A 72,089-nucleotide genomic window follows, 5' to 3' on the forward strand; every position below is an offset into this window, starting at 1 on the left:
GAGTCACTAGATGAATCTCTTCTTGTGTCTTCTGCTCCCTTGGATAGATTGTCATCTAGGGTACCATTGGCCCTTGAATGGTTTGTCCCCACATTTGCACTAAAATTTAACTCAGATTCTTTGTCCTCAGAGTCAATTTTAATTGATGATTCTGACCCCAAATCATGTGGGCTATAGTCTTGTAAGGCGCTACTGGTTCCAATACCAGTCAAATCTTCATCTTGTAGGTTATCAAAAGCTATATGCATTACTTCTAGCATATTTAAGGGTACAAGTGGTGGCATTTCATCCCCCTCAGGTGTTACCCAGGTTGTCCCCCTATTTCCCCAAGTGTTTATGGTTGCTGCTAGGTGGACCCTATCCACATTGTCCGACTCAGTCATCCCAGGTAGTACATCCATATAAGGAGAATCTTCCCCAACATCAGTGTCCGCTTTCCACGTGTAACAATACTGCAATGGGGCCGAGTGAACTGTGGTGTCAGATCTATGATCAATTATAAACCTGTTTCTTAGGGGATGTGCTCGACCAGTGACAAGATCCACTCGAATGACATAATCTTGGAACTGCAAGTAGAGATGGTTTTTAGACCAATCATGCACCATTTTTGCTTCCCTCATGAAAGGACGTCCTAAGATCATCTACGATGCCATAGTGTGCTTGGAGAAATCCATAACAATGAAGGTAATCCTTATTTTATGTCCAAAGACCTTGATCTTGAGATCTTCTAGCATCCCAATAGGTTTAACAATAGACCCATTGGCCATCTTCACTACTATGGTTGTGGTCGCAAGGTGAGGTCTTCCCATATTTTCCCATCAATTTTTAGTCACAATGCTAACCCCAACGCCACCATCAAGGATTCCCTTCACAATTAATCCCATAGTAGTGATTGGTATGGTCGCATTGGATTCATCACCCTCAAAGTATTGTCCCAACTTGTTAACAAGTATTTCTATAACAAGGTTCTCATCTACATTGGGTTGTGGATCTCTAAGTGTTCCTCCTCTATTGGCATCTCCCCAGCTCCATCCATCTGTGCAAATTGTGGTAGCCCAAACTTTAGTTCTCCATTGAGGAAGGCTCGAAGATATGAGCTAGCTCAGGGTCTTTATATAGTTTGGACATGATGGTGGTTCTAACTTCTGAAGACATGAAATCCATCAATTTGGCAATATTTAATGGCACCTTTTGGGCTTGAGTCCGTTGACGTGGGGAAGATGGGATCTCCATTTCTTTGATAGGATCAAGTAGTTCCTCTGTAAACATTATTTCCATCAAGAAGTGAGTATGCCCACTTTCCCATGACTTTAAGTCACTTTCTTCTTGGATGACACTAGGTATGGCTAAGGCTCTATGGACTTGGTGAAGTTGTTGTTGCGTAGGGAACATTGTGTCTGTAATCTGGATCTGCCTATGTGCTGGTTCTAGATCCCTTTGGTATCTTCTACCAAACTCCTTAATTTCTTGACTCGCTCAATCTCCTTTGTAGGGTTTGGATAAGTTCCTATCTTCTTCTTGGATCCTGGCCATTGTGGCTTATGAAGGTCTTCCTTGTTGGTTTCTATCTTAGTGGACGTTTTGGTCTCCATGGTTTCACCTGAATCAGAATCCTCTTCAGTGCCGTTCATATATACGGGGTCGTCACCAGTCCCTATGTTGGTCTTTGAACTGGGGTCTGACTTCGCTGCTTCTTTCCTCAAGGATATAATTTTGTTTTTGGAGCATCAATCGTGTGAGTACGTTTACTAGTACTACAGGTGTACTTTGTGATGGCTCCTCGGTAACTTCAATCAAATTTAATGGTGTGATCTTCGGTGCATTTGGATTATTTGGACATTGGACAATCAAATGATCTATGCCACATCGATTACACGTGAGTATCGGCATTGTAGACATGCTCGCTTGACTGGTTTGCATTAGCGTGGCGTTCTTTTGTAGCCTAATAGGACACTCGGCTACACGATGTGGACCTCCACACTCATAGCATTGAAGAGGTGGTCTCTTATCAGTGTAATTGATATTTTGGCCTCTTGCCGCAAGAGAAACTACTTGATATACAGGTTTGACTTGTCCCCAATAGTCCTCCATGTAGTATTGTCGACTGTCTTCAAGCACATCCATCCCATACGCAATATTAGGATCTATATCTTCCTCACAGCCTTCCAAACAAGCAATAGATGACTCACAACCCACTTGATTCACTGAAGTGATTCTCGGATGTGGTGGTTGCGGTCCTAGCATTGCAGGTGGTAAAGATGTTGTTTGAACAACATTTTGGGCCCTAGGGACCATGTGTTGTGTTGTTTGTTCAAGAGGTGGGGCCGGCATCAATGTAGGCACTCGAGGTGTGTCTGCCCATGCTAAGGTTGGTCTATTGGCCATCGCGCGCTTAAATACTATGCAATCCTTAGCTTGATGACCATACCTCCCACAGGCACTGCAATTCGCATTGAATTTTATTCTAAAAGTAGGGCATTCACTAGTACTATGCGGTCTATAGCATACTGAGCACCATTGTTGCTCCTTTCTTAGATACATACGATTGTTTTGCGGAGCACGATTGTCTCTAATTGAATAGCCTTGGTGAGATCTGCTAAAGTCATCTCAGATATCTTTGGCTCCTTAGCAATAGGCTTTAGGGTCATTGGATGATGCCCTGATGCTTGTGAGCTAATAGATTTAGGCTCAACAGACACTCTTTCTCCTTGAATCATTAAATTATCCTCCAATTGGATCGCATTGGTGGTGACTGCTTCCCAAGTGGTGATAACTCTAATGACTAGGCCATTGTAGATATCCTCATGTCATAATCCCATAATGAATCTATCAAGCAATTGATTATTATTGAAGCGTTCATTTGGACTACAACAAGAATTCAAATGCTTCAAGCGACTAATAAAGTCTCTCACAGACTCTCCTTCCTCTTGTTGGGCTTTTTGGAGTTGAGAGGCTACTCCCCAAAGCACTCCCTCTCGTATGTATTCTTTCAAGAACAGTCTCGTAAGAGTAGGGTAAATCGTTTTTTCTTCCACCCTTAGGGTTCTATACCAATCCCCAGCCTTCCCACTTAAGGTTAATCGTAAAGCATTACTCTTATGCAGGTCATTGTGTTCTCCTAGAGAATCGCATATTTGTTCAAACACTTCGATATGCTTTCTCACATCCCCGTCTCCACTAAATTTTTGTGTGAGCTTGGCTATTTGTACTGCCTTACTTCTAAGCTCTCTATCAGGCGTGTTACGCATATTCTTAGCAATAGATCGACCAATAGCTTGAGCAAATGTTGCCAAGTCACCTAAGTGAGCAGGAACCGTGGGTGAAGGCACTCCAGAGACTACATGTGGAGTAGGTATTGGCATCGGTCTTGGCGCATAAGAAGCCCTTGGGTTCCATGTTGGGTACGATGTTGTGCCATGTGGTGGTCCAAAGTTCATATGTGTGGCCCTAGGCATAGCAAATGTCGAATGTGACATGCTAATGCTAGTCGATATAGTCCCATGGAAATAAGAACTTGGGTGTTGTGGTTGTGGAGCATAGGTTGTTGAAACAATGGGAGGGGTAGGGACTATATGAGTGCAATGACCCATAGGTGCATACGATTGGTACACACTTGTAGGTACTGTTGTAGGCATTGAGCTACCATGGAGTGGTGCTTTACTAACAAATGAGGTCCATGACGTGTTTCTCGGCATGCCCATCATTGGGGTAGGCATGGTAGCCGTGGTGTCATCAAGGGAAAGATGAGCTAAACTTGGAAAGGTAAAGCTATCACTTGTGGGCTCAGATTGCACTGAGACCCGTGGAGAAACAATATATGGAGGATCCATCGAACTTACCGAGGGAGTCTCCATTTGCGATAAGGTCGGTTATTTAGCCTTTCCTGTATCTAAGAATCTCATGAGACCCGTTGAAGGCATGTTGATCCCCTTGTTATGTCTCTCTAACTCAATGATCCTGTGGACGACCTCACAAACTCTTTGTTGTTGATCCTCCACACTAGTAGCACCCATTGTGGATTGTAGGACATCTAACCAACCCACGTGATAGGTGTGACCTGTGTATAGGTCGGTCAGAGTTTTCGTTTGTAGTTCATACTCCCAGTTCTCATTTAAGAACGCTCCATCTAGGATTGAGGTGCTAGGGGTGTCCTTTGAACTAGATGCAATGTTGCTTTCTAGGGGTTGGCCCTTAGCGGTTGCTAAGTCAGGAGCACTCGATTGCTTTCCTAGCAAAGATATTAACATATGAGATTTTGATTTTAACTCTCTTCGTTGCTCCGCCTTGCGTAAGCTCTCGACTTCTTTTTCCCTAGCTGCAATGGTATATCGCTCAACCTCTTGCACTTCGGCAAGGCTTCTACCATCGGGTAATATGACCTCGGAGGGGAATAGCTCTGAAGAGTCAGGAGGTGCAGTGAATGAAGTAGTCACATGCACATTCTCTAAGGGCATAGGGTCTACGTTGGTCATGAATGGAGAATTTACTTCCCCACCCCCCTCATTTACATCATTAGCTCCATGTTCGAAGCGAGTGGCTCTACTAAAGGTTTCCTTCAAGTGGCTAAGCACGCTCGGCCTAGACCGTGGACCCATGGCATGCATGTCTTGGCTTGAGCTATCAAGATTAGGCATTAGGAAACCCTCCATGACGTCGTAGTCAGAGGAAGAGTCACTAGCCGCTATATTCGGGTCTTGGTTTGTACTACCTTGGGTTCCCGCCGAGGGCCCGGAACCTAAGGTAGGTGGATAATGAGAACTCGCGTAAGTCGAAATTCTTTCTATTTGCTCCGTCTCTAGCACACGACCAGAGCACAGATGCACGTGCCTTTGGCACCGTACAAGCGTCGACGAATAACCTCGAAGGTTAACCACTTACTTTTTTAGGCGTCTGTTTTCACTTGTGTTTTTTACGTTTTTAATGTTTTTTAACGATTGATTTTTTTGATTAAAGTGTGTAATAGCTCAAAACGAGCGTATCACTCAGAGGGTCGCGATGTGCTTTACAGCACAACGTTCGATCACTTGAAGCTCCGTTGGTCCTCAAAAAAGTCGATTTTAGCTACGTGTGAAGCTAAAATTCGTAATTTTAAAGGGTGATAGACGCGTAAGCCTGAGCGTGAGCTTTGTCTTGGGTCTGGGTTTGGGTCTGGGAGATATTCCCGATCTTGGACCTACCTTTATTTTTATTTTTTTAAAGGATAAGGTCGCCGTGGCCTGCGCGCGAGCACACACACACTCTACCTACCTACTTACAACTAATACACCTACTGTTACACATTAACACACTTCATTAGCTCTCACAGATCTACTTCCTACTTACTGTACTTTATATTTCAGAGAACTAACAACCTTAATACTAACACCTTACACACACACCCTCCTTCCTTACCTTTCCTACAATTGAAATTGCACCACAAAAGAAGCACAGAGTGCCATTCAAGCTTAGTGTATGGCACTCCCCGGCAACGGTGCCAAAAATGTTCACGTATGTCGCACGTGTCAATGCAAGGAACTTGCCGATACACTGTGTGCGATCCACAAATGGCTCCAAGCACACAACAAGCCTAAAGTAGTAAGCTCAAAGATGGCAATGGTGTGTCACTCACTGCTCTACGCTTGCTATCGTGGAGGATTCCTCGCCACGAAGAAGAAGGAGCCGCTGCCGCGCCGCACTTAACCGCTTCGCCGGCGCCGTTGCAATGCTCGATCGCACTCTCTCTCTCTCTCTCTCACGCACGCACACACACACACACACACACACACACACACACACACACACACAAAGAGGTGAAGAAGAAGAAGATGGAAATGGAGCAACAGCACTCTTCAATTGCACAAATGAGAGAATGAGTGAATTTTAGGTTTAGTTGACTTTTATATGAGCTCGTCCCATTCACACTTGGGCGCCCATGCTTCCCTTGAATGTTCCAGTTAGAGTGCGCCTCTCATCGGCGATCACTCTTACCCTTCTCCTATTGGACCGACAAGCCCGGTACCTGACTCTACCAAATAAATAATACAATGTCCGTCATAGGTGATAGGAATGTGCATGAGGGTTAACAAAGACCTAGTGGCTAGCTAAACAGTATGACTCAACTCGTTTTCCCATGCCTAATTCTCAAGATTCACACCAATTCTTTTCCGCGCAACTTGCCTTTGTAGCAGTTAGCCGGGCAAAACCGCAAAGGAGTACCAAAGACCTTTCAAACCCTGGTTATATTTTGTAGATCATAAAGCTGGAGAGTAATTTGGATGCTTGCCGAAGTGATGAGCATTCTCAAAGATCAGATATTTTGTGCGATCAACCAATGGCAGAGGTCTGTTCTAGTGCTACTGAAACAAAGATAATCAGATTTCAATCGATGATCAGTTGGCCTAATCTGGAGTTGAACCACCAAAACTCATTGCCTTTGCATGCCAGTTCAACACATTTTTCTGATGATGCTAAGGGTGTTGGCGATGCAAACGGAAGAGACCGAAGAAATGGAAAGAATAAACAGCATGAGGGTAGAAAAGCTTATGATGGTTATCCTCAAGTAATTAAGCCAACGACTTCAGTGCTAGCTGCTTGCGCTTTTAACAGAGAGTGTGAGGGGATTAGTGGCAGAAAACTCAATGTCAAGGGGAAGGCATTGGGGAATATTGCCACTAGTGCAAGTCATGGTCTGATGAGTTGTTGACTTTAGTTGCACTCCTCGTCCAACTCTATTGATAGCTTATCTAAAAATTTGATGAGGCAAGCGTTTCAGAACGATCTACAAACAAAACAGAAACATCTCTCATGAACAATTCAACGTAGAATATGGTGTCCGTGGGTGTTGGTTAATGTGTAGCTCCAAGGAGATGCAGTAGCATTGCAGCGGAAGTCAAGTAGTCAATCATACAGGTGCCTACGCTACCGACCAGGATCAAAAGAATAGTCAAAGAGCATAAGAGGAAGCTAATTCTTTTCTCCACACAAAGAGCTTTGATGTTGGAGAAGCCGAAGAACAAGGACTGCGGAGTAATGGCATTTCTGCAGACAGGCATATCAATATGTCAACACCTATTAGCCTCCAACAGTAGTTCACTGCTGGCCATTCAACATGTGGGTGGGATAGCAAAAACTCTACAGACAATATGGCCAATATTGTGGCTTGTAAAGAGATTCTCTTTCTAAACCGCATGCATGCGGCAACCAATGCGGTTGCAGTTGAGATTAGCAACAACAATATACTGTAGCGTTTCTCTTCAGCAGATTCATACAAAGCAGGTAATGCCGGTGGTGTGGATATGTGCGCATAGTAGTTACTGCTTCGGAGCTCCCTTCTTGCCAATAACCACGATTCGATGGCGGATCCTATGAGCAAACGTCCATGTACGCAACAGTTATCAGATCAAGTTCAGATGGTTTCAAATACAGACATCAATTTGGTATCGATACATAACACAGGTTAGTCAACAACAAGGAGGCAAGAAGACATAATTGCTGACCGAAGCAACTTACAACTCGGAGAGAGAGAGAGAGAGAGAGAGAGAGAGAGAGAGAGAGAGAGAGAAGGTAATGTTGATCATAGGACATAGAGCATAAAGTTACATCTGCATATTTTGTGTATGGCAAGGAGGACATATATTCACAACACTGCAATTGCACAAGCGCTCGACAACATTGCAAGGTCCGTTATTTGCATCCAATTTTCTATGCGCATGCGTTTGCTTGGCGCAACACGTAAACGCTACGAGGCAGGACACAGCTTCCGTTTCTTATAATTTTTTTGGAGAGACCACAGTGCCAGCTCTCCACCATACTTTTGTATGGCACCTCTGTATGACGTGCACAATATACTTTGCACTTTCAGTGTGACGTTTCATTGCAAGACGATATGTTTAACTATTCACATTACAGGAGTACAACATTGCAGGTGAGTAAAGTACCTCATTTATTGTTGTAGTTCATTCATGATTTATCTATTTGCTTGTTTTAGAATTTTCCGGATTACTTCCTTGGATCTCGTTTTCAGAACTATACACTCAATGTCGATCAACGTCTGCACATGAGTTACACACAAATTTTTCCATACGGATGCTTGCCTATGTGATGTATTACAGTAGTGAATACAAATGTATGTGATGTATTACAATAGTGAATACACAAGTAGTGAATGCATGTGGTGTATCACAGTAGTGAATACAAATGTACGTGATGTATTACAGTAGTGAATACACAAGTAGTGAATACATGTGGTGCATCATAGTAGTGAATTCACCTTGTGCATCTTTACTTTATCTCTAAATAATTTATACCATACTAGGTGTCTAAATAATTGATGCCATACTATATAGCATACCTCACATATATAGCGATAAACAAGGTCGACTGATAAATGAAATAGACACTCCTTTTGCCCTCACTTCTGTATTATTGTTGGACGCTTTGTCATCGGAGCGGCAGCAACAAGGCTTAGCAACATTGTATCTACGGTCCAGTACCAATTCAAGATACCAACCACGAACCAACAATATCCTCTCTCTATTCATGTGATCGATGAGCGATATTTGGACATAAAAGAGGCAGAGATTATAATTATAGACGAGCTATCCATGCTAGCCCAAACTTCTTTTGATCTTATTGTAAGAGAAAATATCAATGTAACAAGCAATAAATTAGCAGATCCCTTCAACAACAAATGTGTTCTCTTGCTCGGTGATCTTGCCAACTACCCCCAATTTGTAGTCACACACGGGAACTTTGTAACACATGCCAAATCACAAGCTCGATCCACTGGCTACATGAAACTTTGTACAAGATGTCATGCTCTATAAGACATACAACAGACCCTAAATTGCTTCAGTTCTTCACCATTTTTCGTGAAAGAAAACCAATCGTAGATGAGATCAATTGAAGCGCATGTGCATGACTACATCAACAACTCTACTACGATAATCTGTACTCACATGTTTGACATCCAACACTATAACAACCTTGCCTTGAATAAATTGTACAATCAAATTGACATTACAAAACTTGAAATGAAGAACACGGGTTACAAAAATTTCATTCATTAGATGCTCCTAAGTTCAATGAGCTGGATTCGATCGCAATTTGCGTGCACTGCATAATCACTGAAAATATTGACTTGAAAATCGGTGCGACAAACGATGAAGTTACATGTATCATTGTCCTCATTCATTGTACTTGGAATAACTACAAAAGAAGAAAGGCAAAACACAAACAACTATAAAAGAAGAAAGGCAAAACACACTTGAAATCTACCTTCAAAATGTGAGCCGACGTGTTGCGCTACCAACCATTCAATGAAATTTTTCTTTTCGAAATACATTCCGTTTGCAAGAATTTACATGCAACAACATGTATACTGGACAAACATTCATATGTAGACATAGTTGTACAACCTCGCTTGGATATAGTCTCAACTGCAACCACTATAATCTCTAATAATTGATGCACTTAACTTTGTCTCCTCCCTTAAACATTATAGCATTTTTCAAGTGTATATCCCTTTCACTCAATGCCGCCCTTCCCAAATTATTAGCCTTGCTCTTATTCCCTTCAGCGCTAGCTGTTCAAAGTCAATTCGCATGTCCTGTTATATTCTATAGATGTTATATAGCAAGGCCCACCAAGCAAGACTAGTTCTTAGTGCTAGGCTAGGTGCTTGCTATACAAGTTTGTTTGTCCGCTCAAAAGGGAGCGGGAAACGCTCCATTCGCAGGTAAGCACACAGCTGCTGCTACTGGGAGAGAGAGCTTTGTGTCTTGCGTGCGTGTGTGGGGGAGAGAGAGAGAGAGAGAGAGAGATATTTTTATGTCCTTGTGTGCATGTGTGGTAGAGAGACAAGGGATTGGGAGGGCGGGGGAGATTTTAGGTCTGCCCTGAAAAGCTGCAGCCATATATTTATTTCTATTCTTACAAAAAACAATGCATTAGTTCGGCGTAATGATATTGCATTCACCTGGTTTCCTACCATAAGAATTATCTGATTAACTGCTAGATAACATCACAATGCTTGTATGTATGGCATGGCATCATGCACATGCATCCCATACACATACACATACACATTTGCTGTATGTATCATGCTTTATGCATGAATGGCTGCTTGGCATCCCATTTTCCATGCGATATCACATTCAAGTTCGGTGTAGGTTTGACATCCCTCATTGAAAAGCTTCACCGGTGCTTATCTGTCCATTTCTGCTGTTGAATGTAGGATGTGCTGCTTGGTTTTCATGTCATGGGCACTGCAAACACACAACATTTCAGAGGTATGGAAAGAGTGCAAAATCCAAGAATTTATTTTTCTACCCACTTGCACCCGCACATTAGACTGGCTAATCTACAGATACTCCTCACAAACACTCATATCCCATTGTATGTGAGCGCATACTGCACACACTAGAGAACAATGATCAGAAGGCAAGGCTTAGATGGGAGAAAAAGGAGCTCCAAGAGACCTTAAGGGTGAGGGGTAGAAAACAACAAGAAAAGAAAGAAAAACTAGCTGAACAGCAAGAGGAAGAAGCAAAGGAGGAGGTGAAGCTCCCAAATTGACTTCACCCGCAATAGTTAAGTCATCAGTGAGCTCAAGAGGATTAGTATTAGTTGGCAATCTCTTTGAACTGATCGAAGAACCTAACCGTTTACATACATGGCCCTGGAAACCATCCTTATGCTGACGGGTGTGTGCGTACATGTGGAAAAGCAGATAAGGTGTGGTGAAGATGATAAGGGTTGTAGTTGTTTAAATGTAGACTGTTTTACTTTATAAGAAAGTCCAAGGGTATTACACATCTTTTTTTGCCGTCCGAGAAGGTCTTTCCTGGCCATAGCTTGGAAAGAAATCTTTTGGATTTAGTGGGCGTATTGCTAGTAACACTGTGCTCCTTTTCGACCTCTGAGAGTTTGATTTTCATGCTTGCAAGGTCACGATTTAGCATCTCGAAATTTTGTTGCACTTCTTCCCATTTATCATCAAGCCCACCAGAAGTCCCTTCACGGGAGTCACCTTCGTGGGCTGCCATTAGAGCTTTGAGACTTGTGGGTAGTTCACTGACTGTGACCCCCCCGCCATTCACTGCAGCTCTCACTTGCTCAAAAAAGAGTACTTGTACCACCGTCCTTAAGGGCAGCCGCTCATTCTGTGCTGCATGCATGCATGCCTCCATTGAAAGCTTCTTGCAATCCAGAAGTCGGCATAGCTTTTTTCTTTCACTTTTTGGTACTCCAGGATGCTTCTGTAGTTTCAGTTGTCAAATAAATTAGTGTGGTTCTTGTATTATCACCAGCAGAGCTGAAAAGAAAATGTTTTACAACCTTCGTTTATGTTGATAAGCAATGCATTTCATTCTCATCAGGTTTCGAGAGACTGTGTATTCATTTCATCAGGCATACCTTTAGATAGACGTCGACTGCTCTGTAAAGTCCATCATGTAAAGGCCGCGCAAAGCTCGGAACAGACTTCGCCAATGTCATGAATTTCGTCAATTCAAGCTGAGGATCTATTGCGATTTCAGCAAGATACCCATCTATAAGCTTAGAGACTCTTAGCTTTGAGCCATGCGTGGTGGATGTTGATCTGCGGCTTTCTACAAAGTTGATGTTTTCGGCCGACTTCGTGCGTCGCTTAGTGTAAGAGTAGTGCTGGTGTGTGGGGCTGCCAGGAGGGCTCTGATCCTGCATCATGAACTCTTCGACAATGGACTGCACAAGGTCAACATCGTAAAGGTAGCGGTCAGGTTCTTGGAAGTAGGGAATCATCAGGTCACGAAGAGAGGCTTCCTCCAGTTGCAGACCGACTCGTCGTGCAAGCTCTTTCCTGGCTGGAAGACTCACACTGAAACACGTTGCTCCTTTCATTACCCTCAACAAAAAGCTGCATGAGTTGCTTCCTTTATCAGGAGGAAGCAGAGCTATAATACGCTCTAATAGTTGGCGCTCTTTGGAGAAGTTTGTTATGGGGCGTGTGTTTTCCTTCAGTAAGTCTTCGAAGTAGTTATCTTGAGCAACACCTGGCAACCACTTGAAGGTATAGAACTGCAGGGCCTCCCCGAGAATCTTGGGTGGTATTTCATTTTTTGCTTTTATTGTTAGGAACACGTGTGAGTAAAGATCGATTTCTAGCTCAGCAAGGTCCTCAATCCACCAGTCTAATTGCACTGGATGGCTCTGCTTGCTTTGGTTTCCATTCCAGGGAGGACTATGAGTTATCTCGGAGGTACTTTGGGTCTCCCTGTGCTTGACCATTCGTGTCTGCGTGAAGGACCAATCGACTTTGGCAGGATTTACAAGTGCCTTTGAAGCTATAGAATTCACACACCTGCTGACCACTTGTAGCTCTTCAGCTAACGGCAAGAGTGACTGCGTACTCTTGAAAGCAATTATTGAGTCCTTCCACCCATGAAAAATGTAGGAATTTAAAAACGCTTCCACCTTTGAAATCAAGTTTCCCTTTTCTGCTGACTCTGTCATTTCAAGTCCTTCTGCTGCACATCTCACAGCTACTACATTATATGCATTCAACGTGATCTTAATACCATAGCAAAACTTGATGCATATTTCAAAAGTTTCCACTCCTCCTGGAAATGCACTTAGCATTACATTGTAGCCATTTTTTTCATGAGCTTCGGCAGCAAGTCTGTGCAATTTTGCACTTTTGGAAACAAGAGGAAACTGCATTCATAGATTTTGAGAAGTTATTATCTAAAATAAGCAGCATGACATGAGTACTTTTATAAGGTCAAAAGGACTTGCAAGTAACTTTTTAAGGCGGTATGCATATAGACAACTACACAAGCAGCATAAAGAAAACACTTGATATGACCAAAACGTGCTAGACTATTCAAGCAAAGGGTAAAAACTTTTGACCAATCTTTTACTTTTTGTATTTGAAGTGTTACTCGGGCTCGAATCCTGTTGCCACACTACATGCTGTTAGTAGTAAAAAGCTTTAGAAGATCAAAATCCAAAACTATAGCAGATGACTTATTTTTCTCTATATGTAGCATGCTCTTGCTTGCAAGTAACTGTTAATGCTCCTAGATGTCATAACAAACAGGAGTTGACACAGGGGAGATTAGTGTCAAGCTAATTGTAGATTGATTGCGTTCAGATTAGATGAACTACACAACATAATCACAATAGTCCTCAAGGTCAGCAATGGCAGTCAATATATGTTTCAGGTGGACAAAGACTTAAAACAGGTAGTTCATTGAACAAGTCATTTCATTGTCTTATCTCTGGAACAAAAGGTTTGGCAAAGTATACTTATGTATCTCATAGTAGCCATGTACAGTGTTTCAGCAAGAAATGTCTTAAGTACCGAGATGGTTCAACAACCCTTATCTATCCACGGCAGTTAGTTCAATCAGTTATGGTGATAGGCCATCTGAATGCCTTGTTGTTGCAACAACATGTACAGAAAAGGATGCTGTTGTATCTCGTAGTAGCCTTGGCACATGTAGAACGTAAAATATTTGAAAAACTGAAGTAGTTTGCTTAATTTCTGTATTGAAGCATTTTTACAAAAAGTGTGCGGTATGTGCATGAGTCAGCAATCCTCATCTTGACAGCATTCAGTTTCCAGCACTTGCATTCAATTCAGAGACAGTTATTTTTACTGCAATCAATCATCACAGGGAGCTCAATGTTCTCATCACAGTTGTCGCAAGCCTGACATAGAGCAGTTTATTTGTTTTTAGCTTTATAGGGTAATAGATATAAAGCTAGGCAGCAAGTGTTTGGAAGAGACAGAAAGCTGCTAAAAAACGAACATTTGCCCTTGGCATTTGGATCAGGGAGATGCAGTGCAGAGCTTTCCTTGCCAAGCTCATTGCTGTGGTTTGGCAATGATCCTTGGAAAATTCTCGTTTTCTCTGCATTAGCTTCCATGGTGCCCAGATTTGGCGTCAGAGGTATGCATTCTTGGCAGGCTGCTTTTTGTTTCATTTTTATGGGTTGTCATGTGCACATGGCTTTGTGTGCCACGTGGACATGCTTCATTAACTTCCAGAGCCAATTCTGTACATATTCCTAGATAGGCGTGTCTAGAATCCTAGAAGGATTAGTACCAGTGCAACGAACACTTGAAGAGGATCTCTCGGCTACATGAACCGCCTACGGACATGTCACAAGATGGGTACCACGTGCCAATAAAAAAGAACAGACTGAACAGACTTTTAGCATTTCAATAACAATTGAACTGAGAGAGAGAGAGAGAGAGAGAGAGAGAGAGAGAGAGAGAGAGAGAGAGAGAGACGACACGCGACACGGAGTGGCGGAATTTCACCCCAGAGAGTATTGGCCCCAAACCTTGGCATCCCTTTCGATATTTTCTTTATATTGCATCAACACAATATAAGTCGGTACTCTAGACTCTGCACCTTCTCTAGGAAGCATGCTAGAGAATGAGCCCATGGCTTCATATTTAAAGGCCTTAGGCCCCAAAAGTAGTTTACATGAAAAGCCTTCAAACTCAAAAGCTTATGGTCCAAAAGCAACGCCAAAAAGCTGCCAGCGTAATCACAGAATTCCGTACAATCTGCCACGTCAACAGTCAATGCAAAACGTGGAAATCCGTACAGTCTGCCACATCATCAACCAACGGAAAATCCAGAGCATTCGTACAACTGCCATGTCATCAGTGCACGCGTGTGTGTGGGTCTTGCTTTATTTTAATGCCTTTATGTACTTGAGCCCCATCGGATGGGGTCCCCATCGGTTGGTAGGACTTCTTTTGTTGTTGCTTGTTCTTCTTAGGGTTTAGGTCCCTCGGCCATGATCTGAAGGTTGGCTCTGTTCTTCAGTGACTTGACACGTCTACAGTTTGTCACATACATGCGTCGGACGTACCACCCAACCATAGCCACCACCCGGCAACACCCCCGTGTTGGTAGCATTTGAGGATGTAGGTGTGCACGTGTAAGACCGAGTGTCCCATACCACCCGGCTTCACCTCCTTGAGGTGACCTTGCGCACTCCTAGCCTCACGGGCTAACCACCGGTACTTTGCCAGTGGGGGTCGATAATTGCAAATAAGGCCTTGCCTTTTACAAAAGTGGCCAACCACACTGGTCGGGTTCACACTACATCCGCCCAGACAACGAACGTCCATCCCGATGGTGTCTTAAGCCAGATCCTCTCTCCTGTAGGCAGAACATAACATACGTCCCCCCTTAAGGACCATTAATGTCCTCATCAATGAATTTCGACGCGAATGATAGGTACGATGATCTAGAACAACCTCTCGTTCTTGAGGAATATACTCTGTTTGTATATCTTGCCATACATTTTTCTCGATGGCAATAGTGTCGGCTTCCCCTAATTTTTCTTTAAGGCGGCTGAAGTAACATATGGAGGAAGAGCCAGTTTCTCACCTTCGGATGAAGTTGAGTATGCCATCCTCTAATCATCCTGAGTCTGATGGACAAACTGAAAGGATGAATCAGACGTCAGGGAACATGTTGAGGGCTTATGTCTCTCACATGCAATCTGATTGGGAAAGGTACCTTCCATAATTAGAGTTTGCCTACAATAGTAGCAAGCATTCTGCTACTGGATTTAGTCCATTCATGTTAATGTATGGATTTGAGCCTAAACCCTCTATTGCCATTGGCTTAGAGAAAGTCGAAGATTGCCACGCTCAAGATTTCTAGTATGATATGCACAATATGCTTGAATTGGCTAAGAATAGTATAAGGACAGCTCCTTATCCAATTACCACTTATGCTAATCAAAAGAGATCTCCAAGGACTCTAAATGTGGGACAATGGGTCTATTTGAAGATACTCAAGGATTCCAAGGCTATGCGAATTGGCAAGCATTATAAGCTTTTAGTTAGATTTTGTGGTCTATTCTTGATCACAAAAGAAAATTGGCCAAGTTGTCTAGAGCGAACACATCTTGCCAAAAAGACCAATGAACTTAGTATCTCGATCACTTTGATGTCTTTTGGCAGATCATACAACTTATAAAGTTGATCGACAAATAAAACCACCAACTCATGGCTTTTGACTGTCGACTTCGTTGGTATAAACTTTGCCATTTTTGTGAGTCTATCGACCACGACCCAAATGGTATCGTTGCGACTAATATTTGGCAAATCAACAATAAAATCCATAGAAATACTTTGCTACTTGGCATCAAGGAGTTCCAATGGATGTAGCAGGCTAGCTTTCCTAAGGCGCTCTGCCTTATTGACCTGACATTGAGTGCATCTCTTCATATAGTTCTCTATGTGAGAGCGCATCTTTAGCCAATTGAAATATTGTTTGACCAATGTTAAAGTTCTCTGGATGCCTAGGTGCCGAGTGTTAGGAACATCATGGCATTCGAACAAAATCCTTTGTCGAACCTCATCGCTTTTGTCACACAGACTTTCCCATTTTTAAACAATAGTTTGCCTCTAATGGAATATTGTCGCTGTCTCCTCTGTCCAACACGACTCACTTGGGTCTCCGGATCACCCAAGCCTATATGCGAGTCATGCTCCACTTCGACCTCGTTCCATATCTTGCCAAAATAGCTATCGCAACAGCATAGCCACACACACACACACACACACACACACACACACACACACACACACACAGATTTCAGCCATAGACAAGGCATTAACCTCAGGAATCGGACCGAGTGCGTCAGCAACTCGATTGTTGGATCCTTTTCTATAACGGATCTTAAAGTTAAACTCTTACATAAGTTCAATCCATCTAGCCTTCCGGCCTCTGAGATCACCTTGATCACAGACATAGCTCAAAGAGTGATGGTTTGTCCATGCAAGAAAGGTAGAGCCATAAAAGTAATTACGCCACTTCCTCAAAGCATGGACCATGGCATAAAGCTCTTTTTTATACTTTGGATAACGCATCTCAACGTCAAAAAGTTTCTTACTTTCAAACGCAACAAGTGGTCCATCCTGATACAACACACACCAATCGCATAATCGCTAGCATCTGTTGCAACTACAAAAGGCTTGCTAGGATCCACAATATGCAATATTGACACAGTAGTCACCAAGTGCTTAAGTGTCTGAAAGCTCTCATCGAGACCCTCATTCCAGATAACACGGGGATTACCGTTATGGTGAGGTCCCAAAGTCTTTCGTCCTTTCACCCCTCCTTTTAAAAGTTGTGTAAGCGGAGCAACAACTTTGGAATAATACTTGATAAATTTGTGAAAGAATCGTGAAAAGCTTAGAAAGGACTTTACTTGGCGTATATTCTTGAGAATGGGCCAATTTCGCACTTTATCCAGCTTTTCAGAGTCAATGCGAATCCATCGCCCAAGTAACAATATGACTCAAATACAAAAGCTCCTCCTTAAAGAGTTCGCACTTAGAGACTTTAGCATAAACCTTTTGAGCTCTTAGTACCTTGAGAACAACACATATATGTTCCAGATGCTCATACAAACTCCAACTATAAATCAAGATGTCATCGAGAAATACAACAACAAAGTTGCTTAGAAAGAGTCTCAGCAGATCATTTGTCATCTGTTGAAATGTACTTGGAGCGTTGGTCAAACCAAAAGACAAAACCACTATCTACCGCTTGAACGTAATTTTCTTGAAAGAAGAGGCTGGTAAAAAAGTATCCCAAAATCTCTGAAAGTAAGTATCCAAGGTATCTTCCTTGGTCATCCTTGGATGATTCCAAGTGGTGAACATATCACGTTTATATTCTTGAATGAGCCATGAGGAAGTAAACACTCTTTTGAACTGAAGCCACTTTGTTGGTGCCTCCCTTCGTAGAAGTGGGGTAGACCACCAAGTCTGTTCCCTTTGAGGTAGAATGCCGCCCTTCGAACTTTGGAGTGCTCAAAATAGTGTCCTTCGGAGTATGCAATATCAAACCGTTGAATGAAAGCGAGGGCTCTGTGGGTATCCTTGAAGCAAGAAAAACTGTCAAACTTTATTGCTTGCCGATCCTCCTTAAAATCTTTGGGTTTCTTCTTCCTATCCTTAGAAAATCATATTGGTTGGCTCTATAGAATTGCTTCCTCTTTTCAAATATCGACTTCTCAAACTTGGAATTGACGAGGAAGAGGAATCCTCGTTTGAACCATCAAAGTGCTTTCTTGATCTTCTATGAGATTGACTCTTCTTTGCCTTCTTCTTGCCTCTGTTGTGTCTCCAAATCTTTCTCCTCTTCCGGCTCTTTTTTCCCTTGTCACTGGACTTGAAGGTGGAAGAACTGTCAGAGCTGTCAAAAGAAGATGAGGACGAACTAGAATCATCCTGAAATCTAACTTGTCTCTTAGCCTTCTTGGCATTTTCAAAAGTAGATTTCCAATCCAAGTAGCCTGGATGGTCTATTGCTCGACTCTTCTTTCCGAGCCACTTCTTGGTCTTCATGAGTTTGCTAACTCGTCGTTCTATTGCTTCTTCAAACTCAACCTTTGAATACACGTTGTGGGCAAGAGACTTAGGTGTAGTTGACTTCTTCATTGCCGACTTCAGACGTGATTTGATGATGGAACGCCATCTAAAATGCATCTCGTCAAGCTGGCCAAAAATTTCGCATACTATAAATCTTTGGAGTACTGAAGCATCAACTGGGCACAAGCGTCAACCTGTTATTGCCGCTACATATCCATCCTTTCGTATTCAGTAGGAGGAGATGGCCCGTATTGCTCTGAATGTTCAGAAGATGGACGACGTCCATTGGAGTCTTCCTTGTTCTGGTGTCATAGTTCCCTCCTAGCGGGGTTTGTTGATTGAATCCAGGAGTGTTGTGAGTAAAGGGAACGGATTCTTCATAGAAGTAGAATCGATTGAGCTCTAGTACCACTGTCACAGACTTGGACTCCCTAAGTCAATAATTTACCACGACACACGTGAGAGAACTGAACAAAATTTAGAGAGACGACGCTACACGGTAAAGTTTTGCGCCCAGAGAGATTGGCCCCAAAGATTGGTGCCCCTTTTGGTATTTCTTTATTATTAATGCTTCACAAAGTACAATGTTCGAGGGTCCTCGTCTCAATAGTGTTCCCAAGCTAATTTGATTGAAATTGAGACCCTAGTAGTTTATTTATAGGCCTTGGGCCTTCCAAAAGAAGTGTACATAAAAAGCTTCAAGTCTAATAGCATTTGGTCCCAATTCCTACTGCAAAAAGCTGTTAGTGCAAATCGGGAAAATCCGTGCTGGTGCCACGTGAGCAATCATCGCGATTTGCGGGATGTCCGTACAACATTGCCATGTCACCGATCCACGCAAATTGGGGGGTCTTTGCTTTATTTTAATGTTCTTGTGTCCTTGGGCGCGAAATGCCATTCCCTGTTACGGACACTCACGTTTGAAACATGGAACAGGGATTTAGAACGGGAAATTGGAATAAAAACGGGGAACGGAGACCTGAAAATTGCCATTCCCTGTAACTATGTCAAAAAGGACCCTATAAGATGGAACAACTTATAAAATTGGACCTTTCATTTTTGGCCTCTCGGATTGGTTTTGCAAGTTGTCACAACTTCTTCTGTATCTTTCAATGAGGTTCTGACCTCTTCTTGTGCGAGTCCGTCCTCTAGGTCATGCCACGTTAGCACTGTGTGACGACCTTCTTCGAGTGTTCGTTTCATGGTATCAGAGCCGGCTTGGCTGTAGGAAGGACCACGTGCACACCTATGGATCGGTTCGAGTCGGATAACTTCGGTTTGGCCTAATTTTTAATGACTAATTGCTCAAATTATTTGTTCTTCTTCTCATGAGCACGTGTGCAGATGAAAATTCATGTTCTTTTTTTCCTGATTTTTAATAAAAATCAAAGATTTAACGTGCGATTGCTGATTTTTACCGATTTTTTGGATTAATTCTACTGGTTTTTGAGGAATTTTCAGAACATTCAAAGAATCTAACCATACAACACCTTCCCCCTCTCTGTATTCTCCCTCTGTGCGAAGCGTAGAGAGAGCGAGAGAGAGAGTACCTCTCTGTTGGAGAGAGAACTCAACGTGGGAGGAGAGGGAGATCGATGGCCCTTCTGAAGTAGAAGAGACTGCAGTGCTGGCATCCAAGCTGGGCTGAGCTTCGTGCATAGGCCACAAGCGAGCACGCGCTCGGTTTCTTTTTTCTCTCTCTATACGTCCCCACGGCTTGAATTCGATGGTTGCACCAAACGATGGCTTGATTTTTTTGTGGCCCTATTATTTTTTCAAATGGCCTAGGCACTTTGATTTTTTTAAAAGTAAAGAATGAAACCTGAGTTTCATTAAAAACGCTTTGCAAAAACACCCATTTTTTCTCTCCCGAGCCTCCTTTCTCTCATCTCCTTGTGCTCACACGCTCCCGCCATCACTTGCCAGTTTGTGGACGCTCACGTCGACACGCAAAGCTTCGCAACATTCACTCTTTCGTGAGCGAAAAGTGCAAAAAAAGTTCGTTTTCACGCCAAATTTTTAGTTTTCTATCGGCTTTTACCATGGATTCCTCTTGCTCGGATGCACAATGTGAAGATGCATCAAGAAACATTCAAATTTCGTTCGCGCACACTTTGTACACATGGATTATGGGTACTTTCTAAAGCCTTGACCGACATATCTGTTCTTTAAAACGCAAATGTTCAGACGAACATTCGCTCGTCCTATCTTGAAGGGACCGTGCAAGGATTTAACACCTGTCTTGTTGCTCTCGAAAATACGGATCAGTCGATGATTGTGTGTATTTTCGAGAACGATACCCATCTCCAGTAATTGCGTATGCAAACATAACAACCGGCAATTTTGTGAGCCTGCTAACATGACCTGCATGTTTGGACGAGCCCATTAGATTAGTTTTTCTAGTTTAGGAACCCTCTTGCACAAATGATTTGTACAAGCGTTTTGACAGATGTTATTAAACTTTGGTGGGCATCCGACATGACATGCATTTAGGTTTAGGTTAGAGGAATGGGTCACAAAACAGTGAGTTATCGTCTGAAAACTCCCATGTGCACGCACACATTTGCACATTCTCCGATGGCACAATTATCTTGGTGTGGCACTCAAAAGGTAGTATAAAAGAAGCACATTGGCCAACATTTTTCCGTCCGATGAGCCAGCGCTAGAGATCAACCCAACGTTTTTGCAAATGAGCCCCTAGCCAACTTATTCAGTTTTCAGCCTTTTCCCTCGCTGGAAGAGCCATGGATCTGCTAATGCCAATCTCTCTACTGTAACTCGAACCTTCGGCAGCCCATCGAGCCTCTTCTCGGCCATTCCCTCGCCGAGTCGAGTGCTCCCATTGCTGTCCATCAACTAATCCATCATCAGCTGCGTTTTCAGCCTTGCTTTACACGTTAGATCTATTGTGTTTTTGCGGCCAGATCTGCATTTTTGTAGCCAGCCTTTAGCCCTTCATCCCTCTCACATCGGGAGCGCAAATCAGCCCCCACATTTACCCCTTGGTGGCTATCAGCAACCCCTCATTGAAATGGATCCAAAGGTGCTGAGTCAACTCAGCCCCGAAGGTACTTCATTTTCAAGAGTTACCGCGGCGACATTTCCCATTCGAGTCAGTAGAGCTTGCATTGAGGTATTGCACGTGTGGACATTTTGTTTACGCAATCAAAAGCAAATACTACATCGGCAACGGTGTGGGGGACCCTTGAGAGAGCTGGTTGGGGACCCCACCGGGTATCATTCTCCTTCTCTCTCTAAAAGGAACCATATTCATGCTAAGTAGCACACATTCAAGCAAGGAAAGAAGTGTAAAGTCTAGATCGTCACCATTTCAATTTCGTTGCACTTGACATTGGTATCGGAGCTTTGTGATTTTCCACTCTTTCGCTAATCTTTGAATTCCTTTTTCTCTCTAGTGTTTGAGAGTGTGTTGTAGCATTTCGCCAAAGATGCTTCTCTCACTTAGGGAAATGCAGGACTAGCATCGCGCGTAGGACCGTGTACCTTGAGCGTAGGAAATGCAAACATTGTATAACGGGGATTACAATTATGGTGCGCTTGCGAGAGGGTAGTTGACTTGGTGTGTGCGTCTGACCACCTCGACATAAAGAAATCCTAGGATGGATATTTGCAATCATAAATTCTTCGACATGACAGATTGCATCATTGAATACATGCATTGAAGATGTTGATTGCAAGTATCGGGATTTGTTAGCAACGTATGACGACAAAGGAAGGTGCCATCCAGATCAGCCTATTAGCTTTGGAGTCTTGGCATTGTTTGCACAATTATCTTTCCCATATCCTTGGAGAATTCCATCATTCTAGAAGAGACATTGCATCGTCATCGATTTGTACACATCTTTGGCAGCACTTGGGTCCACACCATCTGCATCTTCTTAGCAATTTGTAACCATCATTCCGGAGTCAAAGGCCTCCAATCGGAGGCAACGATCACAAGAGTTTGCAAGAATCGTGAGCCTACATTCGTAGCCACATCCGTTGCAGAGATGAGGATTCATCTAGAGCTTCCATGGACCATCATACGACAATCTAGTCGAGGCCCCAAGAGGAGCCTCTATCTTCGAGGAGTTATTTGGCGGTTTCATGTGACATCATACAGAGGACTTGCCAAGGTTTGTGGGCATTTCAAAGGACATATCCATCTTCATCTCCCATTCAGCGTTGCTCTTGCCAATCTTCTCGCGTAGGCATCATACAAAGGACTAGCCATGGTTTGTGGGCATTTCAAAGGACATATCCATCTTCATCTCCCATTTGGCGTTGCTCTCGCCAATCTTCCCGTGTAGGGGAAGCGTAGGTTGGCCGGTAACCTTTGTGGGCATCGCCGTTTACATATGCAGCCATTCGCTCTACGCGCATCTATCTGGTTTGTAGTTTGGTTCATACCATCGAGTTGGGGCAGCAAACGTTGGGCGATAACCAAGAAGGGAATCGCAATCTAGTGTTTGCGAGTAGATGTATCATCACCATCCTTGTCGTCCCATTACAGTGGTATCAAAGCTTCATTCCTGTGCTTTTTTGAAAGCATACCACACCTCCCAAGAACAGACAAAGCACAATGGCGTTTCTGGATTCTACAAAGTACCTGCAGGTCCTATGGACATTTCCACGTCATCTAAGGGAACCTCTCTCTCAAAAGTAGTTGTGGAGGACATCATCTAGAAGGCCATTCACTTGAGACCATCTTATGGCTTGCATGGAGTTTGGTACGCGTACCTCACCTTAAGCAGGAGGCGCCACGTGCACATGGCCCTGTGTAACGCATGGACATGCTTCATCCACTAATGGAGCCAATTCCGTACATATCCCTAGATAGGAGTGTCTAGTATCCTAGAAGGATTAGTATCTGCAATTTTGTGAGCCTCCTTACATGACCTGCATATTCGGACGAGTCCATTAGATTAGGTTTTCCAATTTTGGAACCCTCTTGCATAAAAGATTTGAACAAGCGTTTTGAAAGACGTTATTACACTTCAGTGGGCATATGACATGACGTCCATGTAGGTCTATGCTAGAGGAATGGGTCACAGAAAAACGAGTTATCGCCTGAAAACTCCCATGTGTGCACATTTGCACATTCTCTCAACTTGGCACAATTATTTCCCAATGTGGCACTCAAAAGTCAGTATAAAAGAGGCACATGGGCTAGTGTTTTGCCATCAGATGAGCCAGCGCTGAAGATCAGCCCAGCGGTTGTGCAGATCAGCCCCTTGGCGTTCTAGACCTTCATCGCGAACATCCTAGCAACCAGCATTTTCAGTTTTCAGCCTTTTCCCTCGTTGGAAGAGCCACAGATCTGCTAACGCTAGTCTCTCTACTGCAGCCTAGACCTTTGGCAGCCCATCCTTTCGGCCATTCTCTAGCCGTGTCGAGTGCTCCCATTGTTGTCCATCAACATCTGCGTTTTCAGCCCTGCTTTACGTGTTAGCTCTATTGCGTTTTTGCAGCCAGCCTTAAGCCCTTCATCCCTCTCAGATTGGGAGCGCAAATCAGCCCATCTACCCCTTGGAGGCCATCAACAATTCCTCATTGAGATGGATCCAAAGGTGCAACAAATCAGCCCCAAAGGTGCTTCATTGTGAAGAGTTACCATGGCAACGTTCCCCATTTGAGTCAATAAAGTTTGCATTGAGGTATTGCATGTGTGTACATTTTGTGTACGCAATCAAAAGCAAATACCACATCAGCAACGATGTGGGGGGCCCTTGAGAGGGTTGGTTGGGACCCCAACGGATGTCATTCTCTCTCTCTCTCTCTCTCTCTCTCTCTCTCTCTCTCTCTCATTACACACTACTAGCCAGCTCTGATACAAGTATGCCCTCACACTTTTACTTTCACTCAGCACGAGGTAGTCATTTTCTGCTGTGACAGAGCTACATCCACAACCATATATTCATATGGTCAGTATCTGCGGTGCCAGAGCCATATATACCCATACCACCACACATTACCATCATACCACCACACTGCACATCCCGGTTCTAGATTAGCTTTCATTTCAGCATTTTATTTTCAATATTCTTTTTTCCGGACACCCGGACTACCACTAGATGTACATTGATTTCTCATAGGCCGACTTCGGCCTTTAGAAGACGTAAATAAAGCTTTCTTTCTTTCTCTCTCTCTCTCTCTCTCTCTCTCTCTCTCTCTCTCTCTCTCTCTCTCTCTCTCTCTCTCTATCCCTAAAAGGAACCATCATTCGTCCTAAGTAGCACACATTCAGGCAAGGACTTGAGAAAGAAGTAAAGATTTGTGGAAGTGTAAAGTCTAGATCGTCACCATTTCAATTCCGCTTCACTTGACACGGATGCATCAATGTCAATTTTATAGGTTTCCCATTTCAATGCTCTTTGCTTCAGAGTTGGATATCGATGCGTGGAAAGTTCTGTTAGAGTTCAGGCATCTCTCTGGATCGTGCAGTCGGTCCCACTTTCTCCTAGGGACAAATGATAGGGAGTGAGGGCTGGTTTGTGGCTCTACCCCGGCCAGTGTGAGGTTGTTTTCTCATGTCGTGTTGTGTTTAGCCATGTTTAGCCTTGGGTTTTGGCTTGGTTCCATGGCCATCTGTGCAGGCTGGGGTATTTTTCCAACCTTGATGGTATTTTTTCCCTGAGCCCTATGGGCACCGTTTCCCTTTTTCCCATTCTTTCTCATTATTCCCTTTTTTCAAGGTCGTGGGGGTTGTAGGGATGGGCTGAGCAATGTGAGGATGGGCCTATATAGGCACGCACGAGGTGAGCCTCTTAGTGTAGCAGACCAATCCCCCCCGGGGGGGGGGGGTCTTTTGGGTGCCCAGTGGGTAGCATATGAGATCGGTAGCTGACAGCTCTGGCACTTTTCCTAGCAAGCAGTCTAGCATTTTTCCTTGCAGCCCTAACGTTTTTTACATGGAGGCCGGCAAAGATCGAGCGTGGGGAGGGGCAGCCCTGGCGTTTTTGGGCAGCTTCCCATGCTTGCGTTTTTGGGTAGCCCATCATGAGCAGATGATGGGGAGGTGTGCAGCAGGTGGGGATCCGAATCAAGCAAGCGAGTGCCCTTCCACATCTGTTGCAGTCTTCTCCCATGTTCCCGGAGTGATAGTGCTAGATCTCGTGATCCTCAAGGCATTCCTACTTTTGCCATGAGGAGATCTATTCTTGCCGTCCTCGTGCTTGCTCAGTGGTTTCCCAATCGTTGCCAAATGTCTCGTGTGCAACAATGTTAGTAGCAGTCGTAATTGTGTGTACCTCGTGTCTATCCATTGGGCATGACAGTTCTATTCTAGACCACCCTTGGTCACTTGTATGAGCAACTTGTTATCAGCCTCTCTCTCTCTCTCTCTCTCTCTCTCTCTCTCTCTCTCTCTCAACTTGCTAACGTGTCAAACCACTGAAGATCTATGCTGACTCGCAAGACCTGACCGAGGGGCCTAAACCCCTGACAATAGAAGTAGCAAGAGAAGTTTAACCAACTTGCAAAGCCTTGCTGAGTGGCATATTTTTTAAAACAAGTTAACCAGAGTTGTATAGACATTGCGAGGAATCGGTGTTGCATGCCCGGACCAAGCATAAAGAGATACAGTACCATTTTTTTTGTGAGAAGACCAAGGCTGGCTCTATTCGACTAGAGTACAGCCCGAGTCAAATAACCCTGCACTGAACCTCTTCCATAGGCGACATTATCCTCTCATGCCAACTCCCTTGGACTTGTTTCTTGTCGAGGAGTTGAGAGGGGATGTTAAGAGTTCAGATTCCTGTTCGGTGGTGGCTCCAATATCTCCCAGGAGCAGATTAGGGAGTGAGGGTTGTTTTGTGGCTGTGTTCGACCATATTTGAGGTAGATGTACCTCTCTCGGTTATGCACTCCACGGTGTTGCCCACCTGGTAGGCTGGCACGAGACAGGACCCCTGTTCGTAGGGTTTGTGGGGAGCAAGAGAGAGAGCCCACTTGCTACTCTATGCAATGAGAGTGAAGGAGAAGAGGAGAGTGGCGCAGAAGAAGCACACGCAGAGAAAAAATACGTGAGAGAGAGAGAGAACGCGTAGAAGTTTGGGAAAAGTCACGATAGATACATTTTGGGCTTGACCTTTGAGTATATGAGTAAGTGACTAGGGGGCCATTCACACTTGGGCCCCCTCACTTATAAGTCTTTTTAACTTATAAGTTAATAAGTACAAGGCACTTAGGCCTTTATTCCCTAACAACCTCCCACCTAAAGGCAATGTACCTTGGGAGAACAAAGAATCAACTAACTATGATACATCAGCTGATCATGCACTTACTCATCCAACACCCATCATCTGACGGCAATATGCAAACCGCTCTGCTGGAAGACTCTTGGTCAAAAGATCTGCAGGATTGTCATCTGTGTGCACCTTGACAAGTGTAATGCTCTTGTCATCAAGCACACTCCTGATAAAATGATACTTCACCTCTATGTGCTTTGTCTTGGCATGAAAAACAGGATTCCTTGCAAGCATAATAGCACTCTGACTATCATAGTGTAGCACAGGAACCGGTGACTTAATGCCAAGCTCTTCTACCAAACGCATGAGCCACAAAGCTTCTTTGCATGCCTCAGTTGCAGCCACATACTCAGCCTCAGTGGTAGACAAAGCAACACATTTTTGCAGTCTAGAAATCCAAGAAACTGCACCTCCTGTGAATGTAAACACATATCCAGAGGTAGACTTCCTGCAATCTGGATGTCCAACAAAATCTGCATCTGTAAAGCCATGCACAGATATCTCACTCTTCTCAAAACAAATGCACAAGTCTTTAGTGCCTTTCAAGTATCTCAAGATACACTTCATTGCTTCCCAATGCTTTTTGCCAGGATTGCTCATGTACCTGCTTACCACTCCCACCGCAAATGCAATGTCCGGACGTGTAGCAACCATAGCATACATCAAACTGCCAACGGCTGATGCATAAGGAATCTTGGCCATTTCAGCCCGCATATCATCTGTGTTTGGGCAGTCATGTGCAGTCAGTTTTACATATGGAGGCAGCGGAGTACCAAGTGCCTTTCCCCCATCCATATGAAAACGATGTAGCACCTTATTAACATAATCTCGTTGAGATAGATACAGACGCCTGTTGGGTCTATCTCGAGAGATACGCATGCCCAAAATATGATTAGCATCACCAAGATCCTTCATGTCAAAGCGATTCTTTAGGCTTTGCTGTAATGCATCCAACTCCGTGACATTTTTACCCGCAATAAGCATGTCATCAACATACAAAATCAGCAATAGAAGAGATCCATCACTTGCCGTTTTGATATACAAACAGTGATCAGAATTACTTCTTTTGTATCCTTGAGACCTCATGAATGTATCAAACTTGTGATACCATGCACGGGGAGACTGTTTCAAACCATACAAGCTCTTCAAGAGTCGACATACTTTCTTCTCTTGCCCCTTTGACACAAAACCTTCTGGCTGCATCATATAGATCATCTCAAGCAAATCGCCATGCAAAAACGCTGTTTTGACATCCATTTGCTTTAACTCCATATCTTCAGAAGCAACCAGGCCTAAAACAAGACGTAATGTGGCAAGCTTTACAACACGAGAAAAAATCTCATTAAAATCAACACCATGCTTTTGCTTGTACCCTTTAGCAACCAAACGTGCCTTGTACTTAGAAGAAGCATCAGATGTGACCTTGGTCTTGTAAACCCATTTACATGGCAGAGCCTTATGCCCTTTAGGCAAATCAACCAAGTCCCATGTATGGTTTTTCTCCAAAGACTGCATTTCCGAAACCATTGCTTTGAACCATTTCTTACTGTCTTCCCGTTGCATAGCCTCTTTATAGCAAGACGGCTCACCACAATCAGTGAGCATGACATAGTCCAAAGACGGTTCATATCTATCGGGGGGCCTTGTTACCCGAGTAGACCTACGCACCCAATGATCCATAACAGGTGGATTTTCAGCCTGTAAACCATCAAAAACAGTAAGCTGTTCAGCCGGTTGCATCGCAACAACGGGCGGTCTAGGAGCATCAACCTGTTCCCCTACCTGTGGTGCATCAATGGCAACTTGTTGGGGCTGATTTTCAGCAGCTAATGGCTGATTTTCAGCACCATTTTCAGCATGTAAAGGCTGTTGAACATTGGGCCTTCTTTGCTGTCCATATGTAACATCTTCACGAAAAACAACCTGGCGCACTTCCTCGACCTTTGTGGGCTGTTTGTGCATGCAATTCTCATTGAAGATGACATCATTGCTGCGTATGATTTTCTGTAATGCGGGATCCCATAATCTATACCCCATTTCACCATCCTCACCATATCCTAGGAAAATGCATTTATGAGACTTTGGTTCTAGTTTGGTGCGCAGTTCACTCCGGATGTGAACATAGGCCTCACAACCAAACACTCTTAAATGTGCATATGAGGGTGGCTTGCCAGACCACACCTCCTCAGGCACCTTTCCACCCAAAGCCTTGCTAGGTGAGCGATTAATCAAGTGAATAGCTGTTTGCACAGCTTCTGCCCAAAAACCATGAGGTAATGCAGCATGTGACAGCATACTCCGAACTTTCTCTTGGATAGTCCGGTTCAACCTCTCTGCAACTCCATTCTGAGAGGGATTAAAAGGAGCCGTGAGCTCTCTTTTAATACCTTTAGTAGCACAAAAGTCAATAAATGCTTTTGATACATACTCCCCCCCATTGTCTGAGCGCAAAGATCTAAGCTTCTTGTCAGTTTGATTCTCAACAAACGCAAGAAACTTCTTGAAAGTATCCAAAACATCGCTTTTAGCACGTATTGGATACACCCACACCTTACGTGTAGCATCATCGATAAACGAGACAAAATATTTCTTTCCCCCTAAGGACAACTGTGGCATTTCACATACATCGGAATGCACTAAGTCTAACCTGTCAGACTTCAAAGAAAGAGACCTTTTGTGCGGTGTTTGACTGTGCTTACCATAAATACAGTGCTCACAATGAGAAAAATCAGCATACCTCAAACACGGCAAATAACCACAACGAAACAGAGTTTCCATTCCTCTTTTACTCATGTGTCCCAACCGGCCATGCCACAAAGAAACACTTGGCTGCTCGGTTACGGCGACAACATGGTCACGCACACTAGATACATGCAAAGGATACAAAGTGTCCGATTTACAACCCTTGGCTACAATCCGGGCCCCTTTATAAATTTTCCACTTGCTATCACCAAAAGTGGTGTGATAGCCTGCATCATCTAGCTGCCCTGTACTAATCAAACTCTTCTTGAGTTGTGGCACATGGCGCACTTTGTGCAAAACAAAAGTCATACCATCAGCAAAGGAAAACTGGACACTGCCAATACCTGCAATGTCACATGCATAGTTGTCTCCCAAATAAACAGTGCCCTGCACCTCACCTGAGTACTGTGTAAACCAATCCCTATGAGGTGTTACATGAAAGGAGGCACCTGAATCAAGAATCCAAGTATGCATGTCCACATCAGAACCCATAGCAAGGGTATGTGCATCCACAGAAGAGGCATTGAGTACATCAGTGCTGCTGTCACTGTCACAACTACTAGCAACATTGATTTCCTCAATCAACACAGTGCTCTTCTTGGCATTTCCCTTGTCCTTTGCATCAGTTTCAGCACCCTTGTTCTTCTCTTTCTTCCACTCATAGCATTCCTATTTATAATGCCCTTGCTTTCCACAATGATGACACACAACATCTTTCCTACGAGATTTGTTGCGTGCCCTGTCCTTACTGTCAGATTTCTCCCTCTGTTGAGACCTGCCTCTCAAGTGCAATGCATTAGAAGACCCACCTGTGGTGTTCTTCCTGTTCATCTCTTCCATCAAGAGAGAACTCTCTACATCTGCATACTTAAGTGACGCACTTGAGTTACTAAGAGCTGTCCGGAATACATCCCAACTCTCGGGCAATGTGCATAGCAGAAAAGTAGCTTTGAACTCCTCATCAATCGTGAATTTCAGCTCTGTCAGTTTGCTGAAAATAGAATTGAATTCATTGAGGTGCACTGACATGTGCGTGCCCTCCTTCATGCGGAGATCCATAAGATGATCGTGGAGCGAGCCAACTGGTCCACTTCTTCCCATTCTTCAACCTCCATATCATCTGGTTTCACACCCTGTAACTTAATAGGTTTCGCCTGTTTCTTCTGCAACATCACATTATAACATTGCTTCTTCCATATAGCAAAGTTATGGGCCCCTTCAAGCTTGCGAATGTGCAACAAATTGCCACTTTCACTGCTAGAAGCCATTCTGAGTGATTGCAAACACTGAAACCCTGTTTTGCCGACCTAAACACGCCCAAATGTGCGCAATCGGGCAAAAACAGCTTGTTGTTACAGGAAAACAGCGAGCAAATTTCACGCGAAATCACCCCAAAACGGCGTACATTCACTGCCAAACCCTTACCAAAGGTTTCCACAAGGTGTATACATCATCTACTTGCTGAAATTCCCTGTTTTAGGGCAAAAATCAGACCTGTAAACACCTATTTTGCTGAATTTTCAGAACCTCGTTGGTGGAAAACACCTGTAAGATTGACCTGTGAGACTTGCCCTAATGAAATTGCATCAAATTGACCCCGAAATTGGTCAATTTCAGCAGAAATAGGCTGCTGTTCGCCAGTTTTTGAAACCCTAATTTTGGGGAAACTGTCACCGGAGGTCGATTCTACACGGTGAGAGGATCCCTTCGCGACAGAGTTGATCGAAAACGGTTGAATATCCTTCCCGCAGCGAGCAAGAACAGAATTCTGATCTGTGTTGCGAAAATGGCTCTCTTGGAAACCCTAAAGCTCTGATACCATGTGTGGGGGAGCAGGAGAGAGAGCCCACTTGCTACTCTATGCAATGAGAGTGAAGGAGAAGAGGAGAGTGGCACAGAAGAAGCACACGCAGAGAAAAAATACGTGAGAGAGAGAGAGAGAACGCGTAGAAGTTTGGGAAAAGTCACGATAGATACATTTTGGGCTTGACCTTTTGAGTATATGAGTAAGTGACTAGGGGGCCATTCACACTTGGGCCCCCTCACTTATAAGTCTTTTTAACTTATAAGTTAATAAGTACAAGGCACTTAGGCCTTTATTCCCTAACAGGGTTTGCCGGGGTCCGGGTCTCGAGGCTTCTGCATTTCTGCTACTAAATATGTGTGTGAGGTCACTTTTAGTGAGTTTATATACTTATTAGCATTTTTATCGATTTTCAAGATCGTGGGGTTTCTAGGCAGGTACAACAATTCTATGAACTCCCTATATATGCAGATATCCTAGAGTACATCATCCTCGTTTGCTGGGGAAATCCCATCTTTGAAAGTAACTTGTGTAACCACACCGACTAACATGTAGAATTGCAAACAACCCTTTACTTTGCCTCTGTGGAGAATATGGCAACTGTCGGCTGTTTCTTGTTGCTCCATGAAACTGCCCCTGAGCCAAAAGAAAAGGTGTAACCTGTAGTGGACCGTCGTCCATCTCGATCTCCATCCCAATCTAAATCACTCCATCCTCGTGAAATGATTTTGGAGTCTATACCTCCAGTTGCATAGTGAATGCTTAATGAATTGGACAACTTTAAATACCGCAAAGTCTGAAGAGCCTGATCCAAATGTAACATGGGGGGTCTCTGCATAAAAGAACTGAGAAGTCCCACTGGGAAATTGACATCAAACCGTGTGTTGAGAACCCAAATATGAGAACCGACCAGTTTTCGATACTTCATAGCATGTGCTACATCTGAGGAGTCATACTGTGACAACTTTTGATTGGGATCCATTGGGGTTGAGATAGGTTTACACTGACTGATACCAAATGCTTCCAATAGCTCTTGGATATGTGCTCCTGAGAGCGAAAAATGCCCCCCTTTGTTTGCCATATCTCTAGTCGAAGAAAGTAGTGAGGCAAGCCTATCATCCACATAGAGGATAACAATTGTCACCAATCCTCCGTCACTGCAAATGTATAAAGCTTCTGTAGAAGATTGTCGTAGGAAGAAAGCATCTATCTTATGGTACCATGCTTGAAGGGCTTGCTTTAGGCCATAGAGAGCCTTTAGCAACCTACAAAACATGTCTTTGAAATCTGGATCCTCGAACCGTGGATGTTACTCCACATACACCTCTCCTCTAAGTCACCGTTGAGAAAAGCCGAAACTACATCCATCTAAAAATCAGGCCACGCGGAAAAGGCAACAAGGGCAAAAAACTGTCCGAATGGTCGCCATTGTTGCAGACGGTGCAAAGGTCTCATCACAATCCACACCTTGTCTCTGAGAAAAGCCCTTGGCAACGAAGCGTGCCTTGTCAAGCGAGGAGGTTAGACGGAGCGCAGTGAAGCATGGAGTTTATAAGCTCTGAGATCTTTCTTTGCTGACAAGCTCTCCTCCAGGTGATTTGTGGCATTATCAGTTTGGTCTCTTGAATATTGAGGCTCTTCGTCATCAAATGATCGATGACTTGCCCAATGTTGGGAGTAAGCAAGGACAATGCATTGCACACATTTAGTGCTAATCCAAAGCATTGACACGTCATGTTGGATTTGGTTCACACCCATCTATGTGGACCTATATGTAGACTTCATCCTTAGGCAAAGCTCCAATGCCACAAAAGCAGAAGGCCATTTGTGTCGATTGGGTCTATAAGACAAGTATGGATCAGATGGGTCGTCGGATAAGCACAAGTCTTGTTTGGTAGCCAAGAGATTTTTATGTGACCAAGAGTTGATTATGACAATTCCTTTGCACCAAGAACACATATGGCTAATATTCAAACGGTTTTTGCTATTGCAGCCCATCATGGATGGCTTGTGTAAAATTGACCTTTGCAAACAGTGATCTGGAGGAGGAGGTGGGGGAGGTACCTCCCGATTTCTCAGGCTCTCAAATAGGGCGACAAGGTTTACATGTGGAAGGCTCTCTATTGCCTGAAGCAAGTTCCTCGTGTTTCAAGTTTGGTACCAAAAGATAGATGCTTTCTTCCTACTCCATACCTTCTTCTCGAGACCGTGACTTATACCTTTTTAGAGAGGGAGATTTGGTAGCATTTGTTATCCTCTATGTGAATGATCTTGCTATTATAGGTAGCCATGTCAAGTATATCTGCTGGACTATGGAGATCTCGACCGAGGATCGACTAAAGATTTGGTAGATAGCGAGGGGTGTTGTCCTTTCTCAAGAACGCTATATCTAGGAATTGCAGGAATTGTTCGAAGCTTAGGCATGACAACTACAACTCATATGGATCTCAACAAGAAGTTGTCCTTGTATGACCCCTCAAATGTAGGTGATGCATCATGCTATGAAGTATGCAAACTGGTTGGCTCTCTTATTTGGTTGTTGAAGCCCCATTTAGCCTCAGTTTCACGGTGGACTTCTGTGTCCCTTTAAGTAGAAGTCTGCTCATTTACAACACTCACCTTTATCAAGCTCTTTGGATCTTGCGGTGTTTGAAACAACCACAATTGTTGGGCATTTGGTAAGTTGCTGGAGATACAGACTCCATGATTATACTTTAAGGATGGAGTAATTCTGATTGGTGTGGAGATTCAAACTCACAACAATCAATTTCAAGAGCCATGACATGAAGCAGCCAACTATTCCCTTGTCTTCCACAAAGGTCAAGTATCCTGCTGGTTGCAGTGCTGCATGCGAGTTTGTTTAGCTTTCTATGTTAGCCTTGGGGATTGGCTCTTCACAGTAGACCATGGTCCTCCATAATTTATTCAAACAACCAGAGTTGTGTAGCTATTGCAAGAAGCCAAGTGTTTCATGCAAAGACCAAGCATATAAGGATGGAATACCAGGACCTTGGATGGTACCAATCGGCTTGTGTACTGCTCTAGGTCAGATAAACTTATAGACATTTTCACCACACCTCTTCCATAGGCCACTTTATCCCTTCACTCCTCGCTCCCTTGGATTGAACTCGTTCAGAAGCTGAGAGGGGACGTTTTGACCTCTTGTTTTTGGTGGCTTTGGCATCTCCCAAGAGCAGACTAGGGAATGATGGCTGTTTTGTGGCTGTGCCTACTTGTACGCGAGGTAGATGTAACTTTTCAATTGCACATCTTGTGTGAGCCCACTGAGTAGACTTATATGAGGGAAGACCCCGTTTCTATGTCTTTAAGAGGTCAGAGACTCAGAGTTTCTGTTTTCTGTAGTTTCCAATCATGTGCCAGTTTGTGAGATTGTGGAACCACTTGGCACACTGATGATGTGGCATTTATTATGCTGAGGTCGGTTTGCAGAGGGCGCCCCCACCTATCCTGGAGTATGGTCAAGTTTCTACGTGTTGGGTCCCCCCCCCCCCCCCAAACAAACCAATTGTCATATGCAGTGATAGTGTTTTTGGGTGATATGCTCCTCTCTAATGTTTTAACTTTTCTCCTCTCTCTCCTTTGTCCAAAGTTTTCTCTCTCGCTCACTCCTCACCTTGGATCTCTCGCCTTTTGTGAAATACCCTCGTCCCATTTACGTCTTTTGTATGTGCAGGTGATAGGCTACTCTAGACCTTGTGTTGGGCGGCTGCAGCTTCCCTAGAGGGAGACCTACATGTGCAAAGAGCTGCACCATTTTGGGGGCTGATCTGGAGGAGGCCCATCGTGATACATCAGAGTGTACCTTATTGTCCACAGCGAGAGGAGGCTGTCTACACGGTGGTTCGCCCAACGGCTCACTTTTTTATTGCACTCTGCACTCTGACAGAGTCATCAAGATGATACCCATATCTTCAAGAAAGATTAGCCCCCCTACTTGGAGAATCGGTTGCTACATCTTTTGCATTTCAGTCTTTGACTTTCAAGGGTCCAGAATCCCAATTGTACCTCTAGGCTCCAAATGACCTCTCTTCATAGGCGCCCTGTGCATCTATGCAATCTGGAGGAAAAAAACCTCGTAGTGAGGGGAAACAAGTGCCTTGACAGTCCTAAGAGTGTGTTCACCCACATCACTACCGTAATATGGTAACATGCATATATGTATGTGTTTAAACATACAAGTATGTGTGCGTGCGTGTGTGTGTGTGTGTGTGTGTGTGTGTGTGTGTGTTGGCTAGGGGATTTTTTGGGCAGGTTCACATATAGATTTATATGTTTATACACACGTGTGCATGCACACAAAATAGCTACGAAGCTCCAAGCCCACATATGTGAAATACAGAGGTTAGCCACGTGGACAAGAAAGCTACACTACATGCAAAGCTGAAAAGGAGCAAGATGTTACCTACACTAAAAATGTACCAGACCTATAGGCCATCTACACGTGACAAAAGGTGCGACGGGTTTTTCAAGAGTGCGAAAAGTTCCTTGGGTTTCGTACCCTTGCAAAACACATTGTATGCAACACTGTTTTGAATCCCTCTTGTGGAAATAGGGTTTCTTCCTGAATCCTAAGCCCCTTTCCCTGTTCCCAGCTGTGCGAGACGCGTTCCATGTCAGTATGCTTTCGAGCCCTGGTAAATGGTGGCATCACTGGTAACACCAGAATCCTGACCCCACACAGATACCCTACAACATAAAATAGTGCGATCTCCCCCTGGAAATGTGGAAAACTAAACCTAAGAGTGGCATCTTACAAAAAACAATCGCTTGGAAAAATACGTGTGGGCAGACATATGAACCTGCAGGAGGACAGTTATCAAAGTGCATATGGAATCTGACCGGGAGGAGTTGCTACAACTAAGGTTCATCCGCATTGGCAGCCTTTTTAAGTGTTTTGGATGAAGTTGTCACCAGACTCGAAAATTGATTGCTCAAATTGGTCATTTGCAATACACCTCACATTCCTCTCCCCTATCCAAGGCAATTTGTCTTTAGCACTTTGCTCTGTTTTTGCAGCATTGAGGGCTCTAAACAAAGATCACAAAAGAGGTTAAACTATGTGACTCTAGCAGCTCTATGGATAGAGAACACTTGTGAAAATCATCTGCCAAACAGACCGCTGACAGCTGCTTCAAAATGCAGCTTGTATCTTTGTAAGTCCTTTGACATAGTTAAAAGATATGTAGTAGCGACTCGATATGGTATCACACTCTAAATTAGAAAAGTGATTTATGGTCTTGCTAGAAATTTTCATCAAACTTTTTCCCATCTACCTCTGCACCCATCACCTAGGTAACTAGGTAATAAACAAGTCATCAACACGCACTCCTACAATGTTTGGATGTGTAGTTTAAAACTTGCTAGCACCAAAAAGGGGATACAATAGCCATGTTACTAGAACGTGATTGAAATCATCCTGACCTTGCTGCTGGTTAAGCAGGTCAGTGGTCCTAGTGGAGTGCTGGTTATTAAAAAGGCTTAGCAATTAACTCCAGCTGAAACATGGTTTAATTATGTGTAGAACTCCTCATCATATTAGACCGTTCCCCCAACCAAGTCCCAATCAAGGCTAAGAGACCTCTTCTTACCATGTGAGTTTATCGGCTTCAGGAATCAGTATTGTCATCCTGCTCTATCAGAAGTCTTGCATTTAAGTTACTCCAGGATTTCAGGGCCAGTCTGGAGACAAGCTTGAAGCTGTCTTTGATGCTTCTTGCTTAATTTGAACAGGCTCATGTTCCACATTCAAATAATGTGCATAAAGGTACTACAGCTTGCCGTTTAGTTTCTGTGCCACATCGGTCTTCTAATATAACACTGCAGCATTGAGAACTTATATGATTCCGAACATTAAACCATATAAACCATATACAAGAGATGAACATGGTGAAGAGCATATGGGACAAATAGAGGCATCAAGAAACAGAGTAGAAATTTAATCATTCTGGAACAGACCTTGTATGCTGAAGAAGTAATCATTCTTTTTCAACTTTTTCAGTGATGAAAATGATGTTGCGTACCTTGTGCACATGAAAAGTTACTCCATCAACAAGCACAATGAAATCGCTGGCAATCTCCAATGCAACTGACCTGTGAGCATGGCAGCGTATAAGGACAACGTTCCATCCGTGAGTGTGCAAGGTAGAGAGATTATGTCCAATCTATTTATGTGACAAAATCCTGTTTTCTTCGCATGCTATGCAGCTATGGCATGCAGGGGTTGTTATATGATGACCTGAAAGGATATATTTAGCTGAAACAAGAGTGTACCGTACTCACCTGATGTTGCCCACTGCTTGAAAGGTGTCCGGCTTGATCCCTAGTTTCATGAACTTCATGATTGCAGCCTTCTGTGGACCACAACGAGAGCAATTGCGGCAACAGCAGATGCATCAGCAGTGATCACACTTGGGTAGCTGCTGATAATTTATAAGCCCTTGAAGAAGGTGAGTACAACCATGTCTGGCTCTTACTGCTCTTGTTGATGGTAGAAAAATTTAAGATTATAGCAAAAACGAAGCATTTGATTTTGTACAGGTATAATGGTCTTGAGCTGTGGGGTCACGCTAAAGAAGAGTATTTCTCTGATCTTAGTCTTTTTAAGCACACACAAAGTCTTTCTTAAAACGGGTGGTTTGTAAAGGAGATTATATGCGGCAAGCCTTCACAGAGAGATTTAGTCGCATCTTGCAGAAAGGAAGCCATGGAAAAACCATTGTTTAATATTACTGCTGACTGCTTGAGATGAAGGTTGACAAATCACGCAAAGGTTGACGCGTGTTGACACACACAGAGAGAGAGAGAGAGAGAGAGAGAGAGAGAGGCGTGATGTAAGAAAATTGTTATGTGTGAGTATGTGGGCGAGCGAGCAAGTGAGTGGGTTAGTGAGTGAATGATGTGGGCAGAAACATTAAGCAGAAAATTGATCTGGGTAATTCTGTTTAAAGCTAAGTAGGAGTGTAAAGTGTGTGTGTGTGTGTGTGAGAGAGAGAGAGAGAGAGAGAGAGAGAGAGAGAGAGAGAGAGAACAGGGGAGCTCTGTTAATGGTGGAAAGGACTAAAGAGTCGAGAGGGCTTGGGATGCCACAACAGTGGGGTTTGTCGGGAGAGGAGTTTTTGTTTTCTTTTGGGAGGGGGGGTCCAAAAATGCCGCGCGTGTGGAGCTTGTCAGCAGCTAGAGGTCCCCTTCTCTCTGTGCATGCGCTCCTCAGCGGGTTAAATCGTCTCCCATCCGGTTCCCGAAATGTAAGGATAAGAGGCTTGCCCCTTGATTGACTGGATGTACCCGGTTAATCTTCCTCGCATCCGTCTCCACAAAGATGGGCAGTGATGGGTTTGCTTTGATTAACTGGTTTTAGCCAGTTTCTTGCTGCGATTAGTAGGAACAGCAAGCAGACAGTGCGAGCAGAAAGGTGTCCGGTAGTGCGCATCCCACCACTCTCTGCTTTTGCCTTGCATGTCCCATAGGGTGTCCCATTTTGCACCCGCCCATAACACGTGTGAGACACACACACACACACATTAACTCTCTCTCTCTCTCTCTCACATCACACATCCACTGATCTCTATTCCTCTTTGTTTCTTCTCTTCTCGCTTCCTCTGCGATACACATTTTTTCTCTCCACTCGCTCTCTCTCTCTCACACACGCACACACATCCTCTCTCTTCCTCTTTTGTCTCTCACACACACACATTTCTTCTCTCCACCCAGACACACACCATCTTACCCATCTTTTCTTTTCCTTGGCTGTACAAATGCATGTTTGCCCCATGATCAAAAACCCCCCCTTTTGTTATTTTTTCTCTGGATGAGGAAAAAAAAGCTTAAAAGGGGACATAGACATGGCCTTAATCACATCACACGGTATCTTAAGCACACCTTGAATTCCAGACAGATCTTTCTTGCCTGCTTGATCCCTTGGGCAACCGCAAAATCCAAAATCCACACAAGATTTGCTTCTCCTTTTTTTTAACTAACCCAGGATCTCCTTTTGCCAGCTCCAAGTTAAATATGCAAAATGTGGTTGCATGTCAACAAAATTGACCCAAGCTCGATTCCGCATTGCGTAATCGAAAAAAAAAGGCTCTCCTGGCAATGCCACATGTTTCAGTCTCGTGACAACTTGCATCTTTGTTGGTTTTGGGTGACATCAAATAGGAATTTCGAGCATTGTCGTGACTCGAGCTTTTGGCCATGTTGTTGACACTATTGCATTTGCCCGATGCACCATGACTACTAACTCAAAATAGTGTTCTACTAGCGATGCCACTTCGATGTGATTTTATTACTTGTTTAACTAGTATGTGGAACCTTCACCGACTAAATCGACAATTGATAAATTCACTATGTTTTTGCATCCCCAATAACAACTGGCAAAAATGGTGGCTTTAGCAAGGCCATTGCTAGTGTGGATGAGTGTAATCCCACGGGCTCATTAAATTCCACAAGTGGTGCCAAGCGGTGATGTGTTTGAATCCCTATGCCTATTGTGGAAGCCAATGTGGGTGACTTTTTTCCAACCCTCCATTTGCCTTGGCATACCCACCTTCCTTTCCCTTCGTCGATCCCATGATTCCCATCCGTGGGAGCTAGTGTTATGGGGGCCTTGGCACCTTACAATGACTAACGTGTCGGGTATGTCCCAAAACTCCTATGGAGTGCCTTATGTGGCTTTGATTTGTTGGGTGTACTCAGTGCACGAGAAAATCATCTTCCTAAATATACATTATTCCATTTGAGTGCTTGACCTAGAAAGAAATTTTACAAAACTAGTCTATACCCCCCCCCCCCCCCCCCCCCCCCCTTCTCTCTCTCTCTCCCCCAAATGCATACTCACCTGAAGGCATCGGACGTAGAAGAGTATGATACACAAGGGAGGGAGCTATCGGAATCCCTCCCTTCTTTATATATAGTACTAGTACGGTCGGTCGCCTTCGGCGACCTCTCTCTCCCCCCCTCTCTCTCTCTTTCACGTGCAAAGGGATTTTTTTTGGTTTTGGACTTTAGCCTTCAGATCGCAGATTACGACACGTGTAAAGAGCTCCCCCTTCCGCCATATTTTGTTAGTAGATAGATTGGTCCCATTTCTCGTATGTTTACTTTATTGTATGATTTTCTCCCTTTCCTTTTCCTTTTGATTGGCATTATTGGATTTCTAAACGGCTCAAATGTAAGCGGAGACCCATTTTCCCCAAACATTGGGTGTACTTCCTCATACACTAGGGTCCTACCTTTGAGCCATAGTTGAGAGGCCACTCCCTTGTACTCACATATGTATGTTGGATGTGTGTGTGTTGTGGATATGTGGGTAGGTAGCCTAAGGCTAGTACTTGAGTGCGCGTGCGTGTGTGTGCACGTATGGTCCTGTCGAAGTGCGATGATGGCCAAGTGGGGCTGGCTCCTTGCATGATGTGATGGGCTAAGTAAGGTGAGGCCAAGAGAGGAACTATTGACATGTGTGGGTGAATAAATGTCTCTTCTACAAATAGGGAACTAAGCTATATACTTAGGCTCAAGGTTCCAAGCAAGGAGGCTCTCTCAACAGCCTAATTATTCTGTATGAACACAATTAGTCAAGCCCTGTTTACATCAGCAAGATTGATTACACTTCTTTGTCAAAGCTTGGGTGAACCAATGATGCTGTCTCTTTGCAGGAGAATTGCAAGTACATGATGACCTTGCTTTGGGCAGCTTTTGGTTTAAAAGATGGGATTATTCTAAGGGGCTCTTTTGCACATTGGTTGTGAGGAGTAGTTTAATTCCATAGATCAGCAAATGGGTTTGATCACATTCCTCTCTCTTTTTGTGGGCGGGTACCCTTTTAAACTAATTTGCTTACTTTAATTGACACTTGTTTTAAAAGAGATTGTCAAAGCCCTTGAAAGAATTGAGAGATAATCCTGTTGCTCTTAAACTGGACAGCACAAACAAAGTGATGCTGAGGCTGACTTTGCCCCCCCCCCCCCCCCCCCCCCCCTTTTTTTTCCCCCTTCTTTGACATTAGGATAACACCAACGCACTTGCTTCATTCAAATTTTGAATACTTTGTCAAGCACAGCCACCTATGTTGGAATTGGGGAGAAAAGGTAACCTTGCCCCATGCTAGCTATGGCTTTATGTGTGAAAGGATGATCTCAGCATGTGAGAGTCAAATAGATAAATTTAATACTTGCCTAGACAAAGGTATCTCCTCTCCCCCACTGAAAAACTATTTCCTTGGACTTCACTCTTTACAATGAATCAAGTAGGGACCGGATATCTCGAAAAATCCAAGCTAGTTACCGGGATTATAACTTGGATGCCCAAATTTTGGCCTTGAAAATTAAGGTGTAGTAGTATGTTGGCCGATGGAAAGGAGGGACTATGTGATGTGGGCAAGGTGCAATGACCCGTCTTTTGGCCCTGTCGAAGGTGGACTATGTGATGGGGGGGAACGTTTCTTGCGAAGTCGAGAATGATGATGAGTTTTTGATGTGATTTGTCTCTCAACTCAAAACAATCATAAATTTGACTATGTTTTTAGTATTTGTTAGTTAGGTGCTTTCCCTTGTTTATCTCTCTAAAAGAAAGAAGGGTGAGATTTCTTTTATGGTTTTCATTTTTTAAAGGGTTTGTACTCTTTTGATATCACTATAAATCAATCGTGATGAAAATGTTTTCTTTCCATTACGTTTTGTGAAAATTTAACTCAAAGACGGACCATTTTAATTTTTTACTTTTAGCTTAGTTCATTTTCAATTGGAAGATGTACACTAAAAGTGAGAACCTAAAGGTATCTCTTTAACCCCCTTAGCCTCTTCACTGTTGTGCCCATCAAATAATGCCTAGTCGCTAAGTCCCATCTTTCTCTTTCACATGCAAGAGGGAGGCCCCTTGGCCCTTGGGAGCATGTGCCTTTTCAAACCTCCAATAGCTATCAAACAATTCCTTGGTGAATCTCCAATGAGTCCAATCCATAGTTGGAATTGGGGTTACATATAGTAAGTAACAAGCCTATTTATTAGATTCTACTATATAATTGATGATAGTATGCTCAAAGGCATGCAAGTCTTTACAACGTTCTTTGTCTTGTCAACAGCTTTTGCATTATTATGAAAGCCAAAGAGAGAGAGGGGGCCTTGAACATGGAAGGCAAAAGGTGTTGAGGACTCTAGCCAATTTGTTGAACTCTCTCTCTCTCTCTCTATAGTCGAGGGTTCTCTCTTTTAGCACATAATTAAAAGGTTCCAACACATGGAGATGGCTTTTCCCTTTCCTATTGTCATGGTTATTGAGAGCTACCCACCATTGACCAAGGGCCATGTATCATGCTTTTTGTTGCTTCAAGACTTGGAAATCTTGTTCGAGAGCAAGAGGGGACTGGAAAATCTTGCCTAGATTTTGAGAGGATTAACGTAAAATAGTAAAAATTAGTTCAAAATCTCTTGGAAAAATCATGAAACTGACTTGTGTATAGTTCCAAAAATTCTTCTCAGCGAACATTGCTACATACAATTGACCAATAATCACAAATGCATACACACAGGGAGGTGGCTTTGCCCTTTCATATACTACAAGGGTTGCATACCATTGAGAAAGACCTAGCTGCACGGGCATCCCCCCTCACTAATACTATGTACTAGACCTAAAAAGGATGTTTTGTTGCTTCTTGAGTGAGATACCCATAGACTATTAACAAGGTGAGTGTTGCTAGAAATAAAAAAAATAAAAAATTGAGTGTAAAGACATTATTATTTCTTACTTCACACGTTTTTAAAAATTTTGTATGTTTTTAATGGTTCTTTGCAAGGGGCAAATTGCGTAACTAATAAAAATTCAACAACAAAATTCCTTCAGTTACAAAATTTTATTCAAGTGCTTTCCTAGTGGTTAACTAAGTAACTTGACCTTTGTACTACACTATGTTCGTGCTTAACAAGGAAACTCTCTTTTTGAGGCATTCAAAGTACCTAGGATTGAAAATGAAAGCATGTATCAGCAATGTTAATGGAAAAGGCGGGAAATCCGCAACATGACTGTTTCTAACAAGCAAGCAATTGAGGACGCTTATGCGGAGGTGGCTAAAGCAAGAGAATTTATGGAAAAGCTGGAGGGCTTGATCAACTCATTGCATGGGGTCGGAGTTGAATAGGAGTTTGATGGTTTTCTGTTGGGTCTTGGACCTTAAGTCTGGTGGTATTTCTATCTTAGAATTGTATTTTGTATGGGAGAGTCTCTCGGGCGTGTATTGTTCATCTTTTTGGTTCTCCTCTCATCAAGGTGGAGGGGTAATCTTGTAATTATTGTTTCTTCCTTCTATTAATATATTCGTCTCTGCTTTGCTGGAAAAAAAAACAAGAACATGAATAAGCTCCATTGATATCCATTACCCTGAGTGATTGACTTCCTTAATCATGCATTTTCTTTCATGTCGTGAGTTTTTCTAGTCATTCATTGTGTGGTTAATCGTAATAAAGAAAAGGAAATAATCCAAAGTTTTGCCAATTTTTATTATGTTTTCAAGAATTGCAATCACCTTCCTTATTTTTAAATGATAGACTATTACGACAATAAACAAAGAGAGAAAATCCTTTAACGTAGGTTGCTTGCTTGCAGGGTGTAGTATGCTATGGATACACCTCTGTTAATTAGCAATCTTGCAATGGAAGAATAGAATGACCAATTGTCCATCTTAGGATTGTCTACATGAATCACATGCCTAGGGTAGTGATTTTTCTTGCATGGGGAAGTTTTGAGCTCTCTCTCTCTCCCTCTCAATCAAGTGTCGTAGATTGGTTATGCCATTTCCCTCTTGAATAATAGGTCTTGAGTTCAACTCTCCTTGTCGGATACATCTTCAAGGTCTCTTGGGATAGTTTCCTACTACGTTAAAATTCTCCTCTTCTTCTTCTTGTACTTCTCTCTCTCTCTCTCTCTCTCTCTCTCTCTCTCACACACACACACACACACACACACACACACACACACACACACACACATTATGCATCGCTAGAGGAAAAGTAAATGCTATCCATAAGTGCTCCTTTTTTAGCATTAAAGTGAAATGACTATAAATGAGAATGTCATTGAAGAATAGAATGACCAATTGTGTTGGATATGAATTTAAGAGGAAAGTCATTGGAGCACAAGAAACGAAGAATGCCCAAAGCAAGTTATAAAGACGATCTTGGGGTACATCCATTGGTCAAAAGAAATCATTTACTTTGCCTTGATTTTTAAGGTCAAGCTCATGATAAAAATAAGATTATGCCAAAAATCTAAGGAGGTAACCCGAATTTTTAACCTTAAAAATTAAGGGCCCATGAAATCACAATTGGGATTTTCCACTTCAATGCTATGTGAGCATTGGTACATCAATGTTTTAACTAGTATGACCGGTGGCTTTGTTGCCTCTCTCTGTGAGCGGAGAGAGTGTTGGGCTGTAGAGCACACCACCGGAGTTGGCCGGAGCAAGGAAATTATGCCATGTGTCAAGGGGAGGGAGCCAGAATCCCTCCTCCCATTATAGATAGTATAGATATAATGTGATGAGAGCTTGAGTGAAAATCAACCTATCAAACCTTGTGATTGATTAAAAAGCTCATCAACTCTTGTATGTATACGTAGCTTTAATTGTACATGCAATACATGACCCACAAGCACATACATGACTTCTTTTTTGCTTGCAAAATTTGGGAAGCCCGTGTAGAAGAATTGTGTTGAATGAAACCGTGTGTCACTTGGTTAGCTAAGCAATGTTGTAGAGGGGAGGCTACTGACTAGGTTGCATCCCTTGAGGAAGCACAACACGTTCAGGCATCACATATAGACAAATACTTTATAGTCATTGAACAACTTTTTCAAGCATGAAAGTAGCTTCTACAGATGGGCAAGTTTTAGAGAATTCCTTTATGTTTCTAAGTGTGGGCTTGAGATAGTTGAATCCTACACACTTGAAATACTACTTGACAATGGATGAGTAAAGAATAAAGAGATGCGTAGTTGGAAAAATAAACAGCTTTTGCATTAACTCATGGAAAATAGGAAAGCTTATCTATAAAGGTCAAGAGAATGCAAGAAAGCTTGCTCACCAAGTAGTAGTAGCCCATGTACCATCACCCACAATTGAGATTGTCTCCTCATATAGCTATCCTTCAATCAAGGACTTGAACCATGTACCTCTCTAGGCCCACCATTACAAGTGCATGAGTCATGTTCATCACTTGGGAAGCAAGTCCAACAGTTGTCTCTATACACAATGTACATGTCTGTGCTCAATTTTTTTGCTTAACTCACATGGTTAAAAAAGGTCTATGTGCACCTATCTTTCACCAAAGGAAGTGAACCCTATATGATAGTGTCATGCATGTAGCCCAATTGTTGCGGTATTAATGTTGGTCGCCAAAATAATGCAATAGTAAATCACTTAATATATGTCTTTTTGTAAGTTATTTGTTGCAATTTGTTGACACACAATGCTACACATGGTCGACATTGATAGGTGCGTGCATGCGTGCGTGGGTGCACACACACTCACACACACAAAATCGATTATTCAATATGAATTTGTTTATAGAAAGTGAAAGAAAAGCTTTGTTTTGGAAATTGTGGCCTTTGCTTAAGTGTTGACAGTGCTATCAACATGATTATTCTTTAACACAATTTATAATGTAATTATAAATTGAGTTTGTTTAGGATAAACATAAGTAAAATTTACCTACTATTTCTAATGTAATTATTCTAAAAAATATTTAGGATAAACATAAGTGCACTTTACCTACAATTTTTGGAGTTCAATTACAAAAATTCTTTATGCATAGCAAGTTTATGAAAGCAAAGAGGCTTCCAAAATTGCATCATCAAACGTTTACACATTTTAAGCAAAACAATTACATTTTTTACTGGTTTTGAGGAAGCGAGTGCTACGGGAGCATCTTTATCAGTTTTATTGTATTTTCAAAGTCACCAAAGCATTGAAAACCTCTAGTAAAGCAACGCTACAAAAGATACACTTTTGGCCTCTTTTTAGCTATATTCTACTATCAATTCTTTTCTTTACTCTTTTTATTTATTGATTTTTGTTTACTTATCAACATTATTATTATTAAATAATTTTACGATGGGACTATCCTTGAAAACAATTAGTGTGAGTAGAAATGTAGGAGTTTAAGTAAAACACAAAACACTTTTTGTTTTAGTTGCATACTGTAAGCTTATAAAAGGAGAGGCACCTAAAAATTGCATCCTCGCATGTATCCACATTTTCAATAGCAATCGTGTTTTTGACACTTTGTGAGGAAGATGAGCGCTCGAGGAGCATAAGCAAGGCACATATGAAATCATATTCATTGAGGGAGAGATTCAATATTGATCATGGTTTACAATAAGAGAAAGTGTGGAAATAGAAGTAAGCAATAAACAAGTAATAGAGAGAGTGCAGAAGGGAAGTGATACCAAAATCTAGCATAGAAGGGGCAAAAGTATATCTTCACCATTGTTGCTTGAATGGAGGTTTTGAATGCTCCATTGAATTTTAAAGGGGGTAAAACTTCCATTCACCTATTCAAGATGCAATTTGAGTTCTCATCTTCCTCTCCTTGTACCAAAAACATGATTGCTGATGAAAACATGTATGCATGGTATGCAAGTTTCAAAGTATCTTTGCTTTTATAAACTTACAAATAGCAACAAACCCTTTCTTAGTGGAAGAGGTAGGAGACGAATCCCCCACATGATACCATTGGCATGCCAATGATGCCTTTAGGCATCTAAGGTAAGCCTTAGGAAGTAGGTGGGCAAGTACCCCCATCCATGAAGGGGGAGGTGAGGGGGGGATGCTTGGTGGCAATGTTTTTTTCACACGGCCCTTCCTTTTGCTGCACTTTCTCTTTGATGTCATTATTGCAATCCACTAACATGCATCGATAGACACTACCACATAGAGATAGAGAGGATCAACACCAAATTAGATTCCATCATATCCACCATGAGTGAGTGGGCATGTTCCTCATACAAGGTTTTGAATTACAAAAGGATATGCGCTCAAAGTAGACGTACCGTCCACTTGGGGTCAAAATTAGAGTATAGTTTTACTAAAATTAACGACCACCTAAGTTAATTGTGGACACCTTTGGATCATATAAAGATGGATATTGGCAAAAGTGAATGAGCCCGTGAAAGCTTCATTAATACATATGCCAATTAACATTAGATATTCATTATATCTTTTTCTTTTTGTCATACTCACAATTGTGAGTGGTGATGGTATATCAACTGTTACCATACATACGTGGTAGCGACGTGTGTGAACACACTTAGAACTGCACGAGCATTTTTTCCCTCACCAGGAGGTTTTTCCCCCCGTGCATTGTATGTACGTCCAACACTCTAGGGCTAACTTATCTTTCATTATGCACCAAGCAATACATACTCTCTGTTGTGTGCCTTGAGCTTCTTCATCTTCTCCAAGCTGTGTGTGTTTCCCTGCAACCCTATTTCCAACAAATGGTATGAGAGCATATTGCATCCTCTCACGAGCATAGTTACCAGCATCGCCAGCACACGCCTGCTCACTTTCTCCGATTTGGGTGTTCAGACTTTTGATTTGGGCTCATTTTGGTCTCCGTTTCCACTACAGGCAGTAGTGCGCAAGCAATTTAGTCCTTTTGTGCAAAATTTTTGCATAACAGGTCCCTTACAGTCTTCTACGGGTTGTGCTACATAGCAAGTGTGAGTCTCGCTTCATTTCTCCTCTTTTCGAGTAGTTTTCATGTCAGGTGCACGCACTGGCCATGGCTGACAATAACACAGATGTGCTTAACATGTTTGCTGTTGATGATGGGGACAATTACTCAATGTGGGCTTACATGATGTAACATGATCTTGTGTCAAAGGGTGTTTAGAATGTTGTGCAGGGCATTGATGTACATTTTGGTTCGGTGGATACAAGCGATGTGGAGGAAGGTTGATGTTTTGGTGGCAGGGTTGCTGCTGCCATAGCTGTTTTGCCTATGGCTGAGCAATCTCATTGGGGGTGTTAGAGATGCGTTGGATCATGCATTGATCGTGTTATCTATGAAGTACACTATTACTCCTCACATTAATTCATCTAAATCTGCAAAATAGGCTTGTGATATTTTGGCTAGTCTTTATGCAAGCCGCAATAGATGAGGCTGAAATTGCATTGTTGCGTAAAGAGTTGGAATTAAAGATTATGCATGAGGAAGACATAGACACTTTCCTTGCTGGTATCAAGTATGTTAATGAGCAACCCATTTCTGGAGGCGAATTCGTTTCTGACAATTTCCTTGTGCAGATTGTTCTTGATGCTTTGCCAGATTCTTACCAGACTTTTGCTAGTACTTGGAGACTTATGACGCAAGGAAATCTTGATGTTGTCAAGTTTGATGCATTATGCACATTGCTGTTATAAGACTCACTTTCAAGAAAGAACATGGCGAAAAAGTGTGCATTTGAATTGGCTTCTGTTGCTGCTCAAAGAAAAAAAGGTAACAGCAATGTGGCCACTTCTCATGGTTCTTCTGCTAGTGAAAAATCACCTGTTTCCAATGCTTCTGCTGGCACACCTTGTCTAGGAATTTTGTTGAAAAGGGCAAAAAGAGGATGCGTTGCCATTATTGTAAAGCTAACGATCACTTGATCAAGCAATGTCCTAAATTAAAGGCAAAAGAGGTTGGTTCCACTACAAGTGCAACAATCGTAGAATCTTTTATGAAAGGAGATTGTGATGCCGATAAAGATGCAAAATGGGTTTTAGTGCAGAGTACACTTATGATCCTTCTATCCATGATGCATGTATGTCAGTTGATGTAGATTCTCATGTGTGGTACTTTGGTATTGGTGCTACAAAGCACATTACCTCTCATCGTGACTTGTTTACCTCTCTCAAGAATCTCCCTCGTGGGAATACAATCACTTGTGCAAACAATTCCACTTATCCAGTCAAGGGAGTTGGAAAGCTTGTGCTGACTGCTGTGAACGGCAATTCTTTCAAACTTTTTGATACACTTGATGTACCTAGATCAAAAAGAACCTTTTGTATCTGCACTTGCTAGACTTGGTCTTGTTGTGAAATTTGTGGATGATAGATGTATTGTTCACGATCTCAATTTTGATGATGAAATTGTTGCATCTGCAATTTTATTTTGTGGGCTATATAAGCTCACTTTGCATGACAAATGTGGGCATAATTTCTCAAAAGCATGGATTCAAAGGCTATTCTAGATGCAGAACTTTGGTATGCCCTTTTTGGGCATGTAAATTTTGCCAGTTTGCTACGTTTGCAAAAATATGATATGGTTGCTTCTTTGCCACCTCTTGAAGCACCTCTGAAACATGTTTGTGAAGGTTGTATTTTGGGTAAGGTGCAACGTTTAAAATTTACAAAGGACGGTTCAGTTAGGGCTACATGCAGATTGCAACTTGTGCATAGTGATGTTTGTGGGCCCATGCAAATTCTGTCCTTGGGCAATTACCTTTACTTCATGAATTTCATTGATGATTACTCTAGGTATGCATGGGTGAATCCGCTTAAAGCTAAGTCCGAAGTGTTTGTGTGCTTCAAGCAATTTTTGGCTATGGTTGAAAATGTCTCTAAATGTATTATGGGCATCCTCTGTTTAGATCGAGGGGGGGAGTATATGTCTCATGATTTTAATGCATTTCTGGCTAGTGGTGGAATAAAACACCAATGTATAGTGATGTAAACACCTCAACAAACTGGTATTGCCGAAAGAAAAAATAGGTCTCTCACAAAAATGGCACGATGTATGGTTAAAAGTCAAGCTTTGCCACATTCATTTTGGGGCTTGAGGCTATCACGTGTGCCACTTAACATGTGTCCTACAAAAGCTTTGCAGTATATGACTCCATATGAAGCATGGCATGATAGAAAGCCATCTATGATCACATGCGCATTTTTGGTTGTTTGGCTTATGCTTTGGTGCCACAAACGCAATGCAGAAAACTATATGATAAGAATGTTAAATGCGTTCTGTTGGTTATAGTACTGAAAGCAAAGGTTACAAACAAATCATATCTTGGTTTCACGGGATGTTGTGTTTGTGGAAGATCTTGTTCAGTCCTTGTTGTCATGTACTAGAGAGAGTAATGTAAGCTCACAAGACATTTATGACAGTTTGTTACCTCTTTTCAGTGGTGGAAACTTGAATGTAATTCCAATGAGGCAAATGTACAACCTATGGGGGTTTCCAAAAATGCTACGAATCAGCCTATTACTGATGCAGATGTACATGATGTACTTGATGTGGAAAGGGTTGAGAATGGGCAGGCTAGAGGTATGCCCAAATGGCTGGTGCATACTTTGCGTGAAAATAAGTTGGGTGCACTTTTTTCTAGTCGTACTCGTTCAGATTCTCGCAATGTATTTTATGCATCAAATTGTTATGCTTTGGCTGTTTCTAGCTTATGTAATGTAGAGGAACCTCTATCTTTTGATGAAGCACATAGTTCACAAATTGAATGGTTGCCATGCAATCAAAACATATGCTCATTATATCTTAATATATGAGGGTGGATTGAAAAACCACATCATTGTTTTAGTCTTGTTCTAAATATAACTTTATAAAATAATTTGAAAAGTCAACAATTTCAAGAGCTTGCAATTGTAGAATTTGAACGATATGCCCTTTTCCTTCTTGAACTCTCTTTTTTTAAACAACGAATAAGACATTTATTACGTAAATTTGACAAACATATAAAATAGAGTTCTAGTTTTGTCATAAAATCTAATATCTAACTAACCCAAATGATTTTCTCATATTAAATTGATCACTTAATGTGGGAGAATAAACGGGAACAAGTGTTAAGATATAGGTATGTGCTTTTAGATCTATCTCAACACGGGACCAATGTAAAGGGGCCCAAAAGGGAGATGGTCTATCAAAGAGCAAGGCTAACCAATGGAGCATAAGACCTTAGGGTTAGCTTCATTGAAGACCTCCAATAAATGTGTGTAAAAGTCCTTTTGACCTTAAGTAAGCTAGGGCTGAGCTTGAGGTGGGAACCCGGTCCAAGCTCGAGGTGCTTGTCCTGCTTGAGGTGCTTGTCATGCTTGAGGTGTTTTTCATGCTTGAGGTGCTTGATTAAGATGCTTGAGGTGCTTGACTGGCTCCATGCTTGAGGTGCTTGACTTGCTGCATGATTAAAGTACTTGAGGTGCCTTGAGAAGCTTGCCTGAGATGCTTGTGGGAACCCCCCCCTAGTTCAAGTGCTTTGTCATGCTTGGTGAGTAAGGTGCTTGATCACCTAAAAGTCAAAAGCATTCCTACAAGAGGGGGGGCGAGCCCTTTTCCTAGGGCCTAGAGAGAGAACACCCACTCACACACACAAGGGAAGCCCATCTTGAAGAGGCAGCAAGGACACATGTCAGGCCCCTACCCATGTTACCTTCATGTGTTGCTTGAAGCCTATTGGCTAGGCTTCAAAGGGGTCCAATGATAAATTACATGAATTATCTAATTGTTTTAGCATTTATCAAGTCCTCTCTCTCAAAGGGGAAAGGGGGACACTTGTCCCAAGGCTACCCATATTGCTTGTAATGGCTCCTGCTTGTGATTGGCTAGGCCTGGAGGGGTCCAATGAGCTTCAGGCATGAGCTACAAGGGGGGGTCGACCCAAGCAAGCTAGGGGGGTGCCTAGGGGGTATACTCACCCACACACACTCACAAGCACTCTCATTGTGTGATATGCAAAGGGCAAGAGCTCCCTCTCCAAGCAAGTAGAGGTTGAGAGCCTACACCAACACTCTTGGCTATGGAGTGCAAATCCAACCAAGAGCCATGCTTCAATGCTTAAGGCTTGCCATCTCCTTCTTCTTCATTACTATGCTATTATGTATGCTAGCAACAAGAGTATGATAAGTGAGGAACTAATTCTTTCTCCTACGAAATGTTTCTTCTTCCTCTTCCCTACCCTCATTCCCTGCTAGCTCTCTCCACCTTCGAAGGTGTTTGAGGTCTTGGGACTGAGGCTTGGGATAGTTAAAGCTTTCTTCAAGTTTATGTTATGTTTGTGGTGCATGAAGCCTTCCATCTTCATGGCATCACCTAGGTCACAAGGAACACAAAGACTGTATTGTAACAAGTCTCTCTTTATGGGAGAAATCATAATACAAATGCCTATTGGAGGGGGGACCGGCTCCACATAAATCCGGTCCTCAATTGTTGTCATGTTCTCTAAACTCTCTCTCTTGCAAAAGTATTGTCTATGCCAAGTTAACTAATTGCTATGATTATGTTGATATCTTCAATTATGTCTACCCGCTATGCTCACAAAATCATTTCTTGAAAGTACTCTCATTAAATTCCGCTATTCTCAAATTGAATAGGCAAATTCCATTACAAGTTTCATCCTTCACATTCTCCTCATGTATCAGATGGCATAAGAATTAGGATGGTCAAGACTGACATAACATTCTAGTTTCATCCTTCACATTCTCCTCATGTATGAGATGGCATGCAAATTAGGATGATCAAGACTGACATAAGAAACGTGAATTTGTCGAAGCTACACATTTTGGAATGTTACTTCATCAAGAGAGTTCTTGATCATGACATCAAAGTAGTGTTCAAAGAAAAATCATTTCCTCGTGTAGTGTGTTGGGGAGTGCTCCCTTGATGTGAAGACTCCCATTGAAAGCCATGAATCCTCGGTAGACTCCGCTCTGGGCTCTCATGTGTCTCTGTCAGGAGAATGAGGTCCCATCCTCTCATCTCTTCCTCGAGCCTCTATGGATGTGTCCATAGATCCTTGTTGCATTTCCAAACCGCAATGTGAATCGCCTCATGTGTCCCACAGGCCACGAGTCCCCATGCGATGGTCTTGCCATCAATGATGACCCTACCACCTCGTTATACCACCTTCTTCCCTTCTTTGCAAGCTTTTTTGACTCTAGGCATGAATGCACATTGGTGGTCTTGTTGCATCTTTGTAAGGGTGTTGTCAAGGTAGATAGGAGGGCCCTCTAGCCCTCTCAAGATGATCCTCTTTGGAATGAAGGACGCTAGAGATTCCTTGGAGGCAAATTGGAGGATGAGGGCTCTTTTTAGTACTTTACACAACTTCTTTTGGTAAGTCTTTTGAGAAGAAATTTTCAAAAATTGAGCTAATTTTCAATATTTTTACACTATTTTCCACTAAGTGTAGGGGGGTTTTCCCCTTTTCCTCTTGCTCTCAACCAACATTTTTGAATTTCAAAGCGACACGATTGTACGTTGAGATAGAGTTTTCCCAAACACTGCATCAATGGTTTGGGCACTTTTGTTACCTCAAAAGGCTTTGGGGTTATTGAGTTCCATTTAGGAATGTACTCCTTCTCACAAGGAGTACATTCCTAAATGGAACTCAATAACCCCAAAGCCCCAAAGCCTTTTGAGGTAACAAAAATTGCTTGCTACAAATGCCGAAAAATTGAGTATTTTGCACGGAACTTCCCCGAGGCAGCAAGGGACAAAAGGCCAATGACCAACCCCGCTCAACAATACATGACTACTTGGAGGCACGTTACCAAAGAGGAGGTCACTGGGACAGAGGCAAAGCACACTGAATAGGATGGGATAAGTGAGGAGGTGATTGAAGCAATGGATTGCCCTACAATGAAAGTACAAGAGGAATCAATTGTTCTGGTTAGTCTTGCTAGCAAGGCTTGAGAAGATACTTTGAGCACGACAGAGGATATGCAGAATGGATCGGAGCTAGTTATTAACCAGGACTTGGAGACACTAATGCCCAACGAGTCTAATAAGCTTGAGCCTCTACGAGTGTTTCTCAGGATGTTAAAATAGACCTCATCACGGCCAGATTAGTAAGGTTAAGGGTAAGAAGGCCTACACTCGTACTGTTAGCCTGCTGAAGCAAAAGAAGAAGAAAATATGATTCTATATGTCAACGTTTGTGTCATGGTGCCATGGATTGGAGGTCAAGGAGTGTGCTATGACACGACTATCTTCTTGGTGGCAACTCCAATTTAGCTTTGGACATCTATGCTACTTATGGTCTCAGGGTGGATCCCTTTGTTAATTGATGTATGGTAGGATGATGATGTTAGAAGTAGATGCCATGGCTCAATTGGAGCATGGCTGTCATTGTAAATTTTTCAGATTTTGCAATATATATATATACACTCACTATTGTGAGTTTGGGGGAAAAAGAAAAGGAATGTACTTCTTGTCTATACTACGAGGATTAACCAATCTATTTTTTGAAATGATCAAAACCTAATGAGTTTGAGTAGGTGATACACTTTTTGAAAATAAAAAGAAGAGGAGAATCGACATCGATTCTCCTCATGCAGTGTACGTAAAAAAAGGTCTAGCTATGGCATTCCGGTTCACTGTATGGCGATGCATGCGCATGCAAAAGGAGTGCATCCTAGGCCTCTCTCTCTCTCTCTCTCTCTCTCTCCATCCATTCGACAAGCTGCAACGTGGGTCTCTCTCTTTCTCTCTCCATCCATTCGACAAGCTGCAACGTGGGTCTCTCTCTCTCTCTCTCTCTCTCTCTCTCTCTCTCTCTCTCTCTCTCTCTCTCTCTCTCTCTCTCTCTCTCTCTCTCTCATGCGCGCCATTTTGAGCAGAGTTGCAGTAGCAACAAACGCAGATGGAGGTGAAGCAAGTTTGTGCCCCAAAGTGTTGCAAAAGCTAGGGCAAGAGAGGCGGGGAAGGGAATGCACAACAAGAGCTGGGGGAGAGGGAAGAGGAGCGTGGAAGGGAATGGAAGCAGGGGGGGAGGAGGAAGCTGAGCGGAGGCAGGCTCAGATGGTGCGAGGGGGGAGGAATATTCTAAGTAATACAATTTTTTTAAAGAAGAGCCAGTTGAGTAGGTCTATTATTTTGAAGATATTGGGGGTAAGTATATGACCTTTCATGTTATTCGTGATGTGGTGGATTGGTTGCATGGTTCTGTAAACCTTTTGCTTTATTTTAATACAATATCAGTCACAATTTGTGAGTTTTGAAAAAAAAGGACCTTTCATTTTATTCTTGTCGCAACCATTTAATTATGGCTCTTCTCATTTTGTGGAAGGGTCTCTTCGTAAACCGTGTCTCAAACCCATCCATGCATATCTATCACTTGTAGACCTTGCCATCAAGGGTCAAATTCTCCTCAGAGTCCCTATGGAGCTAAGTGTGCTTTTGTGAAAAATATAAATGGTCCACTAATAAAAAAAATGTCAGCATATTTGTTGTGATCCTTTCCTTGTCCACCACGAATGCTCATGTTTTTTTTTTTTGCAAAACTCACAATTGTGAGTGATTGTATTACAGTACCGTAGAGAAAATTACAGATCAACCTCAAGCTCTTGCTGAGCCTTGAGGTTTCGGGATTACATCACAATCAAACTGACAAGCTATTATCAAGAACTCATCCTAATGGCCCGGGTCACCCTGAGTCAGTCACCTGAGTTGTGACATTTACCCATCACATATATAAGCTCCTCACTTTCTTGTACAATCACAAAGAAACTAGCCACAAAAAGGTCGTTATCAAAGATGCGGCAGTTCTTGACCTTCCAGAATTATGGAAGAAGCAAAATCTTACAATTTGAAACAAGATAAGAAGGGCAGGACTTTGAAACTGTTTCCCCCCTAGACACAGATTATTCTTGAAGAAGCCTATCTTCCACGTTCTTTGTATCCACTTGCACACCTTCCCCGCCATTCCTCTAATAGTCGGATAATCCATAAACAGGCGTGCGAGATCTTCGCTAGCCCCTCGGCACCCTAAGCACCTATCGAATCCTATGCCCCGTGCCTGACTCTTGACAACCGTCGGCAAGGCCCTGCATAGCACCTTCCACAAAAGCATCTTCATATACTGAATGCTCATGATCTTAAACATAGTGTTGCCATCTTATGGTCCATGAGACTCCACTTGCTCAATGCCTTGAACTAAATGCCAAAAGGCCATTGGCTATTCCCCTTCCTCCCATGTTAGAGCCTCCCATGTGTAGTAGTATGAAAGCTCGTAGCAATTTGACTGTCCAACTCTCACTAGGTTGCTAATAATGAGAGGCCCTTGTGATGAATGTTTGGGTCAATTCATCGTCCTGAACTTTCATTTGTTGGGCTTAATTGTGAAGGTAATTCTCTCATATTATCGTTACTCTATTTTATGGATAATGCAGGAGGATATTCTCTCTTCTCCCTCCTCTGAACAACATCATTGGATTTCAAAAGGGTGCAATTGTAAGCTTAGACACGTCTTTTACAAACATTGCTTGTGACCCATTGAACTTATTCATTGGCTCAATAAAGAGAAGGTCTTGGTTATATCTCGGGGTGCTTGTCATCGTGGCAAAGCACGTCCCAGCCGGTATCTAGTCAAGCTCAGTGGGAGGCAACCGATTGACCAAAATAATGGCCAATGCGAAGTTGACATGCCTCGAACTCAACACCTTCACGCTCACAACTTGCAACTCTGCAGTTGAGAGCTCAACACCTCTAGCTGTATACAATCCTTGAAGCGGTGCTAGCCCTCTGAAAAGGTGTGTGACCGGCACAATTGGTCACCTGCACCTACATGGGGGCAAGAACCCCAATGTTTAACCATTGCCTAGGGGGAGAATGTGTCTTCTTCTTGTTTCCCTGAAAGCTACAAGGTCATCATTGCTCTCGCTCTTTATCATGGCATCAAAGGTGTTGTAACCATGCCCAACTCTGCTAGGTTGGTGCCTTATGTGAAGATGAGCATCCAGTGCATTGAAATCTTCTTTGAAATGGCAAAAAGCAACTCTGATGACCAAGGCGTCATCAAATGTTTGGTTGCAAGATTGCTAATCGTATTTTAAAGCATCAAGAAATTGCCACCAAAATCTACATCATTTTCTTGCTTATGGCATTGTATTAAGAGGGTTGGGCTCTTGGTGATAATCACCTTCTTGTCGAGTTCTTTCTATCACCCAAGTGTGGTAGATTGGTTATGCCATTTCCCTCTTGATTAACGGGTCTTGAGTTCAACTCCTTGTCGGCTAGATCTTTAAGGTCTCTTGGGATAGTTCCTTACGACGTTAAAACTCTCTTCTTCTTCTTCTTCTTCTCCTTCTTCTTCTAACTCACAGTTGTGAGTATGGCAAAAAAGAAGAAGATATGGGTTGAATTAAAGGGCCAACAAATGTGTGGACATTAAGCTCACATGGCTATGTCAATCAAGAGATAGAAAAACTTTTGGCCATGACACAAATCTTCTCATTCCCCAGTTATACATTCATCCCCAATATTGTCTCACCTTTGCATACCCCCACCTTCCATGTCCCTAGCCACATAATCATTTTGTCATGAATTGTAGATTTTTATAGAATATACCTTTCTTTTTGTATAAATGACATGCAGAGTTGATTTTTGATGGGTACTTTGTGCTTCAATTTTCCAAGATTTTAAATATTTATGTATTGTTGAGGGTATTTTTTTACATGTACAAATTGAGCAAAATACCCAAAATGTGTAAATGCCTGTCAAAAATCAACCTTGATGACATGTTTTGTATGAAGTTATTTTGGTGCTTCTTTTGATTTACATTGGGTTCCATATGACCATGTAAAAAAGGGTGTCGTTATTTTAGAATTATTTATTTATTAAATAGAGAAACAAAGAGAGAATTTTTAAACACGTAACATATCGATGTTTCAATAATAAATGCAATTTATATATACACCTATGGGCACATGAATAAGTACATGTTTGCATTAGTATACTTAAATGCACACTATAGGATACATCGTACGTACGTACTTGCATACATACATGCACATGTATACATAGAGAGACGTGTGCATGTAGGTAGATGCATAGAGAAATGCGCGTGCTCGCATGTTTAGACATGCGTGCATGCACACACAACACACACACACACACACACACACACACACACACACACCCTTGTGTGTGCATGCACACACAACACACACACACACACACACCCTTGTGTGTACTTGAATACCACCACAAAAACATACATACACATACCTTCATACATACATGTGTACATATGTCTTTGTGTGTGTGCGTGTGCTTGTGTATGTATGCATCTTTTTTTTTTTGCAAGTCTCACAATCATGAGTGAATCATATTAACGTCACCAAAAAATTACGAATTTTAGTCATGCTCGTGTCGAGCAATGACATCTCCTAGCACCCAGTTATACATTGGCTGACAAGCCACCCTAGGACACTAGACCCCCATAAAGAAGCTTGATTAGATCATGGAGTAGAACTCGTACTACCCGATTAAAACAACTTGAATATGTATGCATCCAACACTTGGAGGATTGGTCTAGGACTACGTGTGCCTTGTTGTCAGTAGATGGAATGCCTAGGACGAGGGAAAGTCTTGGCCATTGGTAAATAAAAGATCTCATAAGGACAAGTATATGGACCTTGTGTATCGAGGAGGAGGGGGCGGGTTGGTGGGAGTGGCTGCCCTGATAGCCGATGTAATTATAGTTCCAGGATGATGTCATGGCTCAACAAGAGCATGACAAGACCTTGTAATTTTTTGGGCTGTTTCAATATAATTCACTCACATTGTGAGTTTTGCTATATAAAAAAAAAAAGTTGCATGTTTGTAATATATGGTATGGGGGTTGAGAAAAAGGGGGGAAAAGTGTTTTCAAGGGTTTGTTGTCTCTTTGTATTATATATGTACTAGTACGGCCGGCCGCCTTCGGCGGCCTCTCTCTCTCTCTCCCCCTCTCTCCCCTCTTTATCGCGTGCAAAAGAGCTTTTTTTAATTTTGGACTTTAGTCTTCAGGTTGCAAAATTGCGACACGTGTAAAGGGCTCCCCCTTCTGCCATATTATGTTAGTAGATGAGGTTGAGCAAAAGCTTTATTGCACTGCCAATGGATTCATAGCCTAGTGGTCATGGATGTGTCAATCAGTAAGGACCTAAACTCAAGCCCGACGACATCTTTCGTGTTCAATTTCAAAGTTCAACTACCTTCCCAACCCAAAAAAAAAACTTTATTGCACAATTTTTTCAAGCCCGGCGACATCTTTCGTGTTCAATTTCAAAGTTCAACTACCCTCCCAACCCCAAAAAAAAAAAAAAAAAAAAAGCATTATTGCACAATTTTTTCAAGGGTTATAGCCTATGCCTCTCACGACTAAGTTAATACCTTAGCTTTGGCATAAATCCAGGTTGTCTCACTCTTACAACTCAACACCGTAAATGGATGAAATGGTTCGTTTTTCCCAGGAGTTCTTCCATCTTGAGAGACAAGGGGGAACTTGGAAGTTGGAAGGAGATGTCTCACGAGAGCTTCTATTTTTTTTTCAAAGAATTGTATTCACATAAAATTCATAAGCTTTTGAAAAGCCCTTGACCTTTGCGTCTTTGAGAGAAAATGTGTAGTGAGTGAGTGAGAACGTTGAGTTCATCTATACTATTATAAAAAGGGGAGCTGCCCCCCCCCCCAAAACAACGTGTCGCTCCCACCTTAATCCAGTCAGTGTGCTTTGAATCCAACATGTTCAACAAGAGACAAGAGAGAAAAAAGGCATACGCGAAGAGAGAGAAAGAGAGGCAATTGAAAGCCACTGGCAATACTAGTATATGTAATAGGTCTGCTTCACAAGCTGAAGAAGGGAAACATGCATTGAGTTGGATCGGTGGTGCATTGGTGCCATTAAGCGAAAAGCAATCCGCTCATCGACGATTGTTGGATTAGAAAAATTCAAGATCTCTTGCGTCAGAATTGTACTATCTCGTTTTGTAAATGTTGCCCAACAAGGCACATGTAGTGCTTGAGGGTGATTGTATTCTTTGCTGAGTCATTATAACGTCTCTCCTTACAATTGTGAGTATGGCAAAATAAAAGATAAAAAATTCCCAAGCTTTTTGCCATGTCTTATCATAAGTGGGTGTGAAGTACATAGGGAGGAACCGGAACAAGAATCATTATGTTCAAAGGTACACCCATGCACATCAAAAGCTTTAAAACTGTTCAATAAAAGGTCGTTCTGCTAGCTGTCCACTTGAGAATATGTACTCAAAATGTGTGTGTGTGTGTGTGTGTGTGAGAGAGAGAGAGAGAGAGAGAGTAAAAAAGAGACAGAGAGGAGTGGAGATTGCTGCACATAATGACACACATCCTTTCACGTAAAGATACACGATTTGTAAACAACTAGATGTAGAAATGAGCTTGTTCAACTTATGCCCTTAATTGCATATACTATTATCATGGAGGAAGAGATTAGTTTTGTGACTTTTGTCGACCTTTCTCTAGGATTGAGAGCTAGAATGTAACCTTGTGGTTTGAGACCAAAGTTTTTCTCTATCTTTGCTTCTTAGGGCTTGTTTACACGTTGCCAAAAATGGCTCATTTTTGTGAGGTTTAGTGGCTTTGAATGGTTGGTGGTGACCCTCGATAATGATGCTCACGTCTCGATAATGGTGGTCACGCTTGGAAAGTTGAAAACCAGCTTGGATATTGTGAAAAACACCTTTTAGGTGTTTAATACCACCTCGAACTTAGGGAATAGCATATGGGGACTCAAAAAGTAGCATAAATGCCACTACTTCACATCAAGGCTTCAAAATGACGTCCCTATGTGTGGCCACAACACTTTGCCACTGGAGGCCATAAATGGGCCATTTTTGGCAGCGTGTAAACAGGCCCTTAGTAGTTCTTCATCTCTCCTGACCCTCACCCTTTGTGTCTGTGCATGCGAGCACATATGCACAACCATTTTAAATTCTTGCATTATACTATATGCCTTTAAGATGCAAGCACCAATGTTGTTCAATCCGGCAATGTGGTCCGGGGAGATTGTGTCCAAAGGGACAATGTTTAGGCACTTGGGATATCACCCACAAGCAAAGATTCTCATGGGTGTTGGATAAGATAAGGAGCAAGTTGCGTAGGTGCGAGTATGTGCCCTTTCGCGATCAGATTGAAAGTGATTAATTCGTTTATGCTCCCTTATATAGCATTTAATGGCCCGTTGCTTAAGATAGCCAAATGCAACTAGAAGGAATTCTTAAAATCAGTGAAAAGATTCCTTTGGAAAAATAACATGAAAGACTCGCTGCCTTGGCAGTGGGCAAGCTGGGAGGTCATAGCGAGACCGGGGGAGCAAGGTGGTCTTGGAATTCTAAACCCTAGTACTCACGCAGAGGCCTAGTGTGCCAAGTTTGTGGTTGCGATCATGAAGCAAGATCAAGCATGGGATTTTATGACAAAGGCCATGATGGACAATGCCAAAGTATGCTCGCAAGGGAGCCAGTGGAAAGGGCTAGATCTGCACGACAAGTTGATTGCCCCTTGGTGGTCTAACTTGAAGCTTGGGGGCTTATCTGACGAGTTGGCTCGAAAGTGCAGTAGAGCAACGGCGGCCTTGGAATGGGGAGAGGTAACTAGATACTTCCACAACTGGATGTCTCATTGGTCCCCTTGGGTTTCTAAGGTGGAAAGTATCCCGTTGAACCCTACCCTAAAGGGAGGTAGCCAGAAAGATGAACAACAAAGGACTCCAGCGAGACTGTGCCAGTTTGGGTCTATAGTAGCAATGGATTGGAAAGGATCGGACTAACTAGCCACCCATTTCAATCTCAATGGGACTGAAAGATTATTGATAAATAGAGTCTTAGAACGGCTTGGCAATTGTTGCCTACCGACCTGTGAGTCTAGGCTTGATTGGAAAGCATGGCGGTGGCCCATAGACAGACACTTCCGTAAACCACTCACCAAGGAGGTGTACAACATCCTCATGGTCTCCCTGGATTGGTTCTCCCCTCTGAACAAGCAATGGGGCAAGCAATGGCCAGAGGCAAGATGGGTGTCAATTGTAAAGAACATCTAGTGTCCACATTGGCCACTTAGGATGAAGGTCTTTGTATGGAAGGTACTTTGGGGGGCCTTGCCGACTACTGGGATGAAAGTCCTAGCTAGAGATGTTGATCCGGATAGATGTCTGCAATGAACCTCCCCCACCTGTTCAAGGACTCTGGGGATCTGTGGCATGGCAGGAAAGATAGGCAAGTGGGTTCAAAAGACATGGAAGATTGGGTTCTGTAAGAATAATCTTTCTTAGGAGGGAAGGTAATCATGAGACAACCGCTGCTAATGAGTACACAAATTGTCAGATTCTGCTACTTTAAACATGTTTGGGAGGCTGAGAACTATCGACTTTTCAAGAACATCATCGAAACAACAAGGTTCACGGAGATCATTCAAGAAAGCAAGGAAGCAATTGTTGCCATCGGGAAAGGGAGGAGCTCTGAAGAGTGGAACAAGGTTGTGACTACAGCAATATCGAAACTACATGGGTAAGAGTCTAAAAGCCTTAACCAACCTAGTGTTATGTCATAATAACTAATATCTAATTCTCCTAAATGATTTTCTCGTGTTAAACTGATCATTTAATATGGGGAAGTACCAGGGGAGAAAAAGCTAGAATATTGGTTAGGTTGGCAGGCCGGTCATAGTAGGGATCGAAAGGGGGGCCATATGCAAAAGAGCAATGTGCAACAATGGGCTTCAAAGACCCTAAGGTTCATCCCATTAAGACTTCCAAAATGCTAAGGTTCCAAAATTAAATCAAATACTCAATGGTCAAGCCTTGAGGCAAAATTGGATGCTTGTGGGGAAAGACTCAAAAGTCTTCCCACATCCCTATCTAGGAGGGGGCAAGCCATCTTTGTAGGGGATGAGAGAGAAACACACACACACACACACACACACACACACACACACACACACACACACACACACACACACACACACTCTTCCAAGCTCCCTTTACAAAAAGGGCATAGTGGATACATGTCAGCTTCCTAGCCCAGTTGCCCCCAAGCTGAATTCAAATCCTATTGGATGGCCATAGAAGTGGATCAATGAGATTTAGGCTAGAGTAAAATTAGATTAATTCATTTAAAAACACTTGATAAAAGAACCAATAGAAATTAAGCTCTCTAGAAGACTATTGGACAAATGAGCATTCAACAGCCCAATGGCTTGCTTGATTCCTATTGGCCAGAAGACTAAGAGGTCCAATGAGAGTTTAATTGCATTATTTAAATAACTAAAGCTCTCACAAAAAGTGAAAGGGGGACACATGTCACAAGGCTATCACTTATGCTTCTTAATTGTCATTGGTTAAGCTTTGTAGGGGCCAATAGGATGCCAGCATGAGCAAATAGCAAGAGGGGCCGACCAAGAGAGAGAGGGGGCTTATTTTTGCAAGGCATTATCTCTCTCTCTCTCTCTCTCTCTCTCTCACACACACACACACACACACACACACACACACACACACACACACAAGCTCATGTGTGAAGAAAGAAGACTATCTCCTTCTCAAGCTTTAATGAAAATCTTATCATCTACTCCAAGCTTAAATCCTGTCCTCATAAGTTGTCAATAGCTTAATTTCTCTCTCAAGCTTTAATGAAAATCTTATCATCTACTCCAAGCTTAAATCCTGTCCTCATAAGTTGTCAATAGCTTAATTTCTCTCTCTTTTTGAAGTATTGTTCATGTCTATCTAACTAGGTGTTATGCTTTTGTTTCTCTACTCATCCAAGCACTCTTGCTATACTCATTAGGAATCTATTCTTAATGAAATGCTCACTATGTCTATGTTGTTTTCAGCTACTAGACCATAAAAGTTACATTGGTATTAGAGCACAAGGTTTCTCTTTTCTTGCTCAAGAAGAGAGGTCCTCAAGCTAACTATTAATGGTTGGTATTATTAATTGCAATTGAGTAAGTAGAATAGGGATTTTTTAGCCTTGCAGCGCGCCTGCTTCGTGCAGATAACAGGACATCACCGTGGAGAGCTATGGTCTTAATAGTGGAGTCCTATGGGGCTTGCCTACGACTTAACCACTATTGAGCTATTAGAAGCTTGACAGGAGCCGGTACTATTTTGGTGGGGAAAGACCCTCTCTTCTATTCCTTGCAATTAATGATATTGGAGCCACGGGTACAGGAGCTTGAGTACTTTTCTAAAGGGGTTAAAGAGGAGTAGCAACTAGGGCTTGAAGTGCCAAAGTACACCTAAAAATTTTACACATAAAGTTGTTAGAATGACTGACAATAGTAAAGAGAGTGAAACTAATGTTGATAGATTTGATTTCGCTAATGAACGCATATGCTACTAATGATGCCCCTATGCTTATCAATTACCTCGTTACTAGGCTTCAACAAGCCATGGGCAATCCATCCCTCCAAAGTGAAGTGCAACGAAAACTACGTGCTCATGGGATTCTCCAAACTCCCCACCAAGAAGAGAGAGTACCTAGGAAGCCTCCCTGTGATACTTCCAAAAGAGACCTCTCTCCGATAAGGGAAGAAGAAGAGGATTCGTACGAAGGGCTCAAACATCTACTACTTGACGATGCATCTCCTTCCCTAAGGAGAACTCAAGTTTCAATGGTAGAGCCCCCACCGAAATAATGAGAAAGAAGTGAGTCTCCTGCCACCTTGGGGAGATGGCTCCACGAAGACGGTGGGAAAAACGCTCTCCAACACCCCCTAAATGGAGAAGACCATCGCACACTTCTCTACACCATAATTCAAAGAGGTACGACAGAAAACAAGAGATGAAAAAGGTGAGAAAGAGGTCACCCTTTTCTCCATCTTCTTCATCCTCTTCCTCTTATGAAGAAAGTGATGGTGCAGACAAGGAGGAACAAGGCAAGAAAAAGGCGAGAAAGAGGTCACCCTCTTCTCCATCCTCCTCAAATTCTTCCTCTTGTGAAGAAAGTGATGGTGCAGCTTTCAAACCACCAAAAAGAAGAGGCCATAGGAAATCCTATGTCGCGTGGAAGAGGTCATCCAAGCTCAAAAAGTTCAAAGAGGGAGGAAAGAACATCTCTTTCCTTACCTACGATGGCACCTTTGGTGCTACGGACAAAGTCTTGGTCTTCATCCAACAATTCGATGTGGTGTTTGGAGATGAGGGCTTCACGGAGTCCTCTAAGCTACACCATGTAGCTATGCATTTTCAAAAGTCTGCCAAGCATTGGTGGTCTAGCCTATGGGCGAACGATGAAGCTCCATGAACATGCAGGGAAAGCTTTCAGAGCTTCCATCATGAAGCAATTTTTGGCTACCAATTCCAAAGACAAAGTACTCACCGAATGGTGAAGCTTGAAGCTCTCTCCCTACGAATCTATTCATAAATATGTAGTCAATTTTTGGGACTTACATCTCAAAGCCACTGTCTTCAAAAAGATGGATTTTGGAGAGCAAAAACAACAATTTTGTGCGGGTTTAACTGAAGATATGACGGAGTATGTCAACTCCCAAAGGCCACGCACCATATCTGCGGTCATACAACATACCATGGTGGCTTCACAAATCAATTCCCAACAAGGGGCTAAGAGAAATTTTAAGCCCAAGGAGAACAAGGACCGTAATAACGAGCCCAAGGGGAGGACAATGTCCAAAAGTCTCCTAAAGGCAACGCCAACAACAACAAAGCTAAAGAAAAGGGAGTTTATAAAGGCAAAAATAAACTCTCTCCTGAAGAGCTTGAGTGTTATCGTAAAGATAACTGTTGTTCCAAGTGTGGGGAGCAAGGGCATGCCTATCGTTCTTGTCCCCACAATAATACATGAAATGAGCCTCCTAGAGCTACCTTGGTCAAAAAATCCAAGAAGAGGACGTTCACCACAAAGGATCTCCTCTATGCCATGCTTGGGGAAAGGTAAGAGAACATGATGCTTTTATTCTCTTTGACTCTGGTTCTACTCACAATTTCGTATCCACAGAGTGGGCCACCAAGCTAGGCATCCAAGCCTATGAGATGATGGGAGATGTCCTACCCGCCGATGGTGCTTTCAAGGGGCAAGAAGCCTCAGTCACTCCCTTAATTGGGAAATTGAGGCTCCATGTCCAAAGCTATGTGGACAAGGAGGACTTCTTTATCTCTCCTCTCAAGCATGAGAATGTAATCCTAGGGGCACCATGGTTTGATTGCATGGCTACCAATGTTAAATTCCCTAAAAGGCAAATCTACTTTAGGTTCAGGGAAAAAGATATGTACATAGATGCTAAGGAGTTGGGTAACACCATACCCATTGTACATACACAAGCTTTCAATAAGTCAATAAAGATCTCTATTTCCGTGTATATGATTTTTGTTAAAGATTGTCAAAATGAACCTTATGCTTTAGCAAAAGAAAATATAAACAATCACAAGGAATTAGAGTTATCCAATTTTCTCAAGGGATTTCAAGATATTTTTATTGACGATATCCCTTGTGAACTACCTCCTAAACGAGGCAATGATGACCATGTAATTAAACTTCTTCCAGGAAGTTCACCGCCTAATAAACCTCCTTATAGAGTTTATTAAGCTCAACAAGAGGAGATTATGCGGCAAGTGCATGAGTTAGTTGAGAAGGGCATGGTTAGGCCTAGCTCATCTCCCTTTTGTTCACCCGTGTTATTAGTGCAAAAGAAAGACGGCACATATCGTATGTGTGTCAACTATAGAGCACTAAATAGGATCATAATCAAGAATAGGTTTCCCGTTCCACAGGTAGAAGATTTATTTGATAAGCCACAAGGGTCGACGTACTTCAGTAGGATTGACCTAAAAAGTGGCTACCATCAAATAAGGATAGTTGATCAAGACATTATAAAGACCGCATTTCGCACTATGTTTGGTCTTTACGAATACATTGTCATGCCTTTTGGCTTAACCAATGCACCAACCACATTTAACCGCTTGATGTAGAAGCGATTCAGGCCTCACCGAACCTTTACTAGAGTGTTCTTTGATGATATAATCATCTACTCTAATTCACTAGACGAACACAAGCAACACCTTCAGGTAATATTTCAAGTCTTACGAGAGAATAAACTTTATATTAATCGAAAGAAAAGTGAGTTTTTCTTATAAGAGATTCAATATTTAGGTCACATCATCTCTCAAGATGGCATCCAAATGGATCCATAAAATCTAGAGGTAATAAAGGATGGCCTAATCCAAGGAATCTACATGAACTAAGAAGCTTCATAGGTATGTGTGCATACTATAGACGCTTCATAGAAAAGTTCTCACAAACTGTGGGAGCTTTACATGACCTAACTAAGAAAAACGTTAGGTATACATGGTCTACCAAGGAGAACAATGCTATCAAAAAGCTTAAAGAAAAGCTTATCTCTCAGCGTGTGCTTACACTGCCGCATCTATCAAAACCATTTGAGGTCCAATGTGATGCTTGTAGTGATTGCCTTGGAGCTGTTTTGCTCCAAGAAGGGCACACCATAGCCTATGAAAGTCGAAGGCTCAACCCTATTGAGCAAGCTCTAGGCATATATGAAAAGGAAATCCTCGCAGTTCTACATGCCTTAGACTCGTGGAAGCACTATTTATTGGGGACTCCTTTCATTTTGCAGACGGAACACCAAAGCCTTAAGTACTTCATGATTAAGCTCTCCAAAAAACAAATGAGGTGGGAAAATTTCCTTTTGCAATTTCATTTTCATATTGCTCACACTGCTGGCAAGCATAAACAAGTAGCCGATGCACTCTCAAGACGGCTGAGAGTGAATGCGGTTTCCATAGCAACTCACAATGATCTATCTTCTATGATACATGAGTACGCTATTGATCCCAATTTTAGAGATGTGATTTCAGCCCTTGCACTAGGGAAGAAAGAGGAACCATTTACCTTACAAGATGGTTATCTTCTCTATGGAAATAGACTATGTGTTACTAACTCACTACGTGAGAAAGTAATGTATGAATCTCATGCTCCTCCTTATGCGGGACATAGAGGGATTCAGTCTACCCTAAAAGGGATAGAAACATATTTCTATTGGCTTCCCATGAAATCAAACATACAAGAATATGTTTCTAAATATGCGGTATTCCAAAAGATGAAGTTTGATAGAGAGAAGCAACTTGGATTGCTTCAGCCTTTGCCAATCTCTAATTCACCATGGGAGAGTATATCCATGGATTTATCTTTGGATTGCCTAAGTCTATCCATGGGAATACGGGAATATGGACGATAGCAGAGATCCTCCTGAACTAGCACTTCTCGGTTTCTCATCCGTGGATGGTTCTTCTAGAGGGTTAACCATCTGTGTAAGAGAAGGTGCCTCCTTTTCCTCATGTTGTTTTATCTTCTCCTCAGCTTCGGTAAGCTTTTCAGCTAGGGATTTTTGCTCTCGTTCCCTGCGTGCTTTCATCCTAGTCTTTCTAGCTTTCCAATTATTTCATTTGCTCTTGGTTTTCTGATTAGGTGCATCTGTCTTTGGTCCATCATCTGTCTTTGGACTCATGTCACTTTTCGTGTTCTTTGTCTCTAGATTCTCATTAGCTTTCTTTTGAGCTTGTGCTCTCGTAACCACTTGAATTGGTACGACATTTTCATTTTCTGAGCTACTAGGTAGCTGAACAATCCCTAATACATTTGTTGTGATTTTCTGGATTTGGTTTGGGTTTTTCGGGCAATCGGGGATCAACTGAATGATGCCACACTCAAGACAATAGGCATTTACTTCAGTGATCTCCGTATGAGGAAAAAATTGTAATTGACAGAAGATGGCACTAGTTTTTCAAATATAGTATAAGTAAAGACTAATACCAAGATAGAGCTTATTGGAGATATTTCATCTCCACCCAACAGAACCCCAAATGAGCTTGAAGAAGATCAGGAAAAAACAAGTGCAATTAAAACACAACACAAAGAAAACACAAAAGCTTTTGCCAAAAAAGTTTCATTGATACAAGAGGTAAAGAAGATCAAGGGTATAGAAAACTAGGAATCAACTGGAAGTCTGAAGGTCTATCAAAAACATGAAGAGAAGGAAAAGTTTCAAATAATTCTTCCAAAATTAATACTTCTAGATGTCATCCTTGGTCATCAGTGGTTAGACCAACGCAAGAACTACAAAGAAGTCACGGTGCTATTACTCTCCTTTCCAGGTGGTAGTAAGCAAATTTTACAGGTACCACTAATGTTGGATTCAAAGTCTCAAAAGTCACAAGAATTATCGACATATTTTACAGACAAGGGTAAAGCTAAAGTGGAACCTCCATTGACTATCATAAAAGATGTGATAGCATGTACCTCTACATCAAAGAATCCTGATGGATTGGTTCCCTCAAGCAATCATGTTAACCTTCAAATATCTTAGTCATTCACTGACACAAATAGAAATTGAATGGAGAACACTAGAAAAGCAAAGATATATCAACCCAAATACTCATTAAAGCATGAGAAAATCAAGAAAGTTTTTGTCTTGAGTAGTTTAGTAAAAGTCAGTGATCTCATGTGGATTAAAGATTAAAGATCAACACAAAAAGACAAGCACATGGGATATATAGCTTCACAATATAGTTTACAAGAATAAGACTACAAGAAGGAAAATAGATAGGTATGGGTACCCAAGCCGAAAATCATAGCATAAGAGGTGCAATGAAGACCCTGCTCCTAGAGAAGAAAGCCAAATAGGTATCAACCTGCACAATATCCCAAGCTACCTAGGAATAGGCCATACAAAAGAACAACACCAAATGCTACTAAAGTCTACCACAATCCTCAAGAAGATACCTAACAAAAACGGATTCCAAAGAATCTTCTTCTTGAACAAGGATTCTACACAAGATATACAAGAATTTGGCTACTAGTCAACCAGAGGCCAACAACACTTACAAACAAGCTACAAGAAGATCTCAAGAACTCAACAAGACCTCTCGCTATAAAAAGTCACCAAAGAAGCTACAAAGGTAATATAAGGATTTGGATTTCCAAGTCTTCCAATGCTCTCAATCAAAGGTCAATTGTTGACAGTCAACAGAGGCCTGCAACAACTTCAAAGGCTCCTTTCAACATGGCTACCGGGAGAATCAAACAAACAATGGAGTCTTCACTATCAAAGAAGGACAAGCCAACCAACATAGCTACAAAGTCAAAGGTTATTAAACATGTATGGAAAAAGAAACCTTCAATGCCAAATTGGTTCTTAAATAATCCACTCTTGAGGATTGAAGCTTGCTTGTACCTAAAGAAATGTTTGTGTTAAGCACAAAAATGCAAAAAAAGTCACCAAGGTGTAAAAAACACTCTTTGTCATAGTCAAACTTGGGTTGCTGAGTCGTGAAATGAGAAAATCATTAGTCCTAAAGCTTGAAGTCTTAATAAACTTTGCTAAGAGTCATGTAGTTACTAGGCTTACACTCAATCTGGAAGAGTTGAGCCTATATAAGTTGTGTCACCCATGCTAAAAGTGATAAGCAAAGAATCAAAGTCTATTGACTTAATAATGGTGGAGTGGCATAGAGTCCAACACTCATGCACAATGCACAATAGCACATATCCTCAACAACAAAAACCCTTCCTAAAGGGGTACCAACTTGTAAAACCATGTCATATGCTTTTATAGATACACCTTGTTTTTGAAGAAGCCCTCAAAAATCCTTCTCGCACAACATAGTTGTTTTTCATGCATTTCTATTTATGCATATAGGAGGTCCCATCATTGGACATATGCATTAGACACTCTTATTTCTTCCACTTATGCACCTTGAGTGGACTACAATAAGAAAACCATCTTTCCATATTACTACCCTTATATTTGCTACCATCTTATTCCTATACACATCAGTAAATATTCCATTCAGTACTTTATTAATATTTTCCATGCTAATAAGTACTTGAATAATGTGCATATCTCAAAGACACTTTTTTTCCAATTCGTTTTTTTCCTTTGGTTATCTAAGTGTTAGACCCTAATTTAGATCCTCACTTCTCTACTTCTCTTATATATACTCTAGATAAAATATAGAGAAAACCTTGCGATTATGGTGCTACAATAGACAATACAACATCATCATCTCACACCAGAGACAAGTTTGGACATTCAAAATGCTTCAATGGAATGGACCTCACCAACAAATTCATCAACCAATGAAGACAATACATTCCATTGACAACCAATCAACAACCTTTCAGCCTCCATAGACACGCCAATAGTGCGCAAGGGCATGCACTAAAATTGAAAGGGGATAATGTTAACTCAGTTCCAACAGTAGTTAATAGGATCTGCTAAAGACCCAAGCTTAGCAAGTACAAATCAAGGACATATACAAAGAATCAATAACGATTGAAACTACACAAAATTCCCCATATTGCCGTGTAATGTAATTTTCCAATTTATTTCAGGCCATTAGTTATGGGCTCAATGAGAGTTTCAAGCTGTAAAAATATGTTAGTTAGTGTGCCTAAGTTGCAAATATAGTGAGTGTGGAGCCCTAAAGGCCTTGGTCACTTGGACATTGCACATCTTAACCCTAGGTATATAAGGCATTGTGTAAATGAAATTAGGGTTCTTAGCCTCATTTGTTGAGAGCACCTTTAGTGAGAGCTCATGGTGTGTGGCTATGGAGTCCTTGAGCTTCTCCTTGATCATGGGGCTTGATTAATACTAATTAGTGCTCTTCATTCTCTTTCTTTATTCCTCTTTCACTCGCCATTGATTTTCTTTGATGCCTTGATTAACTAGATCTTAACTAATTAGTGCTTAGTTGCTCTATAATCTTGTGTAATTGCCCTCTAGTCTTTTTGTGTGCTTGTAGGTTTGAGTGAAATATGGATGCTTGATAGATCTATGTGTGTGCAAATGTATAATCAGTGTGTTGCATGATGGGACTAGTGACATTGTGTGTCATTGGAATCATTATTGTATGTGATTGAGTTGATTTAGGTGAGGAGAAGTGAAAGTGGATATTGCCAAACTTGTGGCTTAGCTCCTCCATAGGCTAAGAAGCTCACGTCATAGAGGTAACCATTTGTGTTGTCATGATTAGATCCCCCTAGTGCCCATGACCTCTAAATTAGGAAAATGAATAAAATAGGCACCAAAATATCTTAGGGTTATGGAAAAAATACCCATAACACTGGGAAAATTATCCCCAA

General features: G+C 42.3%; 1 protein-coding gene and 1 long non-coding RNA gene across 4 annotated transcripts; one reads left to right on the forward strand and one right to left on the reverse strand.

Annotated features, from left to right (window-relative positions):
* Nucleotides 1-9,871: 9,871 nt before the first annotated feature.
* LOC147457318 (BTB/POZ domain-containing protein At1g67900-like) lies at nt 9,872-38,684 on the reverse strand. Of its 3 annotated transcripts, none has more exons than XM_086512238.1 (5): nt 37,472-38,684; nt 37,213-37,282; nt 11,395-12,672; nt 10,791-11,237; nt 9,872-10,244 (listed from the first exon to the last, which is right to left on the reverse strand). In XM_086512238.1, exons 1-5 carry the CDS (start codon nt 37,528-37,530, stop codon nt 10,236-10,238), a joined length of 1,863 nt encoding a protein of 620 aa, XP_086368364.1. In that variant the 5' UTR covers nt 37,531-38,684; the 3' UTR covers nt 9,872-10,235. The 3 variants fall into 3 exon arrangements, with proteins under 3 accessions (XP_086368364.1, XP_086368365.1, XP_086368363.1); XM_086512239.1 differs by lacking the exon at nt 9,872-10,244 and adding an exon at nt 36,781-37,009 and having other exon boundaries at nt 10,582-11,237; nt 37,472-37,510; XM_086512237.1 differs by lacking the exon at nt 9,872-10,244 and having other exon boundaries at nt 10,582-11,237.
* On the forward strand, nt 10,135-37,323 carry LOC147457319 (uncharacterized). Its single transcript, XR_015188101.1, has 3 exons — nt 10,135-10,268; nt 13,112-13,202; nt 37,191-37,323. It is a non-coding gene; the product is annotated as an uncharacterized LOC147457319 (long non-coding RNA).
* Nucleotides 38,685-72,089: the final 33,405 nt, after the last annotated feature.

Source organism: Adiantum capillus-veneris, chromosome 5 (assembly GCF_014529385.1).
Source record: "Adiantum capillus-veneris isolate H3 chromosome 5, ASM1452938v2, whole genome shotgun sequence".
NCBI lineage: Eukaryota > Viridiplantae > Streptophyta > Polypodiopsida > Polypodiales > Pteridaceae > Adiantum > Adiantum capillus-veneris.

What these genes read in the sequence shown, in the direction of transcription:
- LOC147457318 (XM_086512237.1), bottom strand. Translation starts at nt 37,530, where the DNA reads ATGAAGTTCATGAAACTAGGGATCAAGCCGGACACCTTTCAAGCAGTG. An exon ending in CAAGCAGTGGGCAACATCAG is followed by an intron (nt 37,283 to 37,471) that starts GTGAGTACGGTA and finishes CCATGCTCACAG; the next exon opens with GTCAGTTGCATTGGAGATTG. An exon ending in TAACTTTTCATGTGCACAAG is followed by an intron (nt 12,673 to 37,212) that starts GTACGCAACATC and finishes CTATGAATGCAG; the next exon opens with TTTCCTCTTGTTTCCAAAAG.